The sequence below is a fragment of the Ziziphus jujuba genome, chromosome 10, assembly GCF_031755915.1.
Source record: "Ziziphus jujuba cultivar Dongzao chromosome 10, ASM3175591v1".
In the NCBI taxonomy this organism is placed as follows: domain Eukaryota; kingdom Viridiplantae; phylum Streptophyta; class Magnoliopsida; order Rosales; family Rhamnaceae; genus Ziziphus; species Ziziphus jujuba.
This window is the reverse complement of record NC_083388.1, coordinates 28008274-28078352: the sequence shown is the minus strand read 5'-3', so window position 1 is coordinate 28078352 and position 70079 is coordinate 28008274. Positions and strand designations below refer to the sequence as shown.

Genomic DNA, 70079 nt, shown 5'->3' with positions numbered 1-70079 from the left:
CATGGTTTATCGGGCTGTTTGCCATACCAACAGTTTCGAGAAATATATGAATTTCCTGGAGTAAGCATGCGTAATGTTTACTGTAAAAGTGATGAAGGCCCTTTAATAAACTACAAGATTGTGTCAAAGTCCCAGATGAAACCAATATTATTGCAGAACTAGTCATTCATTGTATTCTCTTCTTCCCTTTCTTCTTCTGTAGGGTGTTGCCGTTGCACTTCCTGTTTACTTTGCAACACAAAGGTGAGAATTTTAGCTGCACCATTTTTTCTTTTATTTTCTTTTTGCATAGGACATTTTTTAGAAATCCACATGCAGAAACTGCTATGTGTTTTGTAGATATGTATCTGGTAGACTCTTAGGCAGCCAAAAGTGTCATTTGGCCAATTGGTCCAATACCAAAATCTAATTTTATGCCTCTAACATAGGTTGTATAATACTGTTCTGTTTTACATATCTGGGTTGCCCTCCATTATCTCAAATCACCTTTTTGTTAATCAAATTAATCTGAAACTTGGAGAGATGGAAAGCCCACGTGCTTACACTCTGGTGGTTTTTAAAGGTGTGTGTGATGCATAATTTTGTTAGTTGGTGCATATGAAAAACCTTGGTTACTCCTAAGTTTTGTGTTGTAGGACTGGATAGTTTATAGAGCTTTATCACTATACTGGAGTTCATTTATATGATGACTTATTTCTTATTAGATGGTTTTTATCTTGTTTACATCACAGTTTTATTTTTTTTTTTACGTCACAGCAAATGGGAGGCATTCAAATTGGCAACACTTTCTGGTTTTGCTGAACCCCTGGGTGTTATAATTGTAGGTATGGTCAATTACTTTCAAGTAAAAATTCCAGGCTTGTTTTCTGTTTGGAAAGATAGAAAACTTGATACTATGTTGTAATTTCCAATATTCTCTTCTTTTTTTCCCCTTCAATGTTAATTATTGTTGCCCTACAGCCTATCTATTCCCAAGCAGCTTGAGTCCTGAAATTCTTGAAGGCTTGCTTGGAGCAGGTTTGCAATATTATATTTTCTTTCTCAAAAACTTTTACCCATGAGAGATTGTGGTGACGTTTAAGTTATTATGACAATCTTCTTCACTGCATTATATTTGTTACGAGTGCAGTTGGTGGGGTGATGGCTTTTCTTACTCTGCATGAGATGTTGCCCTTGGCATTTGAGTATGCAGGGCAGAAGCAAGCGGTTAAGGCTGTGTTCTTGGGAATGGCTTTTATGTCTGCAAGGTAATAGATTATAACATATGACATACATATTATAATTTGTCGAATACTGATTTCAGACGAATACTGATTTCAGAAATCAATACAAGGCTTATGATTTGCATGTTTTACAGATTAGTTGAATTCTTTTTTCCATTTTGGTATCATCCAAATATATTTTTGGTGATTCCAATTTTATCATAACAATCATTTTATTAAAATTAATATTTCAAAATTTTCATCATATTTTATATGGCATTTACTGAATATATGGCATCTGTGCATTAACTATAATTTTCCAAATGGAAGACAAATTGACTGACCTGATAAAGTTTTTGGAAGGTGAAGTGGGTAAATGAAAACCAGAGTAGTCTTGGTATGATAGTACCTGGTCATCATTAATGAATTTGTCATCATAACTTCAATTCTACCTCATGGGCTCAAAGTGGGGAAAAATTTAACGAAAAGAAAGAAAGAAAACTTGAACATCTCTTTAAAATATCTTTCAGTGTGTTAACATTTGGATCTGAATGGTCCTATAGATATATTTCTGTTAAAGAAGAATACAAAATATAAGTACCCTGTGAAGCATTCGCGAAGTTTCATCATCACATTGCATCACTTTGTTTTTTCCTCACAGTTTTATTTCCTCCTCGATCGCTTGTTTTTGCAGTCTGTATTTTCTTGAAATCAGCTTACCTGAGGAGATGAGCTTGTAGATGGTGGTGCTTTCATAACGTTGTACTGTCTCCCAACCCAACTGGTACCTGCTTTTGTTTTACCGGCATTGAAGACCTGTACTGGTTGGTTGTCAGCTTCTTATAAATGCATCTGATGTCAGCTCCAAGGTATAATTGTCTCTGTAGCTTGTAACTAATGTAACAGAAATATATTCACTATTTGTCCTTTTTTCCCCCCCCTGGTCCTACACTGGAATAAATGAGAATTGAAAAATATAGATTGTGTGGAACTTGATTTATTCAATGAAATTTCCTTGTTTACTATCTTGGATGCTTATTAGATATGGCGCTTATCATATAGAATGAGTTTAAGTTTCCAAATAGTATCAATATGAATGCACTCATGCTTGCTACTTTATTGAAGAAAATCTCAAGAAAAAAGCTGCTTTTTATTTTTAATTATTTATTTATTTCCAGTTACTATTCTATAACTCTGGATTTGTCTTTTTATGGGTTGGAAGATGTTTTCAACTATGAAACTTGAACATGTAAGACCATGAAACCTTGGGCTTGAAGTTTGAATTATTGTAATGAGAAAGGATAACTATTTTTAGCAACCATGATGATGGACTTTGTGACCAAGGGTCAAAGTTTCATTTCCTGCTTTTTTTAGGAATTTGAACGATTTAAACCTCGCGGTCCTCCATGCCATTTTGCAATCACCACAGCAGACCTGAAAAGAAGGGGAAACCATTTAAATAAAAAGAAAAAAGTTAATAAACAGAGAGAAAAAGGAAAAGAAAGTGGGATGGACTATGGAGTATGACTTGTGTGTCCAACATGGGGATTATGAATATTAATAAATATGGTGAATTGAAGTGGAGGCTTTCAAATCTCATCAGCTTTTGTGTTTATTGGTGAGTATCATTAAATGAGGAAATCATTGTCGTCTACATATGAGGGGAAATGCAAATCTTCAATGGTGGTCATATAGGAACAAAAAATCTCATCAAAGAGACTGTGGGATTAAAGCTGTCTACTCCTTTCCATACCCTGTTAAGGAAAAACACTTTTATTAAAATTTGAGAAAAATTGAATGAAAATTGTAGAGGGTGATTAAAGAATAGACACCACCAAGAAACATACAAGGAGGAACAAAAAAAAAACACTTTTGTTAAACTAAAGATGGAGGAAAGGTAACAAACCCAAAATAAAGTTTCTTTTGAAAAACCTTTATTGGGATGACAATTGCTTAGAAAAACCAATCAAACCCCATAGATAATTCATTATATTATTTATTGTAAATTTATACACGAGTAATTAATAATAAAGTTTCTTTTGATTTTATATATACATGCTAATTAATAATTAATTAGTTATTTTGTTTATTAGAGTTGTCTTTATTTATACTGACAAAAAAAGAGAGAAAAAAAGAAGTAAAAACTGGAAAAAGAACAATGTGCTCATTCCCCAAGCATTATGCGAAGAAGAGTCCTTATCAAACACTCATTTCATTGTTTTTTGCTTAGCTACCTACGCAACTCCAAATTAATTAGTAATATTTATATTAAAAAAAAAAAAAAAGCAAACAAACAAACAAACAAAAAAAACCTTATTTATGAGCTACAATGTGGATTTTGGCTCGAGAATTCTGGTGAAAATAAAAGGAAACAAGGAAAGAGTCCAAGCTGTGCAGTGTTGGTGTATGTTATAAGCTAGGTAAAAAAACAAAGAGTAATGTACGGAACAGAGAGAGCAGAGCAAAATTGTGGGAAGGGATTATAAAGCACCGTAGGCCTATAGCTCCATCATCAGTGACACAACACTGGCGAAGAAAGCTGGAAAAGAAACGAATAAATTTATATCTAGGCTCTCTCTGGCTACATGAATATATATATATATATATAAATATATATATGAATATGAGAGAGATTATATATATATATTCATGTACATTCAGCTGTTATTTACTGTTTAGTTAAATCTAAAGTCTAAAGGTACAAAAAAAATGGAAGCAGCCTGATCTGATCTGATATTAACTGTCAAACACTGCCAATCCTTACCTCATCATCATAAAAAAGTGGGACAGACACACTCACAAAGAGAGAGAGAGAGAGAAAGAGAAAGAGAAAGATACTATTACTATAATCTATAGGCAGTGGTGACAGAACCCAATGAAGGGGACCCCAAAAGGCCAAACCTATCTTTATATTTCATATTGTGAAGGAAAGAAGTCGATCACTCCCTCAAGTTTCAACTGAGTCTGAAACCCCCTATCACCCCCCACTCTACTGTACTGTTGGTTTTGGTGTACATCATCTTCCTCATCTGAACATACATTGTAGTTTGATTTGACATTTCATGGAGCTCCCTTTTGACTGCTCTCTCTTTCCCTCTCCATATAAAGCTGCCAACAAGATCTATTAGTATTCTTTATTACTATAACAATATAATAAAACTACCTTTTTTAAATAATAATAATAATAATACTACACTGGTTAGAATTACAAATCCATTTCTCTCTCCCAATTAGCTAATCATTTGATTTGAAATTTTACAGTGATCCTAACATGGTATATTTGCTGTCCATCAATATTCATTCGAAGAGTAGTGCTAGAGGCATGACAAAAGGACTATCACCATGTTTACTAAATTTATGCCCAAAAAAAAAAAAAAAGATGTCATTCTTTTAATGGTTGAAAAAATAATGTATATGAAAAATATGGATAAATAAATTATTGAAAAATAAATATAATAAAATAATAATGCGTAATCAATTGGTAAACATCTCAATAGCATTATTGGTGGCATTTTTGTTATTCGATCCTCCTTCCCTACCAGCCCGAGGTACTTATTGGCATATCATATCATATGCATTCGAAAAAAAGTTGATCACCATTTTCAATACCTTCAAAAAAGCCTCTTTCACCTCTCTCAAACTAATTGCATTGGCATTGGCGATCATTATTTATAATCTTATATTACGCTCGATTCATCCTTTTTGTACTCACTATATTTCCACATTTTTAAAAACCACTGGTTAAATATTATTTTGTTTGTGATTTTGTTAGAATGCAAAAGTTAAAACTTAAAAGGTCAAATGAGTAGGGAGTACAGACACTAAAAGCTAAACTATATATGGCTTCTAGCTTTAAGTTTAGAATGGACGTACAATATACAATTATGAGGTGAGGTACGTACAATTTACAATTACAAGGTAGCTAGTGGGTTGTATATCAATTTATGTTAAAAATTGACATCAATAATATTTTAAAATATATCATTTAATAAATATTTTATTAGTGTTTTCTTTAAACTCTCTTTTCTATATTTTTGAATGCAGTATATTTTATACAAAAAAATAGAAAAAAAACCTCTCTTATCTATCTGAATACCTTTTAAGGATATATACTTAAATAAGCATTTCTATATGAAAATTATCAGCTGCATTTAATACCCTTTATCTATGTGTCTTTAGCTCAATAAGTTGCAATTATATTCTGAAAATATTACACCATATACAGCCATATTTTAAACCTTCAATTCTTGCAGTTTGAAACATAACTATATATATATATATTAGCGCATGTACTTGATTTTGTGTTGTTGCCAAGAGAGATAGATATAGAATAAAAAATTACATGAACTTGGTTAATTAAAGATTGATATCAATCGGTTAAGTCTCTTCCCCTACTAATTAAGTACCTTCAAAAAAAAAAAAAAAAAAAAAAAAACAACAACAACAACAAAGCATTGCTGAATCACAAAATGGCTAGCTCTCTAATGCAAAACATGTTATTAGCTAGCGGTTGGTGTCATTATTATCTTGCTCAATTTCTGAAGCAGCCTCATCTTCTTCTTCAAAACAGTCAATACCATAAGCAGAATGACCATGTCCAAATGCCTTAATATGATCCTTGAGAGATCTTTTGTGCTTAAAATCCGAGCCACAAGTGCAATACCAAAGCTTCCCACAGTTCTTCTCATGTGTTCTCCAATCACCTCTTACCGCAAAGGCTTTGCCACATTTTCTACACATGAAAGGTTTGATACCATGCTTTCTCTTATAATGTGTTTGGAGAGTTCTGAAATCTTTGAGAGGTTTAGATCTTGGATGGTCAATGTTGTTCCTGCAACCCGGTGCACAGCAATAGCAAGGAAGCCTAAGCATCGCTGTTGGTTGTGTTCCTCTTAGCGATTCCGGCCCTTTTCTGTACTGCGATCCATGCCCCCACATGTGCATCTGCATAATAAACATCGATTAAATTAACCAACATTTCATTTTGTTGTAACACTTGGGAATTTAGATTAATCTTAGATTAACTATAAAACCAAAACTTGTCCTTTTAAGGAGAGCAACAAGTCCCTACAAGTGAAGTTTTAGAATACGTACCAAAAGATATAAGCATAGCTAAGAATTTATATATGATAAATTAAAAGTTGGCATTCACTGTATGAGAGTTGGGACCAGGGCAGCCTGGCTACTAGAATCAGATCATGTCTGGACTCTGGACAATGCTCCCAATTAAGACTACGATTTCATAGAGTTATCATACTTTTATATATATATATATATATATATATATTTTCTAAAATAATTATAGGGTCAAAGAAAGGGTTTGTGTTTCATGTATATATGATTTTCATGCAACTTTTTATATCTTTCTTTCCAATTTGGCATATATTATGTTTCTTGAATCTGTGGAGTCTAGGACTAGAAGAAGGAGATCTTGTTGGCGTTGAAACATGAAAGGTTAAATTGGGTATGTTAGGGAAACCTATAACTTATATTCCTAAAAAAAGAAAATAATGAAATTAGTAACATGTGTGTGGTGTTTTAAGGTACGAGAGGTGGGTTTTGGTGGTCAGATTGAGTGTTCAGATTAAGAAACTTTTTTTTGGTTTCATCATGGGGCTCTGATGATGAAGATATCATCTGAAACCTCCTGGAACAAGTGAGATATCTTGGGTTTTCCACTTTTTACACACCTGCCAATGTATGGTGTATGTAATATACACACACAAACTTCAAGAAGCAAAAAAAAGCATAATGCCTCTGCATAGTTCAATCACTCACATAAAGAGCTAGGGGTACTCAAAACTTATATTCTTAGTTGGACCAGGTTGATTTTATTCTTTGTTTTTATATCCCCAAAACCCACAAATCATGCAAAAAAGATTAGAAAAGAAAAAGAAAAAAGAGTGGTGTGGATGAAAATTTTTGCAGAGAAAAAGAAGAAAGAAAAGGAAGGAAAAAAAAAATAATAATCTAAAAACATAAATGAAAAAGGGAAGTATACAACTAAAGTACACTGTAGCAAGAAAGAAAGGTAAAAAAACCCTAAGGACCCAATATATGCTTTCTTCTCTTCTTCATCAGTCTCTCAGCATAGGAATATAAAAAGTTAAAGATTGATATCAAGCCAGAAAAGAAGTGTACGAGCACATAAAGAAGGTATATGGTTTTTCTCTTTTTCAGGAAATATAAAAAGGAAAAAACAAGAAAGTGATCGAAGTAAGCTAGTGAATAAGGAAAAGGAAAGCTTTTTCTAATTTTTTTTTTTTCCCCTCTGTATCTCTATATAATATATGACCATGGTTAAAATTAATACATGAGAAGAAAACTAATATATGTGTGTGTGTATATATATATATATATATACCTGCATGTTATTGTATCTGTTGAAGGTCTTGAAGCAAAGTGGGCATGAAAACTGTGTAGGACCAATTAAAATCTGAGCAGGTGTAGGGATCCAATACTGACCCTTGTTGAGTGTACTTGAATGACAACCAGAAGTAACAGATACATCTTCTTTGTCTGATGAGATCTCTGTGGAAGAGAGCCTAGATACTAAATCCGCTGAGCTAGGGCTTGGTAGCCCTAAATGCAAAGCTACAGTAACAGTTTCATCGACAGATGAGCTGGAGTGCAAGCTTTCTTCTTTTTCCTTGTAGTTGATCATCATCTTAATCTTGTCTCCTTCATAAGTGGCACTCAAGTAATTAGTGTGGTCTTGTTGGTTTTTATTATGATCATGTCTTGTAGGGCTTAGACTGAGGAGAGGAAGAGCTTCTTTGAGAGGAGGAGAGGGAGGAGAAGTACTTGAGGATCCGAAGTGATTGAAAGAGGTATTAGTATTGTTGTCTATGGCTATGCTATTGTAGCAGATCATGTTGTAGTCATAATTAGGAGATTGGAAATATGGGTTATTGGAAGAAGATGTGAAGGAAGAGAAGGAGGGGAGAGAATTGAGGTTCAAGAAACCATTGAAGTAATTAGAGTAGGGATCATTCATGGTGAGAGGTTGGAGAGCAGAGAAAAATGGGTAGATGGGGATTTGGTTTATTATAATTTATACCCACAACAGTGTGTGTGTGTGTGTGTGTGTGTGTGTGTGAGAGAGAGAGAGAGAGAGAGAGAGAGAGAGAGAGAGTAAAAGGTGATCATGACCAAAAGTTAATAAGGAGAGGATTGAACAAAATCACCAAATTCAAAGAAAGTGTAAGTATGAAGGGGGGAAAAAAAAAGAAAAAAAGAAAAAGAAAATGTACAAAATCAAGGTGGATAAAGCAGCCAATTGAGTAATAAAGGGAAGACAAGAAATCACTTGTGAGGTGTGACTAAACATGGAGGAAAAAAATATACACATACATGCTAAAGCAGAGAGAGAGAGAGAAAGGGAGAGAGAGAGAGAGAGAGAGCGGGAATCATGAGATATTAACCTTGGGACTTGAAATTAAGAAGAAGCTAGCTAGTTGTTGAACCATCACCATGATACCATGTGTTTTAAAAGAGTAATATATAAATATATAATAGTAAAGTTAGAGAGAAGAATTTTACCGCTTGAAAGTGAAGAATAGTATGAATAGGAGAGTAAAAGAAAGAAAAGGGCAGAAAAAGAAGGCTAACGACAAAGTCAGTAATTAAGAATGGAGGTTGTCTCCCCCACATAACCAGTACAGTGAGTCCCATTCTCATTATTCCCAATCCACACAAAATAAGCTTGGATCGGCTGGGCTTGGGCTGTGGTAGCAGTAAAATATATATATGCCTAATAAATTTATTACGTTGGGAATTAAACAATTAGTTTGAATCCAACCCAGCATTTGCATTGGTGGGCGCGCTCTGGTCGGCTTGGCTTACTCCCACCACCACTCTCTATCACACTGCTACTACTACTACTACTACTACTGCTACTGTCCCGTCTTCCTCACTGTTTAATCATCTCTCTCTCTCTCTTGCATGTCTTTGCCATTCATTTCCTCTGCCTTTGTTGCTCGTTTAGTCCCAACGGAATTGGCTGACACTATTACTGCTACGCAACAGTACCGCTTCCCTCTATTAACATATTTTTAAAAAAAAAAAAAAAAAAAAAACTATTTGTTACATGTGATAATGATAATGTGATAATGATAATGATGGAATAGAAAGAAAAGCTATTTAACATGTGACAATGTGATTAGCTGTTCCAATAAGATATAAAATTAACATATAATATATAATTAAATATATAAAATTAATATTTTTCATGTCAATATAAATTGTGTATGATAAATAACAAAATTTAAAATTTTATTTCGCTAGGTATATTTGTCTATATTTTATGTTGGGCACACAAATAATGAATACTAACAACTTTTATATAAATTACATGTAAACTGCTCGGTGTCAGTCTGACCGTTTGAAATTCTCTAGCTAGTAGAAAATTAATCATAATATATGTATATTATATATACACAGTCAATTATTCCTTATTAAATCGATTTTTTAAGTAGTTTGAGTCATTAACGCTGTGCTTGGATTATTCTCTATGAAAAGATTTTTATTTTTACGTATAAAAGGGATAGAAAGAAATTAATGTAACAAGAACAAAAGTACATTGGGAATTAAACTGGTGGGCCAGATTTAAAGGAACAATTTGCTGCAATCACAACTGGTTATTTAGCTACTGCCGCATATACGGCTATCCATTCACATCCATCGCCTCCCTTGATTGGCCACCTAATAATTATAATGCCGGTAACCCATATATGTAAATGACAATATATTTTGGATGCACATATGGATGATATATATATATATATATATATTCAAAATAATATTTATATAGATTTCCAGCGAAAAAATAATATTTATATAGATTTACCCAAAATATATATATATAATTATATATTGGGACCCTCAATAATGTCAAAGGGCCTTGCGACAGATAAAATATATGATGTACCATATGAACTCAATGAATGAATGGATGGAAGCATCAAATTAATGAAGGACAATTTGGAAGGTATAGAATGCTTTTAACTTGACTGTAACCGGAAGAACAATGAATTGTACCATCGAGTGTGAATTGGATGTAACTTGAATATAAAACGAGCTTATTAACTTGTACCCCAAGGCTATGTGTCTAGCTACATAATTAATTAAATATCTGTTACATATTCAGTATTGAAATTAGAAACCAAATTAATAATCATCATCTAATTAATGTCATTGTTATAAATTTAATGTTGATAATATCCTCAATTTTAGTTAATGGTATTGGGTTCTCTTTAGGTAATGCCAAATATGCTCATGGGAGAGAAGTTGAAAAAAATAATAATAACAATAATAAAAAAAAGAAATTAGCGAGGACGCCCAAGAGATATGAGGCCAAGATTAAACCCCTATGGCCTATGATGGGAACAGAAAGGCTGTTGATGTCCTAATTGGCTGTCCCATCAGCACCATTATTTACCAAAGGCATTGCCTTTCCTCAAGCTCAGACCCTGTCCCTGTCTGGTGGCTACGTACCTTTACCATATCAAAGGGAAATATAACGCACTTTTTTTTTTTTTAAAAAGAAATATTACGCACATTGTTTTCTTTTTGTATGACTTTCATACCCAGTGTATATTCTTTCTTTCTTCTAACCCTGATTAAACTCTACCAGTTATTGGTTAATTAGTTAATGTTTTCAACAAAATAAAAGTGTTTTTTTTTTTTTTTTTTAAAAACTACCTAACTAGCTGACTACTAACTACAGTAGAGTCAATTACAGCAAAAGTACATAAACACCTTTTATTTCATACTGATTGCAATTTGCCTAGCAGTTTAATTTCACCTTTGAATTGAGCTTTCAAAATTTATTGCTATAAAACAGTTCAAATACAGATGTTGCAACAGAGGAAGCAGCATTAGATAGTTGTTTATCATGGAAAGATACATGTATAATTGAATTATTCATGAATGCTGCTTTTCAAGATATATATATATATATATTGCATGTGAAGCTGAGTCAAGGGATTAATTAATTAATAATTTAGACTTGTTGTCTTTTCCCATATAATATATTAAATTGTGAATATCAATTTAATGTAGCTTAAATATTATCTAGATGAACATCTATTTTAAAATCTTGAGAAACTTTTAAACATGGAGCATTATATCTCTTGACAATTTTTGCCATCACTCAAAAGTGATGCCTCGTATGATATAACAAGCTGCACTTTGGATTAATTCCGGATTGGGATTGGCCTCAATAATTTTTTCAAAAAATAAAAATAAAAAATAATGAAATATATAATTAATTAATAATCATAAACAATAACTTTTTTTGTTGACCATTGAAGAATTTATATACATATGCCATCTTAATTTAAATAATATTAATTTTTATAGCATATAAAAAGCAATTTGTATTTGCTAAAGGAATTGCTCTTTGAATACTATTTAGTTTCCAAAACATATATACAATATATGCATATAATATACATATGGTATGCATGTGTGAGTACTGATTATCATAATCTGCCTATATCCCAGGGATTTGTATTAATCAAGATTGTCAAATCCAAAATGCATGTATATAACATATATATTATAATACGTATTTTTTCTCATCAACTTAATTCATTTGTTACTTACCCAAAAAAAACTTGATTCATTCGTTGACCCACAACGATCCTTCTCACTCCTTGTTCTAAAATATAAATGTATTTGGTATTATATGGGGAATCGTTTCCATTTTTTCGTAATAATATTTTTAATAAACTTTTGCTTTTATATTCATCATTCTTGAGAATCTAGATTGAAGTAATTGCTACTTCATGTTCTTTCAATACATTCCCATTTTTCTTTCATCCCATATATTTTAATAAATATGGTTCAAAGATAGCTAACTCCATATTTTGACGGGTACTATATATGTATATCTATATTTGTTTTAATATTTTCATGTCTACTGTAAAAATTGAAACTTTAATTTACTTTCTAGACTCGGAATGCTAAGATCTTTCTTCAATATAATTGAGAACACTAAAAACATATATCCTAACAATATTATTGTGTTGTCAAAAACAATATATCAAAAGGGAAAATGTTATTTTTCACAAATGATGATGAAACACTATAATACTTATATAGCATACAACAATTTAATTAGCTGTGTTAAAAGAATTTACTTTTCTATACAATATTTTAAGTATAAATTTTTTTATTTTTATTTTTGAGCACAGGATATTCTCATTCTCAATTTGAATATAGACCTAATCCATGTTCAAAAATTAGAACATTAGTATAAAAATTTAATACAAAATTAAATGCATCTATCTACAATCTTAAAATGAATCTCATTAATGCTCATCATCATTGATAACAACCAGCAAAATTCAAATTCAAAAGAAATGAAAGATATATGTGGGCAAATATTGGTTAAAATTTATATTTAAATTTAACGGACAGAGAACATGGGTAAGGCCGGGACACAAAGTGCATAAATCTTTGCAGTTCGATCTTACCAAGAATATCAAAGATCATTCACATTGGACATGGCAATTAAAGGAAATAGTTTCTTCCTTCTACGAATTCAATCACAAGTTCCAAGACTCGTATTATATTTATACACACATATATACATGTGTCGGTGTAAATATACAAACAGCTGCAAGACCATGCTGATTTTTGTTGTGCGTAAAGACCTTCAATCAAATAAAACTTAATCAAAATTAATTAATTTGGTACCCCACGCCCAAGTATTGATACAAAATAAGTTTACCTAATTTTATATAGTGTAGAATAGAAAAGGGGGTTATAATTCCTATAGATATATCCTTCGATGTTACCAAGGAGACAGAACCTGTGGGTGTTGTGTATGAGATGTTTGAATCTGCTGTCCATGTTTTGTTGTGAGTTTTCCAAACATCTCTCTCTGTTTCCAAAAGCCCACGAGTCCCATTACATTTTTTGCTTTTGTTTTCTTCTCCACCTTATTTAATACCCCTCTGCTAGCTTTGGGATTGCTGTGTTCACTTTTCTTCTTCTTTTCCATTTCTTTGTCATGTCCTCATTTTCCAACTAGAAATTAATCAACTCTGCAACATAATGTAGTGGGTTTGGTTTTGATATTAACGAAAATAGGGTATTCATGCAGGATTAAAAGTAGCATAACCTTGTCTCTAGTTCTATGTATCTTGTATTAAAAATATAATAATAAGTCATATTGGAGAATTTTCATTTATTTTCAGAATATGTGTCTAATATATAATATCATAGAATGTTCACGGTGTCATTGATTTTAATTAGGTTTAGGGTTCGTTTGGCAGAGTTTTTTTTTAGTTTAAAAATTCTATTTGAGGATCAAAAACTCTTTAATCAAAAAATAAATATGTTTGATAAAAATCAATAAATATTTATTGATTAAAAAATAAATTTTTTTAAGCTGTTTTAGAAAGATCAAAATTTTGAGCTTTTTCAAAATTTTTTTTTATTTTATATAAAAATTTAATAAGCATTTAATACAGATGAATAAACATTTAATGTAGTTTTTTTACTTACAACAAAATATTTATTAGCTTTTTAATAAAAAAAATTTTTCAAAATAATTTATTATACAAAATTCTACAGAATAAAATTCTATTTTTATCAGCTATTCCAAACGGACATTTAAAAGATGCCGAAATCTTATGGCTTCTCCTTCCTTTGATCGTTAGATGGACCAGTATATATATATATATATATATACACGCGCATATGAGGAAAATATCAAAACCAACCAATTAGTCAATAAAATAAGCATGTCCATCAAACTGAACAATCTGATTGATAAATTCTGATTGTAGTTGGTTGATAGATGGAGAAATTGAGAGAGAAAGAGAGCTTAGAGGATTGATAGTAAATTGGTTTAATGGTAGAATCTGAGGGTCCATAATTATACAGGAGTCAAACTCCGTGGACAGCCTCAGACAAATACAGTTGCCCAAAGGAATATTAGAATCATCACCAGCATGATATGTTGCGCATGGCCGTCTTATAAGGATGAGATGGTATACAGGATTATTCCCAACCAACGTTGGAAAGTTATGTGAGCAACACGTGGGGGATTGTCGGTCGAGTCAGGGAATACATGCAATGCAAGCATGCGGGAATTTGACAACCATTAAAATACAGAAAAAGAAAAAAAAGAGCACCTAAAAAAGGCCACTACCTATGCAAATTGTGGATGGAGCATTAATAGGTTTAACAGCAATCAATTGACCCACACTCACTGTTCAAACAAAGCCATGATGTCACTGTCACTCCCCCATGTCCTCAGTACTCATAGGTCATATAAATTTGCGCTTTTGTTGTTTTCTCCTTTCCGCACAGTCCTCTCTTTTTCTTTTTCATTTAACCACCACCCCCACAACTTTCCTTTTCATTTAACACCACCACCACAAACAATCCATAATTTAAATTACCTTTCATAATTTATAATACACACCTTCGCAATCAAAGTTCATGGAATTTGATTAGAATATTTGGTTTTTTTTTCATATATATATATATATAATATAAACAACCCGATTTACTAACAATACACCATGCGTAACAAATTAAAATTAATTAAAGAATTATAAACCAAAATTTAAACCGTTGCAAATGGGTATCAAAAAAGCAGGACTTGGGACTACTTAGTTCCTGTGACCAACGCCGAAATGAAACCTCTTCGCCATCTTGTCGTTAAATGCATATTCAAGACGTAGAGGCCCCAAAGGTGACTCCAGTCGGATGCCGAACCCGTATCCATATCCACTTCCAGGCTTCATCCTTGCTCCAGCAGGGTCACCTAACAGGGAGAACAACAAAAAACACACTCAAAATAATGCCAAACAGCAAATTTGAGAAGATTAAAAAACAAAACAAAAAAGGCCAGCACCGGTGTCTTTTGAAATGGGCGACCATTAAAGTAAAGAAAATTGTTGCCTAGAAACAAATTGCCACTGTACCAATGATCCAAACAGCTTTTGATCCGGTAGCTGAAGTCTAAAGCTGGTCATTTGGTCAATAAGAACTAACCACCAAAAAAGCACTAAATAAGATTAAACTTAAAAAGACAGACCTGGTACAGTCTGGCCCGATCCAAGATCAGTTCCATAGTCACAGAAGACAACTCCTCCAACTGGTCCCACCTGCAAAACAGGATGAATGATATCAGTTGATAGATTATTGAGTAAATCTTTTGAGTTTCTAAATTCACACATGAACATGATCAAACTCATCCAAGGCATTCTCAGAACTGATATAAACATCAAACAGATGCTAAAACTCCCATTAAAATCTTTCATTTGAAACACCATAACCACACGTAATGCACAATAAAAGTTAGACAAACAATTCACTTTGCCACATACCACCGGGAAAGAGATTTCTCCTGAGCCAACTACATAAGATCGACCAGAAGCCACAGCACCTTCTTCATAACCTCTCACACTATTTGTTCCACCAATTGCAAATGCCTCATGAGGTGAGAAATTACCCACTACATGACCACCGGATAAACTAGCAATGCAGATCAAAACAACAACTCAGTATAATAAGCCAGATCACTCACAATAATAAAGCAAAGCAACAACAAGAAGCAGTGTAAACAAGAATATGTTGTCCTGCAAAGAATCTTCTTCAGTGCATTTTTAAAAATTTTATTCCCACTAAGAACTCAGAACAGTTATTGCACCTTAAAAGAAAGCGAGCTGGACCAATTTCAACATCCTTCCTTGCACGAGTATTCACTCTGTTAAAAAATAACCATTCAGGCAAAACAGGAATTCCCTGCTCCATGTTGAAAGCAAACTGCAAAAACAATACTAGTGTCAAAGATACAGTACGAATTATCGATATTGAAAAACTCTCAATCACATTGATCACTAACCATTGAAGACCCATGGTCGCCAGAACCAGTGTAGACACTCTCAAATTTAGCAAGCAGCATCTCATCATTGGTCTTGCCACTGCCACAACATATAGAGTTAAAATATACAGATATCAGAAGCAAGTGATCATCATTAAAAATTATCCATTGCAATCAAAACATGCAAAAGTTCAACTTTACAATACTTCCTTTGAGGCATACCTTGCAGTAAGAGGACTGCTGAAAATATCCTTGATAATAGGATTTCCTTTTTCATCATGGGCACCAGCACGCTGGTAATATAGCAAGAAATATATGAGGATAATATAAAAAGAAAAAGCCATAAAATGGAAATAAAACTCACTATTTATATCAACAAGAATCTGTTTACTAATAAAACATAACCAATGACCTATTTAAATATCATCATATCATATTAGGACACTGGTTAAAAAATATCCTAAATATGAACCTGCTCAACTACATATACATGAATCAATTTTCAACTTGTCATGCATTCAGAGGTGACACTAGGAAAAATTATGTCAAGCACACGGAGATTTCAAAACCTTCCCATCACTCAGTGACAACTTTACCATATCAAGCATAATAAACAGCAACACGAATATTAATGATTAAAAACCTGGAATATAAGTCCAGCTGTCCCACTCCACTTTGGTCTGATGGGTCGACTGAATTCAATACCAGCTGTGACACGACCAATGGTCAAGCTACTACCATCTTGTTGGTTACCATGAACAAGTGTTCCAGGTGTTCTTGAATTCTAACAAAACAATATTCACCAAAGCATGTAAGAAGAAGAAGAAGAAGAAAAAAAATACAGAAAGAGGTACTTGGACAAAAATAGGCCTAAAATTACCTGAACTGTTATTGATCTGGAGGTCCGTTTGTCATCTCCTGCAATCCATGGGTCCGTGTAGTTTATGCGAAATATAGAGTCAATTTGGCCCCTCTCTAAAGAAATATGAAGTTTTTGGTTTCTTCCAAAAAGATTCCTATGTGAATAAGCAAAGCTGCAATGGAAAACATATAAACAAGTTAAACAATGAAGAACGTCTACATATAAATATGAACATGCATATTCTTACACATACATATATAAATAAAAATATTCTCAAACTGGCTTGCAGGCCTTATATCCTATGATATGCAGTTTGTCTAAAACAAGAGTGCAGTATATTAATTGAAATTGCTAATAGTTGCCAGAGGCAAGGGGGAAAAAAGGCAAATTTTGAAATACACCATATTAAAAATTGGCATGCTAACCTTCCGATAAGTCCTGATAAAGGGCCACTTGTAATTCTACAAGTTTAAAAATGCACATAATTAATAACATATAGGAGAAAATTTAATAAACTTAAGTAATTATATAAAAACTTAAATTTCAAACTGGTACATCCATATAATACATCACTTACCCACTTGATATACCACCACCGGCAGAAAAGCCTCCACTTGGACGCTCAACAACATTCATTACCATATCAACCTTACCGGTATCTGTAGCATGACGAAGATTAATGCACGTACAGTATGCCTAGAACAAACCATCTCCACTCAATCATTAACATGCAAAAATACTTTCACAAATCAATTGCACTCCAAACCACCCAATATGAAGCCTTCCAAAAGCCCATTTTCCCATGTCAACACAACATCAAGCTCCAAGGAGCAGACCATTTAAAAAATGGTCAACTATCACTTTTCAATATGAAGATCAAGATACTAAAGGTCCCACTCTAAGATAACTCTACAACATCTATGAGGGAAGTAAAACAATTTAAAACAGATATGTTGTTGATATTAATTATATGACCTTTCTGGCTAAGTTAGCCAACGTTTCTTTATGTGAAAAATTTAACATTCTACAGGAGTTTCCAAACCATCAAGACATGATTACTTAAAAGAATAGAAAGCATTTACCACCTGCAGGTTGTGGAATGATGCTAACATCTTCCATGATTCCCATAGTCAGTACAGTCTCCACATCTCTTTTTCCTTGAAGCATGCTATAGACCTTCATAAGATTCAAACCAAATGTAAAAAAACTTGCAAATTAGAGACCGCTAACAATTTAAGCTTCAACATTAAAACTAGTGCATTTTTGCAACGTTCATTTAGAAAGGAGAAATGGACATTCATAAGAAAAATCTAGAAGGCACAAATATGGCAGGGCCACCCTCTTCGGGTGAAGGTCAGAGTCACCATTCGCTCAAAGACTTACAATGAGCAGTATCATTTATGTACAGCAAAAGATAGGTCCAGGAAAGTACCTGTCCCTTTTTGGTTGTTAGTTGGCGAAGTATTGTTTCAGGCTTTGTCTTCCCTATGGTTGGCTCACCACTGTAGATACAGATAAAGCATTAATTTATAAATAATTACAATACCAAAAAAGAAATTAGGGCATGTATTGATTTGTGTGAAGTCTACATGCATTCTAATCAAATACATGGTTTATTCTTACGTCTTTCTGTCAAGGAAACGGATGGAGATATTATTAACCTCAGCTTCTGAAACTTGTAATCTAAGAATACCCCCCGAGAGAATCTCAACAGCCGAAACCTACAATAATTTTTAACAAAACAAATCTCTAGTCAACCAAAAACCATGAAAAAGTTGAATTAGAAGCAACTCAATTTTATATTCTTACCAGACTAAAAATAATTAACCATAAATCAATAAATAACAAGAAACAAACACAATAATTTAATATTTCTGAGGAACCAACCAAGGCAAAGAGACCTCTCTCCATGTACCAACCATTGATAGAAGATATCACTTCATCCAACCGCCTAAGGTTAATCACTTTTCCTGCACAACTTGACACCAAAATACAAACAACATCCAAGGCCTCCTATGAGCACGTTCTTAAAGTGGCAGTCCAAGATGAAGAAAACTTGCTTGCATACATGTAGAGCACATAAACATGGAACGAGATTAGAGAAGCCCTACCACATCCAGTGCGGAAAGCATCCTCTAGAAATTTTGCTGGAAGAACATTTGCTCCTTCGCATACCAGCCCTTGGAATTCCTGGTTCGGTTCTACCTTGCACCACAAAAAACCAACATTAGATTTTTATTTTTATTTTTATTTTTTATTTTTGGGTCAATCAACAGTAGTCATCACTCCATACAAACTCAAGAGAAAATTATTTCAATCAAAATACATAAATTTGGAGCTTCTGCAAAACAGTAACCACAAATGCTAATATGTTTTATCACCTTCAGCATTGACAAAGTGATGCAATCACGAAAAGGGTATGCTTAGTAACAAGAACACCCCTATAATAATAATAATCACCTTGATGAATATTATAGCCATAAACACAAGATTCACCAAATTTATTGTGAAGATAAAGTTCAAGAACGATGGCGAGAAGACTCATCAACGTATGCAAGAACAAAAAAATGCCACCGGGAAACAAATACTTAATTTGTACCATCATTCTTTAAACTCCAAGTTCTTTTGAAACAGGTTTTTTGACCCTCAGCTTCAGTTCCAATAATTTAGTATCACCAAAAATAAATGGTCGAGGATACAAACAGAAATGTTTTTTCGTATACCTGAAATACCAATCGAATACCGTCCCTTGTGTCGACCGCAACAGGCATACACGAGCAGAAATACCCACTATCAATAATCCTATGTACGTCCTCTTGAACTTCGCGAACAGTGAGCGCCGAGTTGGCCTTGCACGCCTTTAGAGAGTTTACTGCTTCCATTTCCAAATCTTTCCTCTCAAGCTCTTCGCCGTCCTTGTTCCTGACCAGAACCTCGCTTATCAGCACCCTCTCCTCGTCGTGTCGACCCGCCGAATGCCCAGTCTTCAACTGGCTCTCCCTCCCCTCCACCCCACCCTGAGTCGACTCGTCCGACCGAGTCAGAGACAATGAAGCCGAACATAAAAGATGCGACTTTCCCACCAACAACCTCTCCTCCCGCTTCGAAAACGACTCGGACCGAGTCGACTGGTCGGAGCGACTGAGCGTCAACGACGCCGAACATAGAAGAGACCGGGCCGTCGACCATGAAGGAGGAAACTTGGGGCCGAGCCGGTCGAAACCTGACCGGGTCTTGAACGAGTCGATGAGTTGGGCAAATGAGTTTCTGGTTCTGGCGAAATGCCCGTGTGGCGGAGGAGGGTGAGGGACTTTGAGAGAGGGACAGGAAGTGACGCGAACGTCGTCGTTAGGCTGCATTGTCGTCGTCGATTTCCAAAACGGTTGTTCGGTTGCAGAGAATTTGGGGGCCAGTGTGAACAATCTTGACCTCTAGGGTTTTTGGAGGGGCTTTTGCAACTGCAGGAGAATAAAAATTAAAACTGAAATTAGAAAAAAATTAAAATAAAATAAGAAAATTCAAAAACTTTGCTAACAGTACAGACAATTGGCCATTTGTACGGTCTACTCATATTCCACATTTTTTGATACGGTTCGGGTTCATCCGTACGGATGGAGCTTTTGTTTTTTTTTTTTGGCCTGCTTGAAGCAATGGCGCTTTTGGTCACGGCCAATGTTATTACTAGGTTTGTGGTTGCCAAGTTTGCCCAATGAATAAAACAATAAAAATAATAATTTTTTTTTTAATATCATATTAATTATAATTAATATTTGTTATTAAGCGTAAATTCAAGGAGACAATTTGGTGTAAATTTCACCGGTTCTCACCTAAGAATATATTGATTAATTTTGTTTGTAGATTACGATGATAAATAATATAATTTACAATACTCGGTCACATTAGGAATGAGAAATGACAATAAAGACAAAAATGTATGCTTCAAAAGGGCGGAGAATTTTGAAAGTATCATTGTATAATGTCTTACATACATGACAACATTATGGCAACACTGTTGCTCACAATTTTCATACAAATAATTGGATTTCCGTCAATAAAACTGTACAATCTATCCTAGCTTGTTTCACTGGGAAAGACTCATTCAATTATTCTTATATATTTATTTACTTTTTTTTTTTGGCATCAAAATCTAAGCCTCTGCTACATGATCATGTTTTAACTCAAAAACCTTTTAACATTGCAAAGAGAATAGTGGTAGACCCTGGAAGGACAAATAAAGCTGCTCCATTAGCTTGACATGAATGTTGTGGAAATGGCATATACAAGGACTTACTCTCTTTTCACCTTAAAATTGAAAAAAGATAGGAATGAGTGTGACTATTTATAGTGTCATTTCAATCTCTGGGTATCCAAAAGCAGAGCACTTTTTACATGCAAGCTGATGGGGCTTCAATATTTGGCCACTAAATGCTCTCCACAAACCATATATTCTGTGGTCCTTAGAGCTCCCATTTTGGAGTAAAAAGTTGAAGTTATACCCCCATGTATCTATCTATCTTGCTCCAATAATTTACTTGCTTTATAGCATTCTATAAGGATGGACAATTATGTAAATATCACTGGCTTTCAACTTATTACTTAAAATAAACCTATATATATCTATATACACATTTCTTTTAAACTTTTTTAAGTTCATTGATAATGTTTAAGTATATGGCAAGTATATGACACTTGCTTGCTAACTTAGCTGCAATAATAGTATCTTTTATGCTGCTTCAAACAAATTTAAAAAGAAAAAAGGGAGTTGCTTTATTTGCATATAAAAAAAAATTACTATTTTACAATATTTCGATAGAAAAATATTAACATAAAAATGATCTATTTTTGGAAATATATTTAAAAAAAAAAAACTGGATAGTCTAATTAAACACAGAAAAAAAAAAGCATATTCGCATTTTCTTTTGATGTATTTCTTTTCTTGGTAATATTTTAATGTATTTCGTTATGACAAATATGTTTACCATTTAACATTTATGACTCATTCCCCTAAACATGAACATCAATGACTCATTGATTTGGTTTGACCCTTTTGGAATGTGGAATGAAAGTCCCGTATCGTCCATTTCTGTTTGACATGAATGATTTTTTATTTGCAATTTCTTTTTAAATTTTTTCTAATAAACTTTTTTTTTTTTTTTTTGTGAAACCAATTTTTTCTGATAAACTTGAATGTGACTTTTTTTTTTAAAATATATGTATTAAAATACTTATTAAATAATATATATTAAAATATTATTATTTAATATATTTTAATTTAATAAATATTTTGATAAGTTTAACATTGTTTATTTTATTTAATAATTTAGCTCCGGATTTCACCCTTGTAATTATACAGAATGATGGTGGATATATATGGAAAACGGTGGTGGGAACTAGGAACCAACCAAGGAGGCAGACGTTAGGAAATTCAAAAATTCAAAAATAATAAAAAAAAAGAAGAGGATATAGGAAGCCATGTAAAATAGGCAAACGACAACGACTTCCGTCTTCCCACCAACAAAGTCTGGCGCTCAAATCCAATCTCTCTGCCTGGGCGGCCGACCTTCTTTCCCAATCTAATCTCAATCTAATCCTTCTTAAACCCTAGTGTTTTTTTTTTTTTAATACTTTTTTCTACCATGAAATCCTAGCACAAGCTTAAGCTCCCAATTCCAGAAATAACCTTATCTTTTTATTTGTTTTATCCATGAGAGCTGAGACTCTTTCTGATTCTGTTTTCATTTCGCGGAACTCTCTCACGTGATCGTCCTCTCGGTCTGTCAGATAGTGCGTCGTAAAGGTGATCACTTTATGGGCTCTGACTTTGTTGTTATTGTATAAATTGTAGAGTTTTACTCTTTTATCAATATGTATTCTGCGTAAATGGGTTAGACTTTCTTTTAAGCTCTCTTTTTTTTTTTTTTTTTGTTTCAGATTCTGGGTTTGGGCTTTTTGTTTTTTTGTTTTTTTTATTTTTTTCTTTTGTGCTTTAGTTGTGATTATCTCTTACTTGGACGAAGCTTTGAATTGGTTGAAGCTTAAATTTTTATGAGTTTAATTTTATTTTATTATTGCTAACGTATTCATTGTCAATCGAGATGGTGAATTTCGATTTAATGGTACTGACTAGCTATAAACTAAGTGACTCTTTGGTCCTTTTTGATCAATCTTTTTTTTTGTATGCATATCTTCCAGTTTTAATTTCATATGTATGGTGTTATTTAACTTATTCTGTTTTCTTGTTGTTAGAGGTAATGCGTTGATCGTAATTGTATCAACCTACAAAGATTGTTTGTGTGTGTGGAACAAAGATGGAAGCTAATGGAAAGGAAGACTTTAACGTACCTCTGTTGGAGAACTCAGACGAAGTTGCAATCACTGTCTCTGAATTGGATTACAAAAAAGATGAGAAAATTAGAACAGTTATGTTCAGAGTAAGAGGTATTGAATGTGCATCTTGTGCAACCTCCATAGAATCTGCACTTGGAAATCTCAGTGGGGTCCGGAGCATCACTGTGTCACCGCTTCAAGGCCAGGCTGTTGTCAAATATGTACCTGAGCTCATTAATGTAAGCTCTGAATTAATTTAGAGGGCAATCTGAAGCATCTGATCTTTTTATATTTTCTAATTTTTTCAAATGGTTTTTTGAAAGCATGGTCAAACTCCTCTTTCCCCTAGAAAAAGAGAAAATTTTTATGTTTCATATGTATGCTTGACTTTTCATATTTCTGTTAAATTTTTATTGCTTCTTGTCCTTGTATTATTACTAACTTGTTGTGGAGATTATTTTCAGGCCAAAAAAATTAAGGAAACACTGGAGGACACAGGTTTTTCAGTTGATGATTTTCCTGACCAAGATATCGCAGTTTGCCGGCTCAGGATTAAAGGGATGGCATGTACAAGCTGCTCTGAGTCTCTTGAACGTGCCCTTCAAATGGTTAGTGGAGTGAAAAAGGCAGTAGTTGGTTTAGCCCTTGAAGAAGCAAAGGTTCACTTTGATCCAAGCATCACTGATACTGATAAAATCATTGAAGCAATTGAAGATGTGGGCTTTGGGGCCAATCTAATTGGTGCTGTGAATGATGTGAACAAAGTGCATCTAAAACTTGAAGGAGTTAATTCTTCAGAAGACATGGCTGCAATAAAGTCCTCTCTTGAGTCAGCTGAGGGTGTGAATCATGTTGCTATTGACATGGCAGAAAATAAGGTTACAGTTAGCTATGACCCTGACTTCACTGGTGCACGGTCTCTTATACAATGCATCCAAGATGTAGGACATAGCTCCAAAACTTACAGTGCAAGCTTGTACAATCCTCCAAGACAAAGAGAAAAAGAGCAGCTTCATGAAATTGAGATTTATAGAAACCACTTTCTGTTCAGCTGCCTATTTACAGTTCCTATATTTATGTTCTCCATGGTACTTCCTATGCTTCCTCCATATGGTAACTGGTTAGATTACAAGATTCATAACATGCTCACTATTGGAATGTTTTTAAGTTGGATCCTCTGCACACCAGTGCAGTTTATTGTTGGCCGGAGGTACTCTTTCAGTATTTTGTTTTATATAGCTTATTATTATTATTATTTTTTGGTATGTAGCTAATTACTACTGTTAGTGGTATTTGGCCACAATCAGAAAATTTCGTGTAACAAAAGTCAGTGAATAGAAAATTATTAGAAACCACTAATATGTTTCATTGTTTGTTTCAGGTTCTATGTGGGATCATATCATGCATTAAGACGAAAATCTGCTAACATGGATGTTCTGGTTGCGCTGGGAACTAATGCTGCGTATTTTTACTCTGTCTATGTAGTGATTAAAGCACTGACTTCAAAAACATTTGATGGCCAAGAATTTTTTGAGACCAGCGCCATGTTGATATCTTTTATACTCTTGGGGAAATATTTAGAAGTTGTTGCTAAAGGAAAAACATCAGATGCCTTAGCGAAGCTCACGGACCTTGCTCCTGATACAGCTTATTTGTTAACATTCGATGGTAATGGGAATGTCGTCTCAGAGACGGAAATTAACACTCAACTAATACAGAGGAATGATGTTATTAAGATTATGCCTGGGGCAAAAGTTCCTGTTGATGGAATCATCATAGATGGTCAAAGCCATGTGAATGAGAGTATGATCACAGGAGAAGCAACTCCAATTGAAAAGAGAACTGGAGACAAGGTATTAGTTTCCTGAGTCATAGCTCTTATGAAAATCTGGAGTGTGATGCTTTGTTTTTTGAATAAACATAATGAGGATGAAGTAGAAGATATGAAAAAAAATTAGAGAAGGGTAATACTAGGAACTTGGGAAGTTGTAGTGAAGATTGAGAGGGGCTGGGAGAGTAGAAGGAGGGAGGGAGGAGGGGGAGAGAGAGAGCTTTTCGTTTGACAATTTGGGTGAACATTGCAGCTTCAGAAATACTTAATGGAAACTTAAAATTCTGATTTGATTTCTTTTTCTAATATTTTTTAACAGGTTATTGGTGGGACGATGAATGAGAATGGATGCTTACATGTTAAGGCCACCCATGTTGGATCAGAGACAGCACTTTCCCAGATTGTTCAACTTGTAGAAGCTGCTCAGCTTGCCCAAGCACCTGCTCAGAAGCTAGCTGATCAGATTTCAAGATATTTTGTTCCTACAGTGAGTTTATTGTTTTCTTCCTCCTACATATATTTAGGGTTGTGGATAGAACTGGTGCATATTAATAAATTCTAGAATATTCTCCTTGAAATATTAACCAAAAGATTTCTGTTTGATTACACTTGGAAAGGAAAACAATGAGGTTGTGGCAGTTTGTTAGGATTTTTCTTTTATTTTCTTCGTTTGAAGCAACTCAGCAAAATAATATATTGATTAAGAGAACCATATGTAGTCCATCATACCGATACTGTTGAAGCAGGCAGGCAGCGTGATGAAATATCTAATATAAACATGACACTTTTTCTATACAATTTTTGTTTTTGGTTGAGAGAAAAGAGGTGATAAAGGTCATGAATCATGCTGACTTCTTTTGTGGTTGGTCCGAATTGCATGCTTACACAGAGTTCTTTTGTGTAGTAACATCTTGTTTGTGCATTGCATATCAGGTTGTCACTCTGGCATTTTTGACATGGTTAGGATGGTTTATCCCTGGAATTGCCGGTATATATCCTAAACATTGGATACCGAAAGCCATGGATGAATTTGAGCTTGCACTGCAGTTTGGTATTTCAGTTTTGGTGGTTGCTTGCCCATGTGCTCTGGGTCTAGCAACACCAACAGCAGTCATGGTAGCCTCAGGGAAGGGTGCTTCTCAAGGTGTTCTCATCAAGGGTGGAAATGCACTTGAAAAGGCACACAAGGTAATGTCAATATACTTGTTGTAAACAACTAGGTTTAATATGGAAGTGGAGATTGGTACTGTCTCAATTTGTCAACAGTCCTTGTTCCCACCAATTTGGTTCTCATGAAAAAATAGACAGATAATTTCCACTATCATTTAATTTGCCAAAAAAGAGAAATCATTTTTGTTTTTCCTCTAATGCTTTCCCAGGAAAATTTATGGTCACCTAGGTCTTACTTATCTCTAGTGTCAAACCTCTAACGATGGAGAAATGAACATCCAAAATCATGATAAATTATTTGCTTCACTTAGCTACCATCCTTTTGCAAATCATTTTCTTAATTAAAGTTGGAATGATTGTAGAGCCATAAACTAAATTATTGTTTTCCCTGCAGGTGAAAACTATTGTTTTTGACAAAACAGGAACACTAACAATTGGGAAGCCATTGGTGGTTAGTGCCGTACTCTTTAATAGCTTTTCAATGGAGGAGGTCTGTGATGTGGCTACAGCTACAGAGGTGGGTGTCACACATCTTGAGAGCTCTTCTTATAGGAAAAATTTTGTGATTTGGGTGTTCTTGTTTCTCAAAAATATATGGTGAAATTGAGTTAAAAAAATTAGTCTAGATCCAAATTTTTCCAAGATTTGGCATGAATTTTTGAAATTTACCGAAAGAAACTTGATGTTGGGATCAATGTAATATTATTTTTTCCTTTCTCTCTTCAATGTTCAGGCAAACAGTGAACATCCAATTGCAAAAGCTGTGGTCGAGCATGCTAAGAGTCTGCGTCAAAAGTTTGGGACCCATGTTGAACATAATGTGGATGTTAAGGAGTTTGAGGTGCACCCGGGAGCTGGGGTGAGTGGAAAAGTGGGTCATAGAAAAATTTTGGTTGGGAACAAAAGACTTATGCATTCTTGTAATGTCACAGTTGGTCCTGAGGTTGAAAGCTATCTATTGGAGAATGAGCAACTGGCTCGAACATGTGTTTTAGTTGGTATTGATGGAAAAGTCGCTGGAGCTTTCTCTGTAACTGACCCTGTGAAACCTGAGGCTGCACGTGTAATATCTTTTCTACGCTCAATGGGCATCTCCAGCATCATGGTGACAGGTGATAACTGGGCTACGGCAAGTGCTGTCAGAAAGGAGGTTGGCATTGACGATGTCTTTGCTGAGACTGATCCAATTGGAAAAGCGGAAAAGATTAAAGAATTACAGGTAACCTCACTTTGACATCTTTTGCACAGCAAATTTTGAAATATGATATGGTAAGATTGTAAATTGACGATGGTAGCTTGGTAGCATAAGGCAACAACTCAAGAAGAGATATTTAGGTCCCAGCTAAAATGGAAGAACGTTAAAAACTTCAATCCCAGTCTCTTGATGCAGCCTTATTGAACCTTTAGATGCTTTTAATGTACTTGGTTGGGTTTTAATGAACCATAGATGATTGTGATGTACATATATTCGACATGCAAATTAGCAACAAACATTCTTATGGATTGTCTTAAAGTTTCCTCCCTGCTTCTCTGACAAAAGCTATCCCCCAACCATTTCCCCTAAACTTGAGTAGAAAGATTCAGAGATTTCTTAAGTAGGTATAAAATTTTGAAGTTATATATTGAGATTTTTAACAAAATTGAGGTTAAAAACAGAAGTTTTTAGTTTCTAAGTAGTTTGCCAACTTGAGTCATGAATCACCACATTCCTTAACTTACTGATTTCAAAATGGATGCAGATGAAAGGGGTAACCGTGGCAATGGTTGGGGATGGAATTAACGACTCACCAGCCTTAGTTGCGGCTGATGTTGGCATGGCAATTGGTGCCGGGACTAATGTAGCTATAGAAGCAGCTGACATAGTTCTCATCAAGAGCAACTTGGAAGATGTGGTGACAGCTATAGACCTCTCTAGGAAAACTATGTCCAGAATCCGGCTAAACTACGTCTGGGCCCTGGGGTACAACATCCTTGGCATGCCAATTGCTGCCGGAATTTTATACCCTTTTACCGGAATCCGGTTGCCACCTTGGCTCGCCGGTGCTTGCATGGCTGCTTCATCACTTAGTGTGGTTTGTTCATCTCTCCTATTGCAATCTTATAAGAAACCTTTGCAAGTTCACCGCACCTGAGTATCACATTATTTGTCAATTACATATGGAAATTTACTGTTGGGATGATTATTAGCCATAATTTGTAGTTTCCATTATGCTCATTGATGCAGTAGGCGTAAAAAAAAGATTGTATTTATTGCCTTTTTATTTTTCCTCCATTGTATGTTTAAGTGGTTTGGTTTTTATTTCCATGTTCATATTTTAGTTTCGCAGGAAAATAAAACCTGTTAATTTCCTTAAAAGAATTGCATAATCATGCAATTTTTATCATTGAACATAACATTTTTTACTAACCGTTTATCATTTTCTGTTATAAACCTCACAGATCAATTCATGGTGAATTCCTAGCTAATCAAATCATACGGATGTTGTCAATTTAGCTGTATTCCTAACAAGATTGATACCTAAATGCATATAAAAACAAAAAAAAAAAAAAAAAGGATACAATTCATCATCTATTTTTCTCATTAAGAACAAAAGAAAAAAAAAAAAGAGTTATATTTTCAGCTCAAATATAATATGAAAAGATGACTGAAATGAAAACAATTTTGTTTTTGATTTGTTTTTATGTTCTTAATTCCTCCTTAGTTCTTCTAATCGGATCAAAAGGTATTGAACCCTTATGAAGGAAATATTATACTTTTATTGTAAGAGATTATTTGGTGCCTTCCTAAAAGCGTCACCAAATGAATGAATACCAATTTCGTAGTTGAGACGTCACTGCTAAAAGAGAAAAGAAAAAATAAAAGTACAATAAAGTAAAAGAGAAAAAGGAAAATGAGAATTACAATAAAGCATAAAAAAGGTATACATTTTTAAAAAGCAATATGTAAGATGTAGCCATGTAAGTGAAACCCAAAAAAAAAAAGAAAAAAAAAAAAAGAAAAAAAAGGGTAAGTTGTATTATTATTTAGGTAAGAAAGATAAGTAATTTCTGAAAATAAATAAATTAATTCTTTTAAACAAATAAAATTAATAAACTAATAAAATGATACCCTAATTTATTTATTTTTAAATTTTAGGTATGACTCCTATAAAATTAAATAGAAAAGACACAGAGGGGTTTTCGGGCCGATACGTCGCATTTGGCTGCCCTAGCTGGAGTGTCTCGGAGACTCGGACTTGGCTCGGTTACATCGAATGCTCTCTTATTCTTAATGCATCGGACTGTCTGAAGACAATTTTCATCATCTACTTGTCGGAAATCTGGCTGTTGTTCATCATTCATCAAAGGTATGCTAAAAAAGAAAACCTTGTCTTTTTGTTAATATTTTTCGACTTTTAGAATATGGGCTTGAATACTTTTTTTTTTTTTTTGGTTTACTCCTTAGCCTTCTAGGAAAATCACGCGGCAAAAAGTTCAGATTTTTCCCAGAACTTGTGAAACATTGGATTGCATTTCTTATTGGGTTCTTTTGATTTGGGTTCCAATTGCCTTGCTTTTTTTTTTTTTTTTTGTTCTCTATATCCAGTCAAAGATTGTGGGTCTACCAGTAATAACATTGAAAGCTATATTCTGAAGAGGGAATTAAAGTGGTTATTGGTTAGTCTAATCTGTTTTTGGGTTTTGGGGATTCTAACTGGTTTCCCTTTATATGATTGGTAAGTTGGTGGAGGAAAAATTAGGAATTTGGTCGTTTTGTAGTTATAATCTGCAGTTAGTTTGTTGTTGGTGTTGGAAAATCAACTTAAAAATAAACCGATTAGCTAGATCATGCTTGGTCAAGTGGAGTTTCTAGTCCCTTGATTATCATGATGGGATTTTAATTTATGCTTTGTCCATGCCTTTTCTCAGAAAAGTAACAAACCTCTAGGGTTTTGGTTTTTAGTTTGGAAAGATGGATACTTCTGGTTTGGGAGGTGCGTTTCTGTCAGGTTCAAATGGGGGAATATTAGATCTCGAGTCATCAATACCTAGGCACCAGCCCACCCAATTGGCTCATTCCTCATTGGCACATCAACATCATATGAATTTGATGAGTAGTGTCGAAAATGATCACCCAATTTCACTTATGGAAGTGAAAGGTTCGACTGTGAAAGGTGTTCCTGTGTTTGGCAAAGGGAAGAGTATTGCCCCTGGAAATGCTAATAGTAATTATAACATGAGTGAAGAAGATGAACCAAGTTATATGGAAGATGGGAATGAAAGCATTGATGGGGGAAAAGGGAAAAAGGGATCTCCATGGCAGCGGATGAAGTGGACTGACAATGTGGTTAGGCTTCTTATAGCAGTGGTTGCTTGTGTGGGTGATGATGGCATGCTTGAAGGTGTTGAGGGGCTTAAGAGGAAGTCTAGGGTTTTGCAGAAAAAGGGAAAGTGGAAAACAGTTTCAAAGATAATGATGAATAAAGGTTGTCATGTGTCGCCTCAGCAGTGTGAGGACAAGTTTAATGACTTGAACAAAAGGTACAAAAGGTTGAATGATATTCTTGGGAGGGGAACTAGTTGTAGAGTGGTGGAGAACCCTGCTCTTATGGACTCAATGCCTCACCTATCTGCTAAATCGAAGGATGATGTTAGAAAGATATTGAGCTCAAAACACCTATTTTACAAAGAAATGTGTGCTTATCATAATGGGCAGAGGATACCTGATTGCCATGATTTTGATTTGCAAGGTTATTCTTTACCGCTAGGGAGGTGCTCAAGAGATGATAATGGATCTGATGAAGAAGAAGCTGAAGAAAATCATGATAGTGAGGATGATGATTTGGACAATGAAGATGATAGCAATGTTGACAAAGATGGGGAGAGGATGGGAGAATATGGTCACAGAAAGAGAATGAGCGAAGAAGATGGTTATTTCTGGCCACCATCCATTCCACAGGATAGTTTTGAAGTTGAAATGGCTGGTATTTTTCAAGATCCCACAAAGTCGTCATGGGACCGGAGGGAGTGGATTAAGAAACAGATGTTGCAGCTGCAAGAGCAAAAAGTCAGCTTCCAGGCACAAGCTTTTGAGCTTGAGAAACAGCGATCTAAATGGCTGAGATACTGCAGCAAGAAAGACAGGGAGTTGGAGAGGTTGAGACTGGAGAATGAGAGAATGAAATTAGATAATGAGCGGAAGCTATTTCAACTGAGGCAGAAGGAACTGGAAGTAGAATGGAGGTCTGAAGCTTCCATAGAACGTCCGTCTCTTGGCATTGACAGACCACAAGGGAGAGATCAGATCGATTTGGGTAGGTATCAATAGCTCCAGAGCAGAGTACTGGCGGTCACAGCTAGTTGCATAAGTGACATTCTGTATTAATTTGTGATCTAAAAAACCTTGATAAGAGTTACTGATAATTTTTTTTTATTTTTATTTTTTTTTCTTCTCTTGTCAAGCTTTCTGCTGTAAAGTTCAAAAGTTAGCTTAGTACTTGTTTGTGTTTCTCCTCATGGCTTCTTGTTCTGGTAACTTGTAATAGGTTTGTAAGTAACCTATTGGTATGGCTTAGTCTTCAAGCTACTATCAATACGCTTAATTATGTCTCTAGAAACAGATCTCGTGTATTGTATGAGAATGAAGTAGCCCTTCACATTGAAGAATGTGATATGCGATATGCAATTATTTAAGCTGCCTCCTTATGGGACATGCTTGTTTTTGAAATAAAGCTTTATGTATTTTATTTCATTTCATCTCGATGCAATTGTTGAACTTTGAAGTGTTTCTCTTTCACTCTCTTCCTCGCTTATTTAATAGTGTCCTGTGAGGGAACTCTGCAAAATGGTGAGCTACATCGCTTCTCGCCAGGTTATAACTTTATTTGTGGCTTATACTGGGAGGTCATCAATTTCTAGTTATAATAACTTGAGATGCTGTATTTATTTCTACTGTAAGTTTTTAGTTGAATGCTCTCACAGACTTGGTGGTCCCAACACTATCTAAATTATTCTGTCACGGGGTTTTCACTCTGTTTATACATTTTGATAAGAGCTTTTTTCTGATAGGATGATGCAGAATCTTAATTGGGTGATGAAAAAGCAAATGACACAGAAGGCTTGGCACGAATACCCTTTTGGCGTTTAAAGTTGTTTTAAAAGTATAAATTTGATGGTCTATCTAAATTTTCTGGACCTTGCTGTTTAAATGGTTGGAACCGATGGGAGGGACGTATGTATATGTCTCTCGTAACGCAAGCCTTCCTCCTAAATACCCATTTGGCGTTTTAAGTAGTTATAAAAAATAATAAATTTGATGGTGTGTATGTGTTTTTTAGACCTTGCTGTTTGTACGGTTGTAACCCATGAGCGGGACGCGTGGGACATGCTTCAATTCCTCGTCGATGCAACCGGAAAAATAAAGAAAAATAAATATGGTTCTGTCTAGTTCTAAATTTTGAATCGAATTTATCATAATTATAAGTCCATTTCACGTATGTTAGAAATGTCTTATTTTCAACCATGTTTCTCTGTTTTATGTTCATTTAAAATTAAAGGCCTTTTATGGCTCACATGCCTGATTTGGTAATAAGCTTGTCATATAACAAAGCCGGTAATGGGGCTTCGTGTTAGTACGAAATAGCCATGGATGCTAATTATGGTGCTAAAAATCATTCATTATTTTGTTCTATTAGGAAAGTTGAATGTGTAAGGTAAAATGTTGGACCTGCCTATAAAGTGAAATGTATCCTCTTCATCACGATAAATATATCAATCACATGCCAGAGGTCCATCATATCAATCAATCATCCACACCTAACACTTTGGACAAAGATTTTAATTAATTAATTGAGGAGAAAGTTGAACGTTGCCTTTGATAAGTCCACAAAAGGAACACAAACAAATGGTTTTCTAGACCTCAATATTTGCCTTGAAAAGTCCAAAGAACGTGAAATAGTTAGCACTAGTTTTGCCTCTAAGAGTCAAGAAGGAGAAATAAATAAAATAAGAAAAGAAAATACGACAACTCTTCTATTTGGCCAATGGCAGAGAAAAAAGAAATAAAGTTGCATTGGAAAAAATTGCAGGACGAGGTTAGTCACAACTCATAATTAAACTTGATGAATGAATAAATAAATGAATGATTAAAACCTTCCCAAAGACCTGGATGGGTGTGCATTGTCAACATTGGCATAATCCTAGAATCATGTGCTTAAAAATAAAGAACTTTCTAAGTAAATGACAATCAAATCAAATACGGCACGGCAACCGCCGGGTCAACTCAGTTTGTTAATCTCTCCCAAAGAGCTACAATCCAGACCCACCTTCAATCAACAACGTCAACGGCTATAAAGCTACCCGGATCATTGAAAATGGGTACACCCGCGATGCACTAGATAGGTTTCACTTTAAAGTTTGTGACTGTATGTTTTGTGTATTGTGCTTTCCTGGGTCGCTCGGAGGCTTTTAATACCAAACTCTGCCATTTTCCATTCGTACGCTATTTCATTGGACAAGGCTCCAATATCTCCTGCTTCCTCTCTCCTTCTTTCATATTCCGAGAGCCAAGCACAACAAAAAGGGTATCTCTTCTCTCTCTCTCTCTCTCTCTCTCTCTGTGAAACCAGACTTTCTCCTTTTGCGGTGATCAAATAGATCTCTCGCTTCCACTTTGTCTCGCTCTTCTTATTCGTGTCTTATATATAGTGTGGTGGTTTTGCATTTTGCTTGAATTTCGTGTGTTTGTGTTGTCGTTTTTGTTTGCGTTGTTATAAAGCTGCATGTGGATCTTTAAGATCTCTCTATTTTGCTTCTGAAATTTTTTCAGATCTCTTCTCATCTTTCTAAAGGACTCTCTGTTGCTTTAGAGGACAGTTTTACAGGTTGGTTTGGAAGATCTCTGTTTGATATGTTTGTTCTCAAGTGGGTCTGAGGAAAAGAAATGAAATTTTAGATCTTGATTGGGTTTCATTCACAAATATTGATCTTTGACTTCTCTGTTTGATTTGATTTTTATGTACGCATAATGAATTTCTGAAGTGACCTGCGTCTTTTAGTCTTAGTTTTTATTCTTTATTTTTCTTCTTGTTTGGTACGATAGAGTTATTATCCCGTGAAAATTAGATCTTTTTGCAATGACTATGACTATGACAAATCCTTGTCTTTTGGACTCGCTTCTTTTAATATGTTCTGTTGATTTTACATATGTTCGTTTGTAATTCGTAGTGTATATTCTTTGTTTGAAAGACTGTAAGATCATCATATGGAAACAAATGATGCCTGAATTCAAAAAGTATTGGTCTGTTTTTCAATGTCTTTGCTTGTGCTGAAGTCATATGCTACTTCTCAAGGAGATCGGACAAAAGAAGTTGCAACTGTCTTTTGTTTTTTGTTCCATCTTCCTTTGATATTTTGGTTCCCTTTTTTCAAGATGTTAGTTTTCATGGTGATGTCATGCGCTGCTTAAAATTCAATTATTGAGAAATTTTTACTTGTTCTCTCCTATCCTTAAATTATGAACACAACACTCATTGTAAATTTATGTCCTTTGAATGTTTCAGTACTTCTTTCACATTATTTTACTAAAAAAGTTCATGTTTTGCTTGCAATAGACAAGCTTGTTATTTATTCACTTTTAAAAACCCTTTATAAACATCTTGAGTGTTGTTGTAGTTGATATTTTACTCATTTCTTTTATGTGAATCTTGTTTTGACTTTTATGTAAATCTTGTTTTGACGCATTCTTCTTGACAATATTGCATGGTATAGCTAAATTATTAATGGACTTTTTGGATTTTCTTTCCATTCATGGTTTTCAGGGGTTCAATTTGTTTGTAAGTAATGGCTGAAAGGCACCAACACCCAACTGTCATGCAAAAGTTTGCTGGTCAGCTCCATTTGAGCTCTTCCCTTAATCTTGACATGCAAAACCGCTATGGTGGTGTTCAGAGGCCTGCTCTCCATCAGAGGCGTTTTGCATATGGGAATTTTTCCAATGCCGGTTTGCAGTATCCTATGATCCCCACATGCGGAGCAGCCAGTGATCTTTCACTGATTACTTCAGCTACCTCACCTGTTTGTGTCTATGCTCCTAAAGAAAAAGGATTCAGTGGCTTTGTTGTCGATTTTCTAATGGGTGGAGTTTCAGCTGCTGTATCCAAAACTGCTGCTGCTCCAATCGAGCGTGTAAAACTCTTGATCCAAAACCAGGATGAGATGATCAAGGCTGGTAGGCTCTCTGAGCCTTACAAGGGAATTGGAGATTGTTTTAGCCGAACAATAAAAGATGAGGGAATTGTATCATTGTGGAGAGGAAACACAGCTAATGTCATCCGTTATTTCCCAACTCAGGTTTGTTTGTCAGTCCGGTTTTCAGAAGCACTTAAAACTAACTTTGCAGCCTGCTTATGGTTTTGTATTTTATTTGTAAACTACAGGCATTGAACTTTGCATTCAAAGATTACTTCAAGAGGCTGTTCAACTTCAGGAAAGACAGGGATGGCTACTGGAAATGGTTTGCAGGTAACTTGGCATCTGGTGGTGCAGCTGGTGCCTCTTCTTTACTCTTTGTTTATTCTTTGGATTATGCAAGAACCCGTCTTGCCAATGATGCCAAGGCTGCAAAGAAGGGAGGAGAGAGGCAATTCAACGGCTTGGTTGATGTCTACAGAAAGACTTTCAAGTCAGATGGTATTGCTGGCCTTTACCGTGGGTTCAACATCTCTTGTGTTGGTATCATTGTCTACCGTGGCTTGTACTTTGGAATGTACGATTCTTTGAAGCCTGTCATCCTAACCGGAAAATTGCAGGTAAGATTTGGTTTTGGATAATCTCTGTTATACGTCTTGTTTCTCACTTATCTTTGCTTGTGGACTTTGTATGCTTGAAGAAAAAACGTTTTAGTCCACTGTTTTTCAATGACAATGAAGTATGTTATTTGTCAGTGCAGCTTTGATGTGTTATATAAAATTCTATCTCCAGTAGATTTTCTGCTAGTAATCTCATATGTTTTTCTTTCTAATAATGATTTTCAGGATAGTTTCTTTGCTAGCTTTGCTCTTGGTTGGGTTATCACCAACGGTGCTGGTTTAGCATCATACCCAATTGACACTGTCAGGAGAAGAATGATGATGACGTCTGGTGAAGCCGTCAAGTACAAGAGCTCGCTTGACGCGTTCACACAAATCCTTAAGAATGAGGGAGCCAAATCTCTGTTTAAGGGAGCTGGTGCAAACATCCTTCGTGCCGTTGCGGGTGCTGGTGTGCTTGCCGGTTATGACAAGCTTCAGGTGCTTGTGCTCGGAAAGAAGTATGGTTCTGGTGGAGCTTAAATGAAATTAAAGGGACATAGCAAGCAGCCCCATTTAGCTATAGATGGTGATGAAAATGTTTTTGATATCATTTCAAGATTTTTTTTCTGGCAAAATTTTTTCTTACTCAAATAACCTTATAGCTTAGAGGAGGAGGAGGATTATCTCCTAATTGTTTCGTTTTTGAAGGATTTTTGTTTCTATAATTATTGATTATAAGAGCGGTTAAGAGCTCACTTTATTGGTTTCAATTCAAATTGTTTAGTAAAATTTATGTGTAGCTATTCTCGTGTGCTTGTGGATGGAGACCAGTTTCTATATAGCGTTGCAGTTCATTGTAGAAAATAATAACGAGAATTAAATTCTTTTGAATTAAAAAAAAAAACAAAAAAACTATTAATGAAAACTCTCTCTCTCTCTCTCTCTTTCTCTCACACACACACACACACATACATGTTATATATATATATATATATATGAAAATTTTATAATGTAGATATCTGGATTTTTACATCGTGCGGGTTCTATTAAAAGATAACAGTTTCAAAAAAATTATTGTTTTATATGATAATATTTAATGGCGATTTTTTAAAAAATCTTTTGAACATTTGTACCATAAAACAATCTTACATACATTTTAAGAGTACTCTGGTTTATTTATTTATTTATTTTTGATAAAATCTAATTTCAATTGGTTATTGTTGTTAAAATTTCTGAAAATTAAGGTCAATTATGCAAGATCTAACCAAAATCAAAATTGAGGGTCTTTAGTTATAAAGTATTGAAAATACAAATCTGAATTGAAATCACAAAATTATAATTGAAGACCTTTAATTGAAAAAAAAAAAAAATCAATTAAAATACATAACTGACTTTTTTATTATGAACAAAAAGAGGGCCAAAGGTACAATTAACCATTATTATTTATTATTATTCTTATCATAGTTATTTTTGTTTTGTTCGTTAATTTGGTTTGTGAGTGATAAAGTTACCGCTCAAAAGCCAACCCAACGGCCACATTTTCCCGCCATCACAACTCAACAACGCCCATATGCTCTCTCACAAATCCGAGGCTTATCGTCTGGTCGTCCGCCTCAGATCTCCATGTTTGGTGCCGAAGCAGCTGTCAGACCCTCTTGTTTCCTTCCTCCATACTCGCTATGTCCCGCTCCACAAAGAGAAACCCACCAACTGGAACACCGCTTACAGTTGCGTGCAAGCCAACCCCCTCCTCTCTCTGTTAGAAAACTGCAGGTCCCTGTCCAAGTTGAAGCAAATCCAAGCCCAAATGACCCTTCACGGCTTAGTCTCAGATGGGTTTGCTTCGAATCGGCTTATTACACTTTGTGCTCTGTCGGAATCTTGGAATCTTGATTATTGCACTGACATTTTGTTCAGAGCGCGGAAGCCGAACGTTTTCTCTTGGAATGTTGCGATCAGAGGGTATTCGGAGAGTGAGACACCGAGCGTAGCGGTTTTGTTGTATTAGCGAATGTTGAATCGTGGGTCGAGGCCAGATAATTATACTTTCCTCTGTTGCTCAAAGTTTGTGCTGATTTGGGGTTGAATTTAATGGGTCTTGAGGTTCTTGCGCATGTATTATAGTTGGGCTTTGAGTTGGATACGTTTGTTCACAATGCAGTTATTCACATGCTTGTGTCATGCGGAGAATTAGATTCTGCAAGTAAGGTGTTGAAAAAAGTTGTGCTAGCGATTTTGGATCTGTTTGGCTATCTGTTTTTAGAACAATTTTCTGTTCTAGAAAACAGAAAATTGTTTCTAAAACAACAACATACCTGTTTGGCCATTTGTTTCCAAAAACAATTTTAGAAAATAAATAAAAAAAAATTGAAAAACATCAAAAAGATGTTTCCACTGTTTTTAAACCCACTTGTTTTCACCTTGGCTGCTCACACCTGCTCCTTCACTGCTCTTCGAAACCTTCATCGCTCACACCAGCTTACCATGAAACTTTCACCACTCTTTGACTAATCTCGAGTAGCATTCCTTCGACAAATTTCGAATCGATCTAGGTTTTTCTTTTGATACGAACCTAGGACGACTTGCTCCTAAACCCATACTATATTAGTCCGGATCTAATTATGCTCAAGTTCTAATGGTCACCTTGACCCCTAACCAACCTGTAATTAGAAACCTTGGTATAATAAAGACGCCACAATAGGTGATGGATATCCTATTGATAAGTCAAACTAAGACACTCATTTACTAATGGTGTTTTAGGTGTTAAAAAGAACAAAGAGAATTCAATCTCATAAATAATTTTCTGTATAAAATTCAAGCCTAATTCTTATTGAAAAATAAGCCTTTAAATAGGCTATAAAGTCACGAAATAAACTTTAAAAACAAAGGGAAATCCGACCATATAAAGTAGTCTCCTATGGTGGTCGAAATTCTCACTCCTTTCCTAATCTAATTTGGATTAATTAATTCATTTATTTTGAATTAGGAATTAATTAATTTATAATGAAAATAATAAAATAATAACTTTTCTAAACTTATTTGTCCAGCAAATAAATAAATAAAAACAAAAAAGGAATAGTAATTCCCTAAAACAAAAAGTAGAATCAAATTAGGAAACTAAAATACTAGCTTTTTCACTAAGTTATCTTTGACAATTCTTTGACCCATTTGAGCTCCAAATCAGTTTCAATATGCTTTGTAGGATGCCAAATAAGCTGATCATGAAGTTCCACACGTTGCCTTTGCTTGGAAGAAAGAGAAAAAGCCAACTCAGCACAATACAGTAAAGCCAGCATAAAATATAGTGAAAACAGGCCAAATTTACTAACTGTCCATACAACCCCTTTTTGGATGACTTTGAAGCTGCTTTGACTTGATTCCATGTCATCTTAGACATATGTATTGAATCCACGAAACATTGGAACCATTTCATGCTTCCCGACCTCCATAATTGCACCAAAACTGCTACGCAGGTCCATATCGGCTTCCACCACTTGTATGCTCAAGATGGGTCTTGTATCTTCGGGTATGGACAAGCTCTTTTGAATATGAATTACTTCCTGGATAAAGGCAGTAAGATTTTCCTTAAACTTAAACTTCTTAGCTTGAGCACTAGTGATCGGTCTGGTCTTCATCTGTATCGGGTCGGCATCCCAGCGGGTTGTCGGTTGAGCGGGTTTCGGCAGATTCGCATCATTCCCCTCCTTTTGAAAAGGATTTACCCTCAAATCAGAGTTATCACCTGCAGCAAAAGGAGACAAATCAGCAACATTAAATGTAGCACTCATATTGTACTCACCCGGTAAATCAAACTTGTAGGCGTTTTCATTGATCCTTTCCAAAACTTGAAAATATCCATTTTCTCGCGGCATAAGCTTGGACTTTTTTTGTTCGGGAATCCTCTCCTTCCTTGGTTGAAACCCAAACCAATCTCTTGGGTCAAACACTATCACAATAAATACTAAAAATACAAGTTCATCAAACTTTTTAATATTAGCAAATAATCTTTTCCAAATTTTCAAATTTCCACTAAGTAAAGCTTTCAATAATATAGATAAAGTTCTATGCATCAAAAACATCTTTAAATAAGTATCTTTAAAATTCATGACCAGCAATGGTTTCTTACTCAAGATAGCTTTATTTACATCTCCAAAACTCAAATAAATATTTTTATTCTTTCTTTCTTTCCTTTCTTTCCCCCCCTCTCTCTCTCTCTCTCTCTCGGCCACAACACACTTTTCCTCACCCACGGGTTTCTTGCTATAGCTCTCGAGTTTCTCTTTTTTTTCCACTCCAATTTCGGCCTTCTCTTGGTTTTTGCACTCAAGTTGGGTTTTAGAACACTTACCTGGTTGGTCTTGCACGGCTTGGACTCTTTGGATGGGTGTTGTTGCCGTGGGGGCCATACTAGTCCTTTCCTTGAGTTGTTTGGCCATCCTCCTTTGTTATATTTGAATTTGATCTTTGTACACCTCTTTAGGAGTTAATGCCTCCAGCTTGACCTTTTTACCTTTAAATCTAAAAACAATACTATTCTCTCTACCATAATGAATAGCATCTCTATCAAATTGCCAAAGCTTACCAAGTAAAATATGCCCCGCGTGCATAGGTACAACATCATACAAAACCACGTCCACATATTTATCAATGCTGAATTTTATTTTGACTTATTTATTTACTTTCATCTCACCATTATCATTTAGCCATTGTAATCTATATGGTTCTGGATGTTTAATAGTTGTTAAGCCTAATTTATCAACTACCATATTACTAATTACATTACTACAACTTCCACTATCAATTATCATACTACGTACATTATTTTGAATTTTACATCGGGTATGGAAGATGTTTTCTCTTTGAACTTGATCTTCATCTTTGTATGCAGCCAGCACTCTCCTAGAAACAAAGCTTAATTTGGCATGGGAAGCATTCAAAGTTTTGGCCTCACCTTCAAGCTCTTCCTCCTCCTCTTGCTCGGTTTCACACTCATTTTCTTCACTTTTTGACTCTAGCTCACCATTGCCTTTTAACACCATGATCTTTCTATTTGGGTATTGGCTAGCGATGTATCCTTATCCCTGGCACTTAAAATAAATAATTTCTTTGGATCTTGAAGGTTTAGGATCATATTTTACCTCATTTTTATGTGCTTGGACAGATTTGGCTTTAAGCTCCTTTCTTGGTTGATTGGTGCTTTCTTCTCCCACCTTTGGCTTTGGCTTGCTTTCATAGGTTGGATTGTTTCTCCAGCCACTTGGAATTGATCTTCCGCTGTTGAAAACTCCTCCAAACCATGAGCCTACACCCCTCCTCTTGAATTGATGCTCCAATTTAATAGCCAAATGCAACATATTTTTCAATTCCACATATTGTTGCAATTCTAGTTGGTTGGCTATCTCACGATTCAAACCACCAAGGAATCTTACTATGGTTGCTTCAATCTTACCATGGTTGCTTCCCTATCCTCATTCACGCTTAACCTCATCATAAGCATCTCCATCTCCTTGTAATAATCCTCTATGGACCTAGTTCCTTGAGATAGGGATTGAAGCCTTTGATGCAGCAATTTATGATAATGTGATGGTACGAACAACTTCCTCATGGCTCCTTTCATTTGTCGCCATGTAGTGATCAAATCATCACCATCTCTCCTTTAGGTGTTTTGCTTATTAGTCCACCATTGGAGTGCATAATGACCAAACTCCATTGCTGCCAACTTCACCTTCTTGGCCTTCGAATAATTATGACAATTAAAAATCATCTCCATTCTCTCCTCCCATTCCAAATAAGCTTCCAGATCACTTTTTCCCATGAAAAGTGGAATGTTTACCTTTATATTCCGAAGATCATCATCTTCATTCCTTGCTGGTCTCCCACGGATTGACCTTTCTTAAGGTTCAAAAATTTCATCAAACCCCTCCTCCAAGTCATGCCTATAGTTACTTCCCCCGGATTCCTCTCTTGGTCACCCTCGGCCTCCTCGACCCCGACTTCGTCCTCCATGAGCATCTAGCCTTATATTCGGCACTCCTTAGGATGTTTCTAACCTATTTATCCTTTGATTTAAATGTCAAATTTAGTATTCATCCGCTGTAGTTGCTCCAAGACAGCCTTCATGTCCGTTTGCTCACCACTCTTTGAAGCTCGAGAACCGCCATGGAATCCTACGGACTCTTCTTCATTAATTTTTAAAGGTAGATCTCCTCTTCTCACCCTTGAATCTGTCATGTTAGTATAAATAATGCAAAATAATATAAATTCTCACCAAAAGGCACTCCCTCATGTGTTCACTCAATCAAGGTCTCGACACTCATGTTTTCACACTAGTTTTGGCTTTTATCTTCTTTTAAGCTCACACACTCTTGCCTTTTTTCACTCAATGAATTATTTCAAAGTTCTAAATAAAACACCCACAAACAGCAATTTGATTACAAGTATGTTTTAATTAAACTTATCAATAAAACAGTAGCAAAAAGTAAGCAATACCGAATGAATTAACAAATCTTAGTTTTCGGCTTTTCTTGGCAAAATAAGGCAAATCAATGAGAAAAATTTGGAATTTTTAAGAACTGGACCAGATAGTAAGTGTTTAAGGATTCAAGAATAAAATTTAGGAAAAATAATTTCAAGCTCAAATAAGAATCAAATCAAACAGTAGCAAAAAGTAAGCAATACCGAATGAATTAACAAATCTTAGTTTTCGGCTTTTCTTGGCAAAATAAGGCAAATCAATGAGAAAAATTTGGAATTTTTAAGAACTGGACCAGATAGTAAGTGTTTAAGGATTCAAGAATAAAATTTAGGAAAAATAATTTCAAGCTCAAATAAGAATCAAATCAAACAAAAATATAGAATAATGTTGGTAGTCGTTCTTGTAATTCAAGTTTTGTATTAATTCCTTTAACTAATTTTAATTCAAATAGTTTAAGCACCAAAAATTCAAATATCTAGCAACAAAAATAATTCTCCAGAAACTCTAAATATGTAACAAATAGCTAACAATGCAGCAGTTCAAAGAAATTTCAAGCAAACACCAAATTCAACAAACCAAATTTTTTTTTTTATTCTGCTTTTCTTCTTCTTCCTTTTTTTTTTTTTTTTTTAACTCACAGAACATAAAATAACTGCAGTAGCAAAGATCAACACCAAAAATTGCAATTCCACACCAAAAATCCACTAAACCCCGTGGCCTCCAACAAAAACAAAAGTGCAATTTTTTTTTTTTAAATATCCGTTTGATTTTTTTTTTTTGAATATATGAATGCAAATATTGAAGACTAAAACAGCAAAGAAAAATCAACAAAAACCAAAATAACAAGAACAATGATAAAAGACAACCAACAAACTAGGAAACAAAAATACGATAGGATAAGGAAAACCTAATTTGACTAGGAATGAATTTTTTTTTAAGATGCAGAACGTGTATGATGATAGAAACAACCTTATGTAAAATTGCAGAATAACACAAAAACAAATAAAGCAAATAAAAATAGATCAAACCTGAACAAAATTTGGCTCTGATACCAAATGATACGAACTTAGGACGACCTGCTCCTAAACCCGTATTATATTAGCTCGGATCTAATTATGTTCAAGTTCTAATGGTCACCTTGACCCATAACCAACCTATGATTAGAAACTTTGATAAAATAAAAATGCCACAATAGATGATGGATATCCTATTGATAAGTCAAACTAAAATATTCATTCACTAATGGTGTTTTAAGTGTTCAAAAGAACAAAGAGAATTCAATCTCACAGATAATTTTCTGTATAAAATTCAAGCTTCATTCTTATTGAAAAATAAGCCTTTAAATAGGCTACAAATTCACGAAATAAACCCCAAAAACAAAGGGAAATCTGGCCATACAAAGTAGTTTCCTATGGTGGCCAAAATTTTCACTCATTTTCTAATCTAATTTGGATTAATTAATTCATTTATTTTGAATTAGAAATTAATTAATTTACAATGAAAATAATAAAATAATAAATTTCCTAAACTTGTTTGTCCAGAAAATAAATAAATAAAAATAAAAAAGGAATGGTAATTTCCTAAAATAAAAAGTAGAATCAAATTAGGAAACTAAAATACTAGCTTTTTGACTAAGTTGACTTTGACCACTCTTTGACTCATTTGAACTCCAAATAAGCTTCAATATGCTTTGTAGGATGCCAAATAAGCTGATCATGAAGTCCCACATGTTGCCTTTGCTTGGAAGAAAGAGAAAAAGCCAACTCAACATAGTACAGTAAAGCCAACATAAAATACAGTGAAAATAGGCCAAATTTACTAACTGTCCATATAATCCCTTTTTGGATGACTTTGAAGCTGATTTGACTTGATTCCATGTCCTCTTAGATGTATTGAATTCATGAAACATTGGAACTATTTCATGCTTCTCGGCCTCCATAATTGCACCAAAATTGCTACCCGGGTCCGTACCGGCTTCCACCACTAGTATGCTCAAGATAGATCTTGGATCTTTGGGTATGGACAAGCCCTTTTAAATATGAATTACTTCCTGGATAAAGGCAGCAAGATCTTCGGGTATTTTGTGCTTCCCGGCCTCCATAATTGCACCAAAATTGCTACCCGGGTCCGTACCGACTTCCACCACTGGTATGCTCAAGATAGATCTTGGATCTTCGGGTATGGACAAGCCCTTTTGAATATGAATTACTCCCTGGATAAAGGCAGCAAGATTGTCCTTAAACTTCTTAGCTTGAGCACTAGTGATCGGTCTGGTCTTCATCTGTATCGGGTCAGAACCCCAGCAGGTTGTCGGTTGAGCGGGTTCCGACGGATTCGCATCATCTTCTCTTCTCAAATCTTTCCACGTGAACCTCTATAATCTGTTATTCATGTTTCTGCTAATGTTTTTTTTTTTTTTTTTTTTTTTTTTTTTTTTCTGTTATTCCTGTATTTTTATTCCCTGGTTTTGGTTTTGGGTTTTATTCTTTGATAGTATAATCCCTCACATACTTAACCTGTAAGTTTAATCCCTTTCTTTCTCTCTATCTCTCTCTTTCTCTCTCTCAATGTGTTGTATTTATGTTTAGGAGAACAACCTAGAGAATGAGCAAAAAGATCAAAATGGGTACACCCTGTTTTGATTTTGGCTTTTTGTTTGTGCTTTTCACTGGTAGAGGGGTAGAGGGTAAATTAACAAATTTTCAAATAGTGTCCGAAATATCACTTAGGATTAGGAATAGAATAATCAGCCCAAAGTTTTGTGGTATTGGTGAGCGAGAAAATCTAGTTCTGCAATCAATAAATTTTCTATAATAGAATGTGGGGTTGGCTTTCCAATTTCCAGAAATTGCTTGTACATTTTCTGTTTCCATTGCTTATATACTGTATTGATAGATAACCATAATACATTAACTCTACTAGGAGCGCACCAACACACTTCAAACCATATAAGTGGTCATTAAATTGTTAATGAATATGGTTACATTATTCTTTGAGCTTTCATTCCACCTTATATAGGGAAAGTCATTGTATTCCAAATTCCAATGTAGAAGCAAATGGTCAAGTAGTTATTGAGAAGGATGAATATATTAGAGAGAAAATGAGAGATAATTTGTTCCAATGCATAAAAGTAATTCATTATTGCATATAAAGAATTTAGAACAATCATTCCTGCTAATTGATCAAACAACAGAAAATAAAAAAGTTCAATATCAATGACATATATATTGGACTAGTTTGAAGAACGTATATATATATATATATATATATAAGCAAATGAAAAGGAACAAGAAGGGGAGGAGGGCATTGCTATAAGATATTTGGTTTAGAAATAAGCATTTAAGATATTATATAATATCAATTAGATTTAATAATTAATTAATAAAAAAATAATTGATTGATAATGTGGCACACATGGAATGGAGAGATATAGTTCTAGAAAGCTAATTATAAACCAATAAAAAATTAAATACATACAGTTAAAATATATATATATATATATATATAACTATACACACACACACATATATATATATATATATATATATATATTATAATATCAATGAATCAATAATAATAGGAAAAAAATGAATCAATAATAAGAGAAAAAAAAAGTTCAACGGAAAAAAAATGTTATATTATATTTCAATATATATTTTATATTATATATATATATGTATATAATTCATTAATATGTGAATGAATTAATATTATATATATATATATGTATATATATATATATATATGTATATTATAGCTACATATATTATATATAAGGTTCTTTGTATGAAAGAAAAAAGAAAAAAAACCTTGTATGTACCAAAAAAAAAAAACTGTTTAAAAAAAACTGAAAACTATTTAACCAAACATATTTTCTGTTTTTTGGTATTGAAAATTGTTTTCAAACATTAATGGCCAAACGCTCCTTTTTTTCATTAAATAAGGAAAAACAGTTTTCTATTTTCATTTCTGGAAATAATGTTTTGGAAACAGAAAATAGAAAATATGGCCAAACAAGGTTTTAGTTTTTTGGAATTCTTTGATTAATGGGTATGCTTGGAAAGGCATGCATGCGAACCATTAAGGCTGTTTAGGAAAATGGAGGCAGAAAGAGTTAAAAGAGCATCCCAAGAATTCTTTAAGGTAAAAAACTATATTTATCTTTTAAAATAACTAGTAAAATTTAAAAATACTCTCCAACAAACTTTTTATTTAAGTTCTTTATTTTTATTTTTCCTATAAACATTTATTATTTTACTTATAGCTTTTTTCTTTTATACCTATTATAATAGTAGTATAGGAAAATATATTACATTCAATTAAATTTATATAATATTGAAATAAATAGTGGTTTTGGCTATCTAGGATATTGATGGAACTTTTATTTGAATTGTAATTGAATGATGGGTTGATTATTATTGTGCAATTCTATTCTTTTCTTGTGTATTCCTTGGATTTAATGTTTTAATATGCCTAATTAGATTGGAAATCAACTGGGTATTGGATAAATCTATAAATTTCACCTTCGGAAAGTGTTATTTAATGGATTTGTCATTAGGATTACACAACCCATATTTTAATTAGAGTTGGAAAGCTCAATTAGGAAGTGGGTAACCTAAAAAAAAGGGAATTAATGCATGACTTTTTAGGTTAATTTAGGAAATGATTCTTGAATTTCCACTGATTATCCATAGATTTTAATTTTTCTAGGGATAGAAAATTGGATGTAATTAGAAACCTTTTGGTTAGAATTAAGGATAGGATTCCAATAGTTTTCACCCAATTTAAGTTCAATTAGGAGAACAATAAGAGGAAAATCAATATTCTAGAGCTTTAGATCATAGTATTTGCCATTTCCATTATTTGTGTGTGTTGTTTCTCTTGATTTCTTGTCCCACTGTTTTTGTTTAATTGTAATATTAGTTTTAATTACATTCACACTGGTTTTGAGTTAAATTGGGTGCATAAATAAAAAAAATTAATAGATAATTTTGGTATTTAGCAAAGTTTTAAACATCAATCCTCAAGGGAACGATACTCACTCATCACTTGATTACTTATGCAACCCGTATACTTGCGGAAATAGCGCACCAAGTTTTTGGCACCTGCCTGTATACTTGTGAACATCATTAGAACTCTTTTTTAAATGTTGTCTTTTTAAAATAAAAAGAATGACACATTTAAAAGGTCCCTTAGGGATGCTTTAAACCGGATGAAGTTACAATGGTGGGATTGGTTTCTTCATGTGCCCAGCTTGAGGATTTGAGTTTCAGAATAGAAATGCATCGATTTATTGAAGGCAATAGGCTAAATTTGACTGTTTCTCTAGCTAATGCACTTATCGACATGTACATAAAGTGTGAAAATCTTGAAGCAGCTCAAGCATTGTTTAACCAAATGACAAACAAAACCGTTGTCTCATGGACAAAAATGTTGGTGGGATATACGAAATTTGGATGTTTTTGATATTGCCCAAACTCCTTTGTATGAGATGCCAGAGAAGAACGTGGTGCCATGGAATGCAATGATTAGTGGCTATGTTCAAGCCAAGCATTGCAAGGAGGCTTTAGCCCTGTTTCTGTGAAGTCCAGCCGCACCAACCACAGCCACCATTTTTGACAAATGGACATTGCTGCACCGAATTCCAAATTGATCAACAATTGTGGGCTAAGCTGTTGAAGATTGTGGCCTTGTAAGCCTATAAATAGGCTCCTTCCCGTTGCATGCAAATCAAGCCAAGTGAGCAAAGCTCAATATTATCCCAAGTGAGGAATATTGAGAGAAAACTCCGAGAAAGAGAGCGTTTAAGTTCCAGAGAGAGCTTGAGAGAAGAGTGAGCAATTCCAGAGAGAATTGGAGGGTGTAGGGAGAGATTCAACGTGAGAATCCAAGAGAGAGAAGTTTTTGTATTTTTGTATTCTATTTCAAGAGAGTAATAGAATTCTTTTTTATTTTCTTCTCATATTTCTTCTCTAACGTGGTCAGAGAACCACAACAAGTGGTATCAGAGCCCCAGGTCGAGAGCTTGGGTTCAAAATTTGAAGAAACAGAGCTACTGTTCTTCAATTTGGTGTTTCGAAAAATTGCTCAAATAATTAATTTGACAATACCAGGTGAAAGTAGTCAACGAGACGAGAACACACAAGTTTTCCGGAGAGAAAGACACCGTCTCACGCGCCCGCACGCGCCGCCTGAAGATTTCTGCAACAAGTCACGCGCCTCACGCGTCGCACGCGCCGTCTGGCGGTTGAAGACGACCACGTCAGCAGACACGTCAGCGCACTCTGCCACGTCATTTGCCACGCCAGCCGACACGTCGTCAGCCACGCAAGCCGACACGTCATCTGCCATGTGTTGCCACGTCAGCCCAAGCTGCCACGTCATCTGTCACGCCAGCCGACACGTCGTCAGCCACGTCATCTGCCACGTGTTGACACGTCAGCACAATCTGCCACGTCATCAATATTTTCTGAAATTATGAAACAGCCCCTGAGTTATTGGAAATTACGGATTGACCCCTGTAGTTTCTGAAATTACGGAACAGCCCCTAAACTATTGGCAATTACAGATTGACCCCTGAAGTTTCTGTATTTGCAGGTTGACCCAGAAATGTTGTGAAATTACAGTTTTGCCCCAAAATTTTTGGTAATTATATTTTGACTCCGGAAGAGTCAAGTCCACCATTTTCGGCGGTTCCGGACGCAACGGTTAACTCCGTTTTGCCAAATTCAGCTCCATTTTTGGTCAAGCCATAATGTCAATGGAAGAATCATCTTCGGGAGCTATGGTTAAGCTCATTGCCACAAATTATACACTTTGGAGACCTCGGATGGAAGATCTCCTCAATTGTAAGGATCTGTTTGATCCTATAGAAGCTAAAGGAGAAAACCCCGATCCCAGCAAAGTAGCAGAGTGGAAGAAATTAAACAAGAAAACGATCGGTCAGATCAGGCAATGGATCGACCACAGTGTCTTCCATCATGTAGCGAAGGAAACGGATGCATATGCCCTCTGGATAAAATTGGAGGACATGTACCAGGCCAAGACTGCTCGGAACAAAGCCCTGTTGCTTAAGCGATTGGTAAATTTAAAATTACAGAGTGGAACTTCTGTAGCCGAGCATACCAGTGAGTTCCAGAGCTTGGTAAATCAACTATCTGCTGTGGATTATCAACTAGGGGATGAGGATCAAGCCCTCCTACTTCTAAGCTCTCTTCCAGACAGTTGGGAGACATTGGTAGTCTCTCTAGGCAATTCGGCCCCGAATGGCAAACTTACTATGTCTATGGTTAAGGATGCCCTATTTAATGAAGAGGCCAGGAGAAAGGACATTGGCATGGATCAGTCACATGCCCTCGTCACAGAGAGAGGAAGACAGCAAAGAGGTGGTCGTGATAGGGGGAGAGGCAGGAGCAAGAGCAGAGGCAGATCTACAGACGGTAGAAAATCATCATATAAGTGCTATCATTGTGGCCTGGAGGGTCACATGAAGAAGAACTGCAGAAAATTGTTGAGAGAGCAGAGACTCCAAGGTAATCAGCCGAAGAACGATGGAGATACACTAGTCACTGTTACAGGAGAAGTGGCGCTCTGCTCCACCGAAGAAGAGACATGCCTTCATATATCAACCCAAGATGTTGAGTGGGTAGTCGATACTGCAGCATCCTACCATGTCACTCCACACAGAGATTTCTTCAAAACGTACAAAGCAGGAGACTTTGGTACGGTAAAGATGGGAAATTCCAGTTTTGCAAAGATTATAGGAACTGGTGATATTCAGGTAAAAACGAATGTTGGTTGTACAATCACTTTGAAGGATGTCCGTCATGTTCCAGATCTTCGGCTTAATCTACTTTTGGGAGCAGCCTTAGACAAGCAAGGCTATGACAACTACTTCAGCAATGGCACATGGAAAATGATGAAAGGTGCCATAGTTGTCGCCCGAGGACATATTTGTGGAACGCTGTACAAGACTCATGTGAAGATATGTGCAGATAGCCTCAATATTGCAGAAGGAGAGGCGTCTCAAAATCTGTGGCACCAGAGACTCGGTCACATGAGTGAAAAAGGATTGTCCACTTTGGCAAGGAAGAAGCTTATCACTGTTTGCAAGGATGCTGCACTAGATCCTTGTAGTCACTGCTTATTTGGTAAGCAACATAGAGTCTCCTTCAGTTCCTCTGCATCGAGAAAATCAGAGTTGCTTAGTCTGGTGCACTCTGATGTTTGTGGTCCCATGGAGGTGGAATCATTAGGTGGCAACAAGTATTTCCTGACCTTCATTGATGATGCTTCTCAGAAGGTGTGGGTATATTTCTTGAAAACAAAGGACCAGGTATTGGATTACTTCAAACTGTTTCATACCATGGTAGAGCGTGAAACAGGAAAGAAGCCGAAATGCCTCCGCTCAGATAATGGAGGCGAGTATACTTCCAAGGAGTTCGATGCCTACTGCAGAAGACACGGCATTCGACATGAGAAGACGGTCCCTCGCACCCCACAACATAATGGAATAGCCGAAAGAATGAACCGAACCATTATGGAAAAGGTCAGAAGTATGATCAGTATGGCTAAGCTGCCAAAGCCATTCTGGGGAGAAGCTGTTCGTGCCGCCTGCTATTTAATCAACAGATCATCGTCAGTACCGTTGAATTTTGAAATTCCGGAGAAAATGTGGTCGGGTAAGATTCCCTCCTACTCTCATTTAAGAGTGTTTGGTTGTTTAGCTTATGTACATGTATCCAAGGAGCTCAGATAGAAGCTCGATGCAAGATCTACTCCATGCATCTTTATAGGATATGGAGATGAAGAATTCGGATATAGATTATGGGACCCGAAAACAAAGAAGGTTATTAGAAGCAGGGATGTAGTATTCCATGAAAACCAGAAAATGGAAGACATTGAAAAGCCCAGAATGTATCCTAATTGTAGTTCTAGTGCCGAGAATTTTTGTCCTAATCCAGCACCAGCACAAATAGCCACAGAAGATAATGAGGTGCATGAAGATATACTAGAAGCAGACCAGGAGGAAGAAGGGGATATTGAGCAGGGGGAGACTCAATCCTCTCAAGCAGCTGCAGGGCCATCACAGCGGTCAGATGATGGTACACCTCCTGAAACCAGTGGTTTACAAGTTCGGAGATCTGAGCGAGGCCGAATTCCATCAAAGAGATTTCCAGAATCTAAGTATATTCTGCTTACTGAAGAGGGGGAGCCAGAGAGTTTCCAGGAAGCTGTTTCTCATCAAGAGAAGGAAAAGTGGCTGCAAGCAATGCAAGATGAGATGAAATCCTTGCAGAAAAATCATACTTATGAGTTGGTTGAGCTTCCAACAGGAAAGAAGGCACTAAAGAATAAATGGGTGTTCAAGCTCAAGAAAGATGGCAGCGGAAAGGTGGTGAAACACAAAGCTCGATTGGTGGTCAAAGGATTTCTTCAGAAGAAAGGAATTGACTTTGATGAGATTTTTTCACCAGTGGTAAAAATGACTTCAATTCGAGTCATTTTTGGTTTAGTAGCAAGTCTAAACCTAGAACTTGAACAGATGGATGTGAAGACAGCATTTCTTCACGGTGATTTACATGAAGAAATCTACATGGAGCAGCCAGAAGGATTTGAGGTTTCAGGGAAAGAAAACCTCGTATGCAAGCTAAAGAAGAGCTTGTATGGCCTCAAGCAAGCACCAAGACAATGGTATAAGAAGTTTGACTCGTTTATGGTGAGTCAAGGTTATAAAAGGACTGCAGCAGACCAATGTGTTTATATTCAAAAATTTTCAGGTGGAAACTTCATTGCACTTTTGCTATATGTGGACGACATGTTGATCGTTGGACAAGATGCAATGAAGATTAGTCAGCTGAAGAAAGAATTATCTAAGTCCTTTGATATGAAAGACTTAGGACCAGCTCAACAAATTTTGGGAATGCAAATAATCCGAGACAGGAAGAATAGAAGGTTATGGCTATCTCAAGAGAAGTATGTTGAACGGGTGATAAAGAGATTCAACATGGATAAAGCCAAACCGGTCAGCATTCCACTTGCAAATCATTTTAAGTTGAGTAAGAGATTGTGCCTCTCATCCAAAGAAGAGATAGATGAGATGGCTTCAATACCATATTCTTCAGCGGTAGGAAGTCTGATGTATGCAATGGTGTGTACCAGACTAGACATTGCTCATGCAGTAGGTGTTGTGATCAGATTTCTTTCAAATCCTGGAAAGAAACACTGGGAAGCAGTCAAATGGATTCTCAGGTATCTTAAAGGTACATCGAAGCTGTGCTTGTGCTACGGGGGAGGTGATCCAATCTTAGAAGGCTATACAGATGCAGATATGGCCGGAGACCCTGATAATAGAAAGTCTACATCAGGTTATCTTTACACTTTTGCAGGGGGAGCTGTATCATGGCAGTCAAGATTGCAGAAGTGTGTTGCTTTATCCACTACTGAAGCAGAGTACATTGCCGCAGCGGAAGCGGGTAAGGAAATGTTATGGTTAAAGCGTTTTCTCACAGAATTGGGCATCAAGCAAGAAGACTACAAGATACATTGTGATAACCAAAGTGCCATGGATTTGAGCAAAAACTCAATGTATCATTCCCGTACAAAGCACATTGACATCCGCTATCATTGGATACGCGAAGTAATAGATCAACAGTTGCTGAAACTGATGAAGATCCACACAAAAGAGAATCCAGCAGATATGCTAACAAAAGTTGTTGCTTAAGAGAAGCTGAAGCTATGCAGAGACATAGCTGGAATAGATGGCAGATGACCATCAGTTTAAATGCGGCTGGAGGGGGAGAATTGTGAAGTCCAGCCGCACCAACCACAGCCACCATTTTTGACAAATGGACATTGCTGCACCGAATTCCAAATTGATCAACAATTGTGGGCTAAGCTGTTGAAGATTGTGGCCTTGTAAGCCTATAAATAGGCTCCTTCCCGTTGCATGCAAATCAAGCCAAGTGAGCAAAGATCAATATTATCCCAAGTGAGGAATATTGAGAGAAAACTCCGAGAGAGAGAGCGTTTAAGTTCCAGAGAGAGCTTGAGAGAAGAGTGAGCAATTCCAGAGAGAATTGGAGGGTGTAGGGAGAGATTCAACGTGAGAATCCAAGAGAGAGAAGTTTTTGTATTTTTGTATTCTATTTCAAGAGAGTAATAGAATTCTTTTTTATTTTCTTCTCATATTTCTTCTCTAACGTGGTCAGAGAACCACAACAGTTTCATGAATGCAGTCTAGTAATATAAAGCCTGATGAGGTGACCATGGTTTTCTGCTTGTCTGCATGCTTACAACTAGGAGCACTTGATGTGGATTATGGTTCATCGTTGTATTGAAAAACACAATCTTTGCATTCGGTACAACTCTAGTTGACATGTATGCCAAATGTGGGAGCACAACAAAGGCTCTACAGGTTTTCTGGGAAATGCAGGGAAGAAACTCTCTGACTTGGACTGCTATTATTTGTGGTTTAGCTGTTCATGGGCATGCTCATGGTGCCATATCTTACTTTGCAGAGATGATTGATGCAGGGCTGATGCCAGATGAGATCACCTTTATTGGGGTTTTGTCAGCTTGTTCTCACGGAGGCCAGGTTGAAGAAGGTCGCAAGTATTTTTCTCAAATGAGTTCCAAATTCAATTTTTGCCCTGACCTGAAGCGCTACTCTTGTATGGTAGACCTTCTAGGTAGGGCTGGTCTTTTGGAGGAGGCAGAAGAGCTTAACAAAAGCATGCCAAAAGTGGCAGATGTTATAATGGGATTGTTCTTTGCTTGTGGTTTGGGGTGCATTGTTCTTTGCTTGTCATATTTGTTATAATGGGAGAAAGAGCAGCTACAAAACTTCTTGAGTTGGATCCTCATGATATCGGAAATTACATTTTGCTGGCAAGTATGTATAGAGAAGCAAATTTGGTGGAAGAGGAGGGGAAGGTACTGAAGATGATGAAGGAGAGAGAAGTGGAGAAGACTCCTGGTTGAAGCTCAAATTGATGTGAATGGAAATGTATATGAGTTTATTGTCATAAACAAATTGCACCCTCATTCCCAACAGATTTATGATTGTTTGGTCCACTTAATAAGAGAAGCAGGGATTGTTGGTTGTATGTCAGATGATCCTGCATCTGGGGATAACTTTATTCTTGGTGCAGAATTTGGTTCATGGGTTTATTTTGTAAATGAAAATTCACTTTCAATCTCATTGCGCTCTTTCTCTTTGTAGCTTAATGAGAGAATATGCTCTTCTCTTTCTCAGTTCCAGCACCTGTTACTGACAATGCTTGCTTCTTGTTTCATCCTCTTGAAGGATGTCCAAATTTTGCCAGGGTTTTTTCTGGATGATTGTTCTCAGTCTGAGATGTTTTGCATGAAGAAATTGATTTCACTTGGCATGACCTGAGCTTCCCATGATACGTTGTTAGTTGCTTCAGCTGTTCAGTTAAGTTTCCCAAAACCCTTTGTCAACTTGACCATTGATTTTCTGTCGGCTGCCTTGCTCAAAATGTCAGCTTCTATAATTGATTGTTGATAATATGGATAAAAAAAACTTTACAGATGCAGATTTCTTCTCCAAATTCTTTTAGTGAATATGAAGTTTGATATGGTATCAAATGACTTTTGCAACTAGATCAGATTCCATGGTACCAAGACCTTTACCAATCCTTACCAGCCATTTAATATACTAAATTTTATAACATTGCTCATATTAGGACAGAATTCCCATTTCCTTTGTTCCCTTTTCTGGCCCACATATTCTGGTGACTTTTGTTTTGAAAATGCATTTTGAATATATGCTTTTATTAGGTATTTACTTTAGATATCTGTTTGAAATCCCCGATTTCAGAAATTTGATGCCAATATACCGAGTCAGATGGCAATGCAACTCCACGTTTGAGCTTGTTTGACTTCTTTATCATAGCCATTTTCACAGCGTGGTGATGGTGAACACAGATATAAAAGATGAATATTTGGAGGGTAAAAATTTGGATATACAAAAAATGACATGTACGCAGACAAAAAGAATAGAAAGGAATATAATGATTTGTCCTTTTCTTCCCTTGCACGCCGAGATGTTTTTTGTTCTAATGCTGTTCATTCACTCATACATGTCTGCTTCTTAGCCTCCTATTCTCTCTTTCTTTCACATGCCTGACAGCCTTTGCCATTTGGGGGTCAGACTACTACTCAGAGAAACCAGTGACTGCCACCCCCCAACCCAAATCCATCCGCTGCCCACCACCACCAACACCTCAATTCATCACCCTCCCTTCTGAGTTGGCACCATTTATGGGCTGCCATGTGGCAATATGGACTCTACATCATTGTTCAATTACATTGGACATTTGGGTTTTACTTGTGTAGCTCAACATCATCCAAATGTGTTCTCTTTGACGAAGTTCTTAATAAAAAATGTGATATAGCTCAACAATGCAGGATTTTTAATGTAGTTTTAAAGTGAATCGAAAACATAAGACGTGGTTTAGAAGCATACTATTATTAAAAAAAGAATTAGAGCAGGTGAAAAAGAATAATTGTTAATAGCACTGCCATGCCTCCATGGTAGAGGACCTAATCATACACTGCAATGAGCTTACACAGTTTGCCTGCCACATTGGCTTCCTCTTACTTTTTGGAACTATTTGAAGCTGTGGACCTCCACAACCCACATGTATGAAATTTTAACCACTTAGGCCCGCCTCAAACAAATTGTGAGAATCCTTTGCCAACACATAAACAAAAGTAGACCCTCATCAAATAGAAAATTCCATGCTTAGACCCACATTTCAATTGCAATAATACTAGGTTTTTTTTTTTTTTTTTTTTTTTTTTGGGGGTCAATTTTTGTCTGACATAATAATACTAGTTGTGGGTATTATTATTTATTCATCATTCTATTCTACCCAAAAAACCTTGGATACCCATTTTCCCCATTCCCACTCTAATGCTTCAATAGAAGAGACCCTACCAAGATAGAACTTCAATATTATTGGACCCCCAGCTGGGACCAAAATCCGGCTAAGAACAAATTAAAAAGAAAGAAAGTTGAAAAACAAATGAATGAGAGAGAGAGAGAGAGAGAGAGAGAGAGAGAGAGAGTATTAATTCTTGGATTAATATGAAGTCTTGTAAGTCGATTCGATTCCTAACGAACCTCAACCGATACCGACTTCTTTTTTGTGGGGAGTCAGATGGTTTTGGTGGTCTATTGTTCAACCAAATTGATGGTCATTTTTGTTTTCTACATGCTAGCCAACCACTCACTGCAACCCCAACCACAATCTTAGGATCTGGTTCAATGGTGTACGGAACGCAAAGGTTCACATTCTTCACAATGGCTTTCATTTGTCTCAGCTTATCTATGGTTGGGCATTTTTCTTGCTAACTAGTATCTACTACATACTATAACATCAATTGGACACTTTTTGGACTCAAGATACATGTGTTTGTTTTTTTGGGGGACAAATAAAGGTCATAAACCGAACAAGAAGAAACCACGGTGATAAATGAGAGAAAAAAAGACCATAATCTTTTTTTGGAGACCACACATTTGTGACTTCTTTACCATTTCAACATGGATTTGATTGGAAATTCAATCCGATTCCGGTTTGTTATGATTTTTACTTTTTTCCATTATATCTTTCATCAATATGCCTCCTTCCATATTAATCATACAAATTGATGCTTGAATCTTCTTCCATAAAAGTGAAAAGATATAATAACAGATCACTAATAAAGAGTCACCAACGAGCAATAATCTTTTGGCGATTACATGGTGTAATTTTCTTTATACCTTTTAAAATCTGGTGGTGGTAATAATTCTTTTGATTGACTAATATTTATATTTATTTATATTTTCATTTTCATTAAGATATTTGATCAATAGGGTAAAAATATAATTGTGGCCCAAAAAAACAAATCATTTATGCTCCTCCATCCATATTCATTACAAAAATTCGATGCTTGAACCTTCTTCCATTAAAGCAAAACAAATAAGGGTGATCATCCAATTCCAACACAAACACATATGAAATCAAACTTGGCAAATAGGTGAGTGAGTGGTTAAGCCCCATTTATTACAACAATTGGGCATCATATTCAAACTAGTAGTTGGGAAATTTGGTTAATTTCTTGATGATGGAAGAGAAAGTAGCGTTTGGAAATAAGTTTAAGACAATTCTTACCACAAACAAAGACCAATTAGAAGGTTGTGTTTGGATGCAGTAGTAATATGTAATTAGGAAAGTAAGGCAAAAAAAATAAAAAATAAAAAAAACATAAATAATAAAAAGTAAGAGGGTGGATGAGGTAGATAAAAGGAAAAGATAGAATAAATTTTTAATATTGGTGAGTATAGTGAGACGCGTGACAGCCGATCCCGACCTGCCATGACCCAATCCAACGGACTTCGCGTGTCACTGAAACCCACTCAGTCTGCTGCTTAAAGGCGTTTATCAGATAGACACGCAGAGAGAGAAAAAGAGAAAGAGAGCGCGAGACATAGAGAGAGAGAGAGAGAGCGAAAACAAAGTCATTCCCTCAAGAAATAAATATTGTTCAATTTTTTTTTTTTAAATTTTATTTGTGCTGTAAAAATCACCAAGCGTCTTCTCTCTCAAAAGGAAGCTGACGAAGAAGCTCTTTCTCACGTAAAAAAAAGCGATCAATGTCGGTTCTTTAATCCCTCACTTTCACTCTTTTGGAATCATTCTCTTTTTCATTTTATTTTATTTTTTTTCATATTTTTATTTTTATTTTTGTTTTGTTTTATTTTTCTCTGTTTTTCTTTATATATTGTTCTGATCCATTCAGTGATTCTCTCTGTCTCCCGCATTTTGCCGAGAAAATTTTGCTTCTGAAATCGCGGGAAAAAAAAAAAAAAGATTTTCTCGGCGTCAATTTTTTTCTTCTTCTTCTAAATTTTTTGCGTGATTTGATAGCTGGGAGATCAAATTTGTTTCCATGAGGTATTTATGGATGTTTTCAGTCTTTCTGTGTGGTTTCCGAGAAAGTAAAAGGAATGTAAATGAAATTTTGCGTCTTTGTAGTTGGATCAAACGGAGGAACAAATTTGGTTTTACTGTTCTTAATCCTCGAAATGTTTGGCATTATACGAGAATTTGTTATTGCCTCCCCCCCTCCCCCTTAACTCTTTTTTTTTTTTTTTTTTGGGGGGGGGAAGAAAATTGGAAAATTTGCAAACGGTTTTTGCGAATTGATGGTCATCTTATTGTGTTCAATGCTTTTGTTTCCTCTTAGATTTATCTTTTTCAATTTCTATACATGTTGTTTTATGTGTTTCTTATTCGTTGCTTTGTCATTTTTGTCAATTTAAGAGAAGATGACTGTGTGTTCGTTAAAAAGTTTACATTTTAACTCGAAAAGTTCTTGAGGCTTAATCTTCCATTGATAATATGAGATTACTTAATTGTATTCCAACGGAAAAATCTATTCTTTGCTAATTTTGGTTTTACAAAACTTACTTAGTCGTGTGTAATACCGGAAATTTGTTGAAATGTGGAAGAAGTATTTGATTTCTTTATATTGTATGGCTTTGTCCTAGAAGCTCTTGAATTTATTTCGTTGCGTTTGCAGGAATTGCAGAAAAACGCAAATTTGATAGGCTTTTTGATGGGCATATAATTTTCACATGGTTCTTCACACGTTAATTTGTTGAACGATCAGGTTAACAAGTTTTTTTCTTTATGTGTTTCATGCTCTCTGCAATTCTATTAACTTTCAATCTGTTTTATTAATTTTTATTTTATTTTATTTTATTTTTTTGTTACTGCAGACTACTTGTCTGGTGGATAATAATACAAAATGAGTTGGAACCCGCACATGGAGGTTCATTACGTTAATAATGCCAGCTATCCTTATAGCACAGCAGGAAGCTTTATGGAATATGTTGAAGGTCTTACTTATGAACATGTGAATTTCATTTTTTCTGGTGCTTCGCATGCTCAGGTAGTTGCATAATATTTGTATAAATATTTGTTTTTGTAATATTTTGAAGTTATCTTTAAAAGTTTTATCTGCATTCATCCACGGCCGGTTGAAAAAAGAAATGGATACATGTAATCCTATTGGTTGATTTTATTACTCAACATATATTGTATTGAGTGTTTGATTGTGGTTGCTGATCATAGGATGGCTCTTAAGCTGTGATAGGTGCTTTGTTTACTTGTATGATTTACATACCAACTAGTCTACTAGCTGGCAACGCATACTTGTGACCTTGAATTTTTTCTTTTTCTCAGCTTCTCATTTATAGTATAAATTTCTGTTAACTATTTTGCTCATAAACTAAAAGTCAGTGCTCATACTTATGTAGGAGAGTGTTTATCCTTCAATGAATACGAGTTTCTACAAGTTTGGGTTATCTGAACCTGGGAGCACTTCATATTATGATTTTGGTCATGTTTATGAAGTTCACGATCATGATCTAAGAAGTGAGGAGTATAGAAGGCCCATGGAGAATTCTCCAACGATGACCAATAACCAGACTGCAGCACCAAACTCAGAGTGGGAAGGAAATAACTCTAACACCGTTGATATCCCTGTAGAATGTAAGTACTTTTCTTTTTGAGTAATGATTATGGAAAAATTTATAATGTAGTACCTTTTAAAAATGGGATATTTTCTTCAGCTTGAGTAAAACAGAAGCCTTATAAGAATTTGAACTGAGGACACCTTGTTTTGAAATATTTTACATATTAGAGGTGATGAATTTGAAAGGGGGTCATTTGAAGGTTATTTATATGAAGTGAGGACAGGATAGTTTGTATTTCAATATTTTGCAATGGGAGAAGGGCTTCAACAGACAAATCATTACAGTTACATATTGGGATTTAATTCGGTGCTTTTGCCATGGAAGAAGATTGGTTGGACACACTCCATCTAAAACTCAATTATTTTTTTTGACTGCTACTTGGGGAATTTTGATGGTAAATATTTGAGGAAAGGTAATGTTGATGCTTCTTAGTAGATTATATGTAAGGCATCGTGCGAAGTGTTGAAACATTTACCTCGACATTGCTCTGTGGCTGGGGAATTATGGGTTTTATCTTTTGTTTTCTTGTCACATTGGTTTAATAAGTGCAAGCTGGATATCAAATTTGACACAAATGTTTTCTAAGTCATCTTGGAAACTGTAGATTTGAACCCCCACTAATGTAACCTAGTATCCCAGCTTTTAAGTATGATGTCCTTTTCTACTAATATCTGCTGTTATTTTTCTTTTTAGCATATTGTATTCTATATGCCTTAACTTGCTATATTCCTTTACCTTCCAGGCCCACGGAGACATCATAGTTCTCATGATTATCAGGTATGTAACGCAAATCTTATGATTGTTTTTGGTGTAGCTTTCTGGTTGTTGTGGTGCAAAACCTGTAGAAGCATAGTATTTATGTTACTGTAATGAATAAATGGCTATTGGAATCTTGCTTCTCGTTAACTCTCTCTCTCTCTCTCTCTCTCTCTCTCTCTCTCTCTAATATATCCATGTTGCTCCTGTGTCAGAGAGAGAGGAAAAAAAAAATAATAGAGGAGACAGCCTAAGTGGATGCGTAGGTTATTTGATCACCACAGACTATAAAGCCCATCTTAGTTTACATAGACAAATTGACTTTAAAATGTTTATCACAGCTTTATCAAAGAAATTTCACTTTGCATCATTGTTGGGTACATGGTTTTTATTTCTTGGATCCATGTTTGTATTTATGTGAGACATAATGTGGTTGTAAATATATTGATGAACAAAGACCTTTTTCTGTGAATCATGCAGGTGATTTGGCAGGATAATGTTGATCCTGATAACATGACTTATGAGGTGAGAATTTATATTGTATTTCATGTCCCTTTCCTCTTGTTTCAGCATATCTTTATGAAATGGATCTGATTTTCCATACTGTTATTTGCGCCAAATATATAATATCGCATCAAATATTAAATTTATTATGAAATGGAAAAGAGCAAAAAATTTTGGTGAAATGCAGTCATCTGGTTGTAAGCTTCTATGGGTAGAAGCTTCTATTTCTAGGTTCATGGAAAATTTAAACCTACAAAATTATTGCTAGTTTCTTTGTATACTTTATACTGATTATCTATTAGAATAAATCCTATAATGCTTAAGTAATATATTGTGGGAAAGACTTACGATGCAAAAGCTTTTGTCATTCAACATGCTTCAGTAAGATATGGTAGGAAGGATTTCTGATGCAAAAGCTTCTGTCATTCAACACTAATTCGGTTCTGATTGTCTCGGAGATTAACTGTTCAAGCTGGAATATATTAAAAACAGCAAACAAGCTGATGATTATGTGCTCTTATCACACTGACTTCAGATGTTTTCTTATTTGTAGTTGGACGCATGATTTAATTTGATTTTATTACTATTTTTTTTTTCCAGGAAGAATTTGACTTCTTGGATATGTTTTGAATAAATATTAGCTTCTCTCTATCCATGTTCAGGAATTACTTGAGTTAGGTGAGACTGTTGGAACTCAAAGTAGAGGTCTTTCCCAAGAACTGATTTCTTTACTTCCAATCTCAAAGTACAAGTGCAGCCTCTTCTCAAGAAAAAAATCACGACATGATAGGTATGTATTTGGGCTTGACTATTTATACTGTGTAAATATGATTACTCTCATTTTAGCTCTAAAATTATATTCTTTTGTTCACTGAGGAGTCTAAAATTATTTTCTTTGTGACGTCAACTCTTGACCTGGACCTAGACTCATTTTTATATTTTAAGAGAGAAATTGGAATACCTTGTTCTTTGACATAATATACGCAAAAATGCAGTTAGGGTGCTTTGTCTAAAGGACTACCATATGCACAACAGCTCATGCTACTTCATTGGGCTAGAAACCCCCGTTTTTACTATTTCCTTTTTATTTCAAGTCTAATGCATTATTCGATGTTGATATTTTGCTTAACAATAAAACCATATCTTCTGGTTGGATGCAGATGTGTGATTTGCCAGATGGAATACAAACGAGGTGATAGACGGATCACTCTACCTTGCAAGCATATCTACCATGCTGGTTGTGGGACGAGATGGCTTAGCATCAATAAGGTTAGTTGCTCTGACCATTTAGAGATAATGTTGTTCTTCTTCTCTTTCTTATTTTTCTTAGAGCTTGCTGCAACCCGGATTCATCTGACCAAGTTTCATTTATAGGCTTGCCCCATATGTTACAAGGAGGTTTTTGGTGATGCATCGAAACAGAGACATATTGACTGAAAAGCATAAGGAGGACCGACAAGGTTTCTTACTCAGTTCTCAAGTTCTGTTGTGGGTCTCTCTTCCAATACGAAGATGCTTGTTTCAATGTTCAACTTCCTTTAGAACATTGTATTAACTTCTGATAACAAATAAAAAAAATTTATGAACTGAATACACTGCAGCTCTGTTAGAGATAAATCTGTGCTTTTCTGTTTACACGATTCTTATTTCTCTAACTTCCCTACTGTTCGGGTATTTCTTTTAACGATTCAGTCTTGTACAGCTTTGAGCGGTTAGGGTTGTGGAAATGTTGCTTTGTATAATGGAATGTTTGTTGGATAATTTAGTGTAGTTTTCTTTCGTTGAAGGGTGAAGTATAAAATATTGACTATAATTTGCCTGTTTGTTTTCATAAATTGAGGGAGGGTGTCTCTTTGGTGCTTTTGTGGGACATGTTCAAAAATTGTAGGACATGTTGATTTTTTTTGGGGCGGTACTTTAGTGGGCTGCAGGAGGCTATTTGTTCTTTCTGGTTTAATGGCTTTTGAAGGATCACGTTGTTTATCAAAATGTGTATATTGTAAGGCAAGAATGTCAGCTGCATGGCCAACAATGTATATGAGCTTTGAAAGAATGGGAAATTTGTTAAAAGCTATTAAGACTTGATAGCATTTGGCGCAATGCCCAAAAATTAGGCTCCCAATTGATATAAATCTACCCCTAAATATAATATATATTCTTTCTCCTGAATCATAAAAGCTGGGATTGATATGGCATTACTTTAGAAAATCGTGACTCCTCTCTACGCCTTCTCTCTCCCTCCCTACTCAAAACTGAGAGCCACTATTTTCCTCTCTCTGCTGAAAACTTTGTACTCTGCCTCTCTTTTATCGTTTTCTCTTCCAAACATCATTGATTTTAAAGCTTCAAAATTATAGGATACTATTTTATGGGTTGTTGGCTTATGGAGTTTGGGATATTTGGGTTCATTGTAAATCAAGGTTTTTAAAGGGACAAAGCATGGCAAGGTGGTAAAATCAAATCTTAAGTTTTATAAACCAAGGGTAATAAGATAATTCGTTATTTTAATTATCCTAAGATTATTAAAACAATAATATATAATACACACACATATATATATATATATATATATATATAGAGGGAGTCTAGCATGTGGTTGGTCCTTATGTTTAATTTCTGGACCAAAAATGTGCCAAAATGCCGCAGCCCTTGAATGAAAACTGATAGTTCAGATTATACCCTCTTCTCCTCCCAAAGCTCTCTCACGTGCCTTACTTTTTGCTTCTCCTCTCCTTCCACCCTTTCTCTTCTCCTCTGCTTCGACATCTCTCTCTAGTTCTCTCTCTGTCTTCCTTTCTTTTCTCTTCCTATAAACCCTCTTTCAATTCCCTTGCCAAAAAATTAAAAAATTTGATAAACCAGATATAGAAAGAACCCAAAAAAAGAAAAAAAAAAAGACTGACTAAACGGGAAAAAAAAAAAAAAAAACAAAATGTATATTTGGAAGATTCAGAATTTTTAGACAGAGCTTTCTCTATGTTTGGAGCTTATGACACAAAGTTTGTAAAAAAAGACTCTTTTTGAATTTTAGCATGATTCTTAAGACAAACAAAATTAAATTTTGTTTTTTGGGGTTGGATATCTGATGGGTTGTGGGTGGATTTTTTGGGTTTTGTTTTCTGGTTTCTTTTCGTTTTTTTTTTTTGGTAGCCATTAGAATTGCCGATCAACAATTGTCGGAGACGACGACGCAGTACTTGCACGGACAATCAGATTGCTCGGGGCAAACTTGGAGTGAAGGCCATGAATTTTGAGGAATTTCACTAATTTTTCGCACGTGAATTTGCAATTCAATCGGAGCCGTCCGTGATTATTGTAGAAAATCCAAAGGCTACGGTATTTTGGCATGCTTTTGGTGCGGAAATTAAGCATCAGGACCGACCGCATTCTAGACTTCCTCTCTCTCTCTCTCTATATATATATATATATCTTCAAAGCTAAGATTTATACAATTCTATATCATCCTAGTTTATGAAATTAAAATAAGTTAGTAATTACTAATGATAATATATTTATTGAAATCTTATATTTTCACATTTCCAACAAAAAATAGATCTTTAACTTTATAATTTCCCCTTTTTCAACCAAAAAAAGAAAAAAAAAATCTTATAAATATTACAATTACTTAATAATTTACGGGGAATATTTAACTTCACAAAGGTAAGAATGTATATTTTAATTTCATTAGTATCTTTGATATTAAAAAAATTGAATTTAGAAAAATAAAAAAATTTGAAAAAAATAAATAAATAAAAGGCATGCTTTTAATGCCTAGGCTTTGCTTTTCCATGTCTTAGACGGCCGCATTTTTCCCTACACTTCACCCCTAAGTGCATCAAGACCTCACCTTTTGCCACCTTTTAGAACAATGTTTGAAATATATGTTTCTTTTAGAAATAATCTGTCTCACATATACAAGGAATGATGCTCCAATTAGTATTCGTAATCCCTTTTTTTGGACACCAATAATTTTTATCCCTTGGACATTATGATATTATATATCTCATGAGAATGTCCACAATCTACACATGTCACCAAACTAATGAAATTACAAAGCATAGATATTGACTCATATTATCGAGAATATGTCCCTTTATGTTTATCACTATTTGTGGGTGTACTGTCCCTTGAGTCCTTTGAACTAATGTAGGACAGTTTGAATTTTCTTAGTGAAGCACTAGACTTTTGGGTATTGTGAGACTCTTTGGGGCAGCACTCTACACATAGGGCAAAACTTTTGCTGTATCGAAGGCAAAAATGCCACCTGCAAGGCCCACAATGTATACGAGCTTTTAAAAATCTCTTATTTATTATTTAAAAGCTATGCAATCCCATATATTATATATATTGGTGGCTTTGCTTTGTCCCTGTGCCATGTCTATAAAAAGAAACAAATAGTTTGAACAAGGATTAACACATTGGATTTGGATTTCGATCTGATTGAATATAACAATGCATCAACCATTTAGCCATTGCTAATTTATTTAACTTCAATAAATTTGGAGCAAATTTCCAAAACCATACTTCCTTTCCTCACAAACTGATAAAATTTATGTTGAACTCATTATGTGAGTCCCATCAGTTTGTGAGAGAAAGAAATACAGTACTGCGCCCTAATTACTCAAAACCCGCTTCCATATCATATATAGTCATTAGTCACAGTTTTCTTTAATTTATTTTGTCTGTAATGTTCAAAAAAATTGAATACATAACTGTCCTTATGATCAATGATTCTAAAGATCACTATATAAAAGGGCTGCCTCTCAAACCTTTCTGTGCAATTCACATCACAACTTCTAGTTGTAAAAACTAGTACATTTTTTCTTGTGTTTGGAAAAATGAGAACCTCGGGACAACCTAGGTATTGGCCTCCAATGGTCTATGCAATGGCATTTTTGTGCCTCATAGCCGCTAGTGTTTATGTCTCTCCTCCACCACCACCACCACCACCACCACCATCACCATCACCGCAGCAATATGAATCTCCTGCACTACCAAAACATGCTGGCCATCCCCCTCGCCATCATCATCACCATCATCATCACCATCACAAATCCCCTCCCCTTCCTAAACATCATCATCATCATCACAAGTCTCCTCTACCTCCACCTCCACCTCCATCTCGTTATTCAACACCGCATCTCCTCCTTATGTTTACGAGTTACCACTTTCACCATCACCATTTCCATCCTCATAACCTCCTCCTCCATACACCTACCACTCACTACCGCCGAACCCACCTAATATCCACCAGCCTTACTTATACGCATGCTTCTTGGCCACCTCCTAAATACTATACTAAGCTTACAGCTAGCTAGCTGAATGATCAGCCTGAATAGAAAGTATAATTTTTCCTTAAAATTGTGTGTTGGTTTGTATGAGCAGGTGTCTTTCTGAATCATAGTAATGGTGTTACATATTAGATCTTTCATGAACTCCTTTCTATGGAGCATTAATTCGCTGTACAATTCTTGTATGGGCGATGAAAACCAGTAACTTTCAGTGAACTTGTGTTTTACTGTTTCAACTCCACTATATATGCTTATTTACGAATGAAATAGAAATTTATATATATTGTCTTTCTCTTTCATTTCATAATTTTTTTTTTGTTTCCTCGTACGTGAATATTGATATTTTCGACAATCTTAATTAAACTGCCAAAGTCCACTAATTAGAGACAGAAACAATTTCTGAGATTATTATACGTCGACATTAATGAAGGATCGTTTAAGGGAGCCTTCGTCAAATATCAAATAGCTGAAAATGAAATATGTGTGTACGGAAAATTATGGACAATTTGTGAGATATATATATAGACTAGAGGAGCAGTCTATGTATCACCGAAAAAAAGTGTGAAAGTGTAGGGACTAGAGGAGTAGAGAAGTATGCTGCAAAAAAGATTTCTCAAAAAAAAAAAAAAAAAAAGAAATTATCACCAAAATCAATTACATATGAATTTTTAATTAATGAAGGCTTGAGAACGGGAAAATATATATATATATATATATATATTTTTTTTTTTTGAAAAAAAAAAGGGTATGTCAATCTTTGACTTATGACCATGTTGAAATGAGGCTATTGTTTTGTACAAGACGGTTAAGTTTACCGTATAAAAAGCGATGGAGCGAATGGAAGAAAGCCATTATCTCATCACTTTGTATTCGATTTTGATAAGCTCTCTTTGTATCTCGTGGTACACTCCATATTGTCCTATAATGCTGGAAAGGAGGAGGATATAAAGGTTATATATAGCTAGTTCTTAACTCCTACAGGATTGCAAAGATAAGCTAGTAATGGTATATGCTGACCCACTCTTAGATCCATGAACCCTATCAAAACGTCCTTTTTTTTTCCTTTTATTTTTTTCACCCAAAAAAAAAAAAAAAACAAAAAAGGGTTAAGTTTACCACACCCAGTAAAAAAGATATGACCTTAGTACAGCACATGAAATTAAAAATGTAGAAAGAAAACCAAAAAAAAAAAAAAAAAAAAATTTCTAAAAAAAGTCAACGTATTGATGGAAAGGCTGCCGTCTCAAAAAGAAAATCCAATATGGCTTGTAATTAATTTCTGTATTTTGTGGGTCACATTGATTTTATTTTCTTACATACCCAAGAAAAAAAAAAATCCAAAAAAGAAAAAAAAAATGATAAAAAGAAGCAAGCTTTTCAAATGAATATCACACACCACAATGCAGCACTGATCAATTAGGAAACTAGAGAATATACACTAGGGTTAGTCATTAAGTGACAATATATTATAGTTTTTTTATTTTTCGAGTCATTCAAACTTAAGATTTCATATGTAAAAAAATGTGAACATAATCATTAAAGACTAAGATAAAGCTAAATAAAAAAAGGACCACAAGGAGGCAACGAAGGTGATATGGGATCAACCTCTATTCTCAGCAAGAAAAGTTATCCATTTTTTCCTTCTCTCAATATATTAATCGTTGGAAAATTCATTTAACTTAGATAAGATAAATAAACTCTTAAATACATAAGTAAAAGAAAGAAAATTAAAAATTATATCACTGGCACTTGCCATGTTATATATGATATTATAATTTAGTTAGCAATTCCTGATCTCTAACATTTTTATCAGGATATAGTATGAAAGTGGGAGGAAAAAAATTTATGGTCCATGGGAACAATACAATACATATGGATATAATTACTTCTACCAAAGCATATATATAAGCACAATAATACATTGCTATATTGTTGTCTTTTTTTAAAAAAAATTAATTTACTAAATTAATTGTAAATGGTTTGACATTATTCATCGATGATTTTTTTTTGGTGAGTTATTCATTACTGATTTGAAAGTGTTAATTAATGATAAGTACATTATATACATTATTAAAATACAAGTAATACAAATGTTGATCAATACATTATGAATATAGATGTAATAATGATTAAAATATTAATACTATATAGTTTTTTTCTTTTATTGTACGTAAAAAAGAATATTAATACTAATATCATTTTTTCTTATTGGGCATGGGCTAGGTGGGTTTGAGCCTATCTCAGCCCACCTTAGCCTTGGGCAGTACCATTACTGGTACTAATTGATTGCATATATCAATTTTCAGGTCAAATTTATCAAGCGCCGATAATTTATTATTATTATTATTTTTATTTATTTATTTATTATTATTATTATTATTATTTTTTCCTTTAAAAGAGAACAATTTGCCGAAACGTGTTTCAAAGGTAAAGGAATGATGCTCTAATTAGTATTTTATTTTTGGACATAAAAAATAAATAAATAAAAAGGACAACTAATACTGAGAATTTCATGCACAAAAAGGAAAAAAAAAAAAAAAGATTTCCCTTCTGATTATGAGTCTGCAGTATTATCTAGTGGTTATGATATATGATTCATCTTTCAAGTATTTCTTAATTTCTATTTAATGATTTCTGTCCATTCAAGAAATCTAAGGGTGTTTGAACAACTTTTGGTAGTATCTGGAAGTCATCGCTTCGCTTGTCAATATCATCAAACTAAAAGTAGAAAACATAAATATTAACTTGTCCCTTTATGTTCGTCACTACTTGAGGGTGAATGTCCTTGAGTCCTTGAACTAATCTTGTATTATATATGTAGAACATGTTGAATTTTCTGGGGCACTAGTTTTGGGTATTGGGATTCGAGAGAATATTAACTTGGAGAAGCAGAGACTACTCGGTTTATATGGTGAAATATATACTTTGTGAAGGGTCACTCTTTGTTTATGTAAATGCGTATCACTAAGGCAAAAATGCCAGCTGCCAGGCCCAGCTTTGCTTGTTTATTTATTTATTTTTTTTGTTTTTGGGTCTATTCGGTTTATGTGGTGAAATATGTACTTTCGCAAGGGTCACTTTTTTGTTTATGTAAATGCGTATCATAAGGCAAAAATGCCAGCTGCAAGTCCCAGAATCTATCTGTTGCTTAATTTGGGTGTTTGCTTTGTCTATAATTAACGTGGCAAATACATTTCAGCCCCCTCTTCTCTTACAAATGTATATAAACAAATAGATTGAACAAGGATTGAAAAATCTGATATTGATTTTTGATTTGGATCTAATTGAATATCAGTACAGTGCAACAACCATTTAGCAATTGTAACTTTATTCAACTTTCCTGAATATGGGGCGTCTTGTTTACTGTTCATCTTCACTGACATGATATTATTATATAAACTACAAACCATGAAAATGTGTAAACTATTTTTTTTTGGTCAGTACCACATCTTCACTGTTTAATTGAGAAAGTGTCATTTTAACACCTAGTAA

The 70079-nt window shown here is 34.9% G+C and overlaps 7 protein-coding genes and 1 pseudogene across 15 annotated transcripts in view; 6 read left to right on the top strand and 2 right to left on the bottom strand.

Moving 5' to 3' along the window:
* Window positions 1–2227, top strand: part of LOC107412681 (zinc transporter ZTP29) — a 4812-nt gene extending 2585 nt beyond the window's left edge. The window contains exons 8-12 of the mRNA XM_016020497.4: window positions 203–243; window positions 757–824; window positions 961–1017; window positions 1130–1247; window positions 1897–2227. Of these exons, the coding sequence (XP_015875983.1) occupies window positions 203–243; window positions 757–824; window positions 961–1017; window positions 1130–1247; window positions 1897–1942 (330 nt within the window). The 3' untranslated portion in view covers window positions 1943–2227. The remainder of the gene's footprint in view (window positions 1–202; window positions 244–756; window positions 825–960; window positions 1018–1129; window positions 1248–1896) is intronic.
* A 3300-nt stretch (window positions 2228–5527) lies between these two features.
* Window positions 5528–8592, bottom strand: LOC107412682 (zinc finger protein WIP2). The gene is made up of 2 exons (XM_016020499.4): window positions 7567–8592; window positions 5528–6146 (listed from the first exon to the last, which is right to left on the bottom strand). Exons 1-2 carry the CDS (start codon window positions 8197–8199, stop codon window positions 5706–5708), a joined length of 1074 nt encoding a protein of 357 aa, XP_015875985.2. The 5' UTR covers window positions 8200–8592; the 3' UTR covers window positions 5528–5705.
* Window positions 8593–14666: 6074 nt separating this feature from the next.
* On the bottom strand, window positions 14667–20598 carry LOC107412680 (outer envelope protein 80, chloroplastic). Of its 2 annotated transcripts, XM_016020494.4 has the most exons (17): window positions 20457–20598; window positions 19636–20370; window positions 19024–19117; window positions 18800–18882; window positions 18536–18633; window positions 18345–18414; window positions 17998–18088; window positions 17490–17571; window positions 17338–17373; window positions 16931–17084; window positions 16694–16834; window positions 16273–16343; window positions 16072–16150; window positions 15877–15992; window positions 15554–15701; window positions 15262–15331; window positions 14667–14988 (listed from the first exon to the last, which is right to left on the bottom strand). In XM_016020494.4, exons 2-17 carry the CDS (start codon window positions 20269–20271, stop codon window positions 14834–14836), a joined length of 2124 nt encoding a protein of 707 aa, XP_015875980.2. In that variant the 5' UTR covers window positions 20272–20370; window positions 20457–20598; the 3' UTR covers window positions 14667–14833. The 2 variants fall into 2 exon arrangements, with proteins under 2 accessions (XP_015875980.2, XP_048324913.2); XM_048468956.2 differs by lacking the exon at window positions 20457–20598 and having other exon boundaries at window positions 19636–20444.
* Window positions 20599–22315: 1717 nt separating this feature from the next.
* On the top strand, window positions 22316–32716 carry LOC107412686 (copper-transporting ATPase HMA4). Of its 5 annotated transcripts, none has more exons than XM_048467883.2 (12): window positions 22316–22709; window positions 23159–23478; window positions 23704–24449; window positions 24621–25092; window positions 25390–25557; window positions 26004–26258; window positions 26635–26757; window positions 26974–27459; window positions 27980–29268; window positions 29377–29587; window positions 32041–32067; window positions 32289–32716. In XM_048467883.2, exons 2-9 carry the CDS (start codon window positions 23221–23223, stop codon window positions 28370–28372), a joined length of 2901 nt encoding a protein of 966 aa, XP_048323840.2. In that variant the 5' UTR covers window positions 22316–22709; window positions 23159–23220; the 3' UTR covers window positions 28373–29268; window positions 29377–29587; window positions 32041–32067; window positions 32289–32716. The 5 variants fall into 5 exon arrangements, with proteins under 5 accessions (XP_048323840.2, XP_048323839.2, XP_060667753.1 ...); XM_048467882.2 differs by having other exon boundaries at window positions 32041–32091; XM_060811770.1 differs by lacking the exon at window positions 32041–32067 and having other exon boundaries at window positions 27980–29247.
* Window positions 30193–31548, top strand: LOC107412683 (uncharacterized). Its single transcript, XM_048468780.2, has one exon. The coding sequence runs from the start codon at window positions 30193–30195 to the stop codon at window positions 31546–31548; it is 1356 nt and encodes a 451-aa protein (XP_048324737.2).
* A 927-nt stretch (window positions 32717–33643) lies between the features above and the next one.
* Window positions 33644–36780, top strand: LOC107412685 (ADP,ATP carrier protein, mitochondrial). Of its 3 annotated transcripts, XM_016020503.4 has the most exons (5): window positions 33679–33802; window positions 34048–34102; window positions 35039–35570; window positions 35657–36028; window positions 36254–36780. In XM_016020503.4, the coding sequence occupies exons 3-5, from the start codon at window positions 35061–35063 to the stop codon at window positions 36548–36550; spliced, it is 1179 nt and encodes a 392-aa protein (XP_015875989.1). In that variant the 5' UTR covers window positions 33679–33802; window positions 34048–34102; window positions 35039–35060; the 3' UTR covers window positions 36551–36780. The 3 variants fall into 3 exon arrangements, with proteins under 3 accessions (XP_015875988.1, XP_015875989.1, XP_060668259.1); XM_016020502.4 differs by lacking the exon at window positions 34048–34102 and having other exon boundaries at window positions 33644–33802; XM_060812276.1 differs by lacking the exon at window positions 33679–33802 and having other exon boundaries at window positions 33842–34102.
* A 518-nt stretch (window positions 36781–37298) lies between these two features.
* On the top strand, window positions 37299–54628 carry LOC107412677 (pentatricopeptide repeat-containing protein At2g22410, mitochondrial-like; annotated as a pseudogene).
* A 3268-nt stretch (window positions 54629–57896) lies between these two features.
* LOC107412679 (E3 ubiquitin-protein ligase BIG BROTHER) lies at window positions 57897–63082 on the top strand. Of its 2 annotated transcripts, none has more exons than XM_016020492.4 (9): window positions 57897–58151; window positions 59079–59168; window positions 59278–59450; window positions 59818–60052; window positions 60779–60813; window positions 61273–61317; window positions 61959–62086; window positions 62457–62565; window positions 62671–63082. In XM_016020492.4, exons 3-9 carry the CDS (start codon window positions 59307–59309, stop codon window positions 62731–62733), a joined length of 759 nt encoding a protein of 252 aa, XP_015875978.1. In that variant the 5' UTR covers window positions 57897–58151; window positions 59079–59168; window positions 59278–59306; the 3' UTR covers window positions 62734–63082. The 2 variants fall into 2 exon arrangements, with proteins under 2 accessions (XP_015875978.1, XP_015875979.1); XM_016020493.4 differs by lacking the exon at window positions 57897–58151 and adding an exon at window positions 58264–58450.
* The last annotated feature ends 6997 nt before the right edge of the window (window positions 63083–70079 follow it).

What these genes read in the sequence shown, in the direction of transcription:
- LOC107412682 (XM_016020499.4), bottom strand. Translation starts at nt 8,199, where the DNA reads ATGAATGATCCCTACTCTAATTACTTCAATGGTTTCTTGAACCTCAAT. An exon ending in ACAGATACAATAACATGCAG is followed by an intron (nt 6,147 to 7,566) that starts GTATATATATAT and finishes TTTATTATGCAG; the next exon opens with ATGCACATGTGGGGGCATGG.
- LOC107412680 (XM_016020494.4), bottom strand. Translation starts at nt 20,271, where the DNA reads ATGCAGCCTAACGACGACGTTCGCGTCACTTCCTGTCCCTCTCTCAAA. An exon ending in TGCTTTCCGCACTGGATGTG is followed by an intron (nt 18,883 to 19,023) that starts GTAGGGCTTCTC and finishes CAAGTTGTGCAG; the next exon opens with GAAAAGTGATTAACCTTAGG. An exon ending in AGCAGTCCTCTTACTGCAAG is followed by an intron (nt 16,151 to 16,272) that starts GTATGCCTCAAA and finishes ATGTTGTGGCAG; the next exon opens with TGGCAAGACCAATGATGAGA.
- LOC107412686 (XM_060811770.1), top strand. Translation starts at nt 23,221, where the DNA reads ATGGAAGCTAATGGAAAGGAAGACTTTAACGTACCTCTGTTGGAGAAC. An exon ending in CAGTTTATTGTTGGCCGGAG is followed by an intron (nt 24,450 to 24,620) that starts GTACTCTTTCAG and finishes TGTTTGTTTCAG; the next exon opens with GTTCTATGTGGGATCATATC. An exon ending in AAAAGATTAAAGAATTACAG is followed by an intron (nt 27,460 to 27,979) that starts GTAACCTCACTT and finishes AAATGGATGCAG; the next exon opens with ATGAAAGGGGTAACCGTGGC.
- LOC107412683 (XM_048468780.2), top strand. Translation starts at nt 30,193, where the DNA reads ATGGATACTTCTGGTTTGGGAGGTGCGTTTCTGTCAGGTTCAAATGGG.
- LOC107412685 (XM_016020502.4), top strand. Translation starts at nt 35,061, where the DNA reads ATGGCTGAAAGGCACCAACACCCAACTGTCATGCAAAAGTTTGCTGGT. An exon ending in TCCGTTATTTCCCAACTCAG is followed by an intron (nt 35,571 to 35,656) that starts GTTTGTTTGTCA and finishes TGTAAACTACAG; the next exon opens with GCATTGAACTTTGCATTCAA. An exon ending in TCCTAACCGGAAAATTGCAG is followed by an intron (nt 36,029 to 36,253) that starts GTAAGATTTGGT and finishes AATGATTTTCAG; the next exon opens with GATAGTTTCTTTGCTAGCTT.
- LOC107412679 (XM_016020492.4), top strand. Translation starts at nt 59,307, where the DNA reads ATGAGTTGGAACCCGCACATGGAGGTTCATTACGTTAATAATGCCAGC. An exon ending in CTGATAACATGACTTATGAG is followed by an intron (nt 61,318 to 61,958) that starts GTGAGAATTTAT and finishes ATCCATGTTCAG; the next exon opens with GAATTACTTGAGTTAGGTGA. An exon ending in GATGGCTTAGCATCAATAAG is followed by an intron (nt 62,566 to 62,670) that starts GTTAGTTGCTCT and finishes TTTCATTTATAG; the next exon opens with GCTTGCCCCATATGTTACAA.